Source organism: Macrosteles quadrilineatus, unplaced genomic scaffold, assembly GCF_028750875.1.
Source record: "Macrosteles quadrilineatus isolate MER2022 unplaced genomic scaffold, UCM_ALF_1.0 Scaffold_7__1_contigs__length_78375512, whole genome shotgun sequence".
Lineage (NCBI taxonomy): Eukaryota > Metazoa > Arthropoda > Insecta > Hemiptera > Cicadellidae > Macrosteles > Macrosteles quadrilineatus.
In genome coordinates, this window is record NW_026542600.1 from 57,325,004 (window position 1) to 57,397,092 (window position 72,089).

The window sequence follows — 72,089 nt, forward strand, 5'->3', positions numbered from 1 at the left end:
ATCCCACAGTGTCATTTATATCTCATTTCGATGTACGTTTTATATGAATATATGCTTAGCATTAGTTTTGGAAATATTCAATTATTCATATCATTCATTTTTCTTTAGTTGAAGAGTTGTGAAACAGTGTTTTTGTTTGTTCGTTAGTGCCGTGTACATAATAACTACTACAACACTTATTTGATGAATAAAATTGTAACCTTGTTTGACGAGCGTTGTTGGTCATAAACCGAATTTGGGTATCAAGATTCATTTTAAATCGTTGGTAGGGCCCCATAAACTTACTGAACTAGGTGTTAAAAGTTACAAGTTTGCTCATAGTTTCATCAAAACCTGGGGAGAATCAAATTGGGAGGCTTTCTATTGATCTTGGGTTGATTTGTTGCACTGATGCACGCACTAACAATGGATTATTTATTATTTGCAAAATGATCACTCTAGTCATCGCTCATTTAGCTGCTAGTTCAGTAATTACTGTATGTTAATTATTTAATTGTACTGTACATTGATCTCATTGCAATACTATCTTGCACACATGTACCATCAACTCATAAATCTTATTCACTGTATTGATTGTTACCGTTTGTTATATAAATAGTCTAAATAAATAAAACTGGAGCATTTGTACAGCGATGTCGAGGATTTGTCTCGGGCTTAACACTAATAGTTGTAACTACAATAAATTCTCTTACTGAATTGAATTGGACCTGCATTGATACTTTCCACGCATAAGGATTGAGGTTTATCTGAATGAGCAAATGCAAGGTTAAAAGAGACCACTAATATAAATGTTAAAAACCGAACACTTAAATATCGAAAATTGCTAGTTGCTTACTAGCTCGGCGCTGCTTTCAAGTCGGCATTACTCCAAATGGCCCCATAAATGTAGACGCAACGCTTAGAATACAAACAGGGGGTTAACTGTTATTTCCGGCCTAAGCACTGGAGCGATCACAGGTATACTGTAGCTAAGCGCTGGCTGTACAGGGTGGAGTGTTTATAAGCCTTCTCACACAATACGTATCGAGTGCATCGATCGTCTAGGTAGATTTGTCTAGTTTGATACCGTTTTTGTTAGTGTACGTCAGTAGATTTTCGATGAATAATCGCAAACTCTTTTGAAAGCAATTCAAATTGCAATGATAAACAATCAGTAGAGCCTTGATAGAAAGCATCTCATGGTGATTATAATATAAGACTAGTTTAGATAATCAAGGATATTTGAAAATGACACTCAAATAACGAGCGTCTTATTATGGATGTTCTATTCAGTGTAAACCTCAATTACAAGACCCTCAATAGCAAGTTACCCTTGATAGCAAGCGTTGTTTTCAAATACTCCTAATTTTGCAACCCCAAATCCAATGCAATTGCAAACTTCCATCAGAAGTCTACTTTGATGGCACGTTTTATTTTATAATCCACAGATACTTGTCACTCAGATACTTGTTGTTGAGATACTTGCGATTGAGGTTCTATTATATTACAAAACGCGTGATCCTGCGTCTAAGACTTCTTTCCCTGGGCTTAGACTTAAGTCCTTGTAGGGAGATAAGTTCATAAATTCTTGTATTGTTATCTGCGTATTTACTCCTTAGAATAAGGTTTCGTAAGATTTGTATTTTCCTCCTTGATGCCATTGCACAACTTGACCTATTCCATACTATCATATCTGTGGGCGGAAGAGGTCTGCGGGTGATGCCATCACCCAGGCGTAGCGAGGAGGGACGGAACGGAACAGGATATGCAAAGTGGTAGGACAACTGGACCTAACTAGCAAACAATCAAACAATAGAACTAAATTTGTACGTGAAATAACGCAAGTTCAGCTACAGTTTTGTGTTCAGTTCGACGAATAAATGTATTTTCCACCAAAAACAATCTTCTCAGCACCACGATAACGAATATGACACACATCTCATGTATATGAAAAGGTCATTCGACAAAACAGCTGCTTGGGTGTATTTTCAATAACATGCCACGAGAGGTACGTTTTTCATCCGTTCAGGAAGGGTTATAAAAATTGAGTTGAGTTGATCCCTCGTTTTTGGTCGTTCATAGTTATGATTTTAACTTTTAACATTTGATGAAAACCATCACCACATCAACAAAATACCAGGGTTTTCATAAAATCTCTGAGTTTAGATTATCGGTTACACCCACACATTTATACTATAACTACTCACAGACTGCAGCGAACTTGCATGTTTACTGAACTATGTAGCCCTTTTAGTGTATACGGCTGAAACCACACGTTGGTCGCTTAATGGTCGGTCTGATCAATGTGATAACTGCGGTCACCGATTGCATTTATGACTTGTGCTGAGTACTTGACTGTCTTTAGTTTGAGACCAAGCTATAATGGTATTCAATGGGTACCGATCTCGTCTAGTGATGGTTCACGGGTTAACAACTCGAAGTCTCTGGTTCAATTACTACCAAACACCAATGGCTACTAAATGTTTCATGAAGTGGCGACTTTCTAAACCTAGTCTGAACTATTGTGTAAAACGGTTCCAGAATTGAGTCTATCGCTATAGATTGAGAAAAAATCTATGGCCCCGGGCTGATAAAGTAATAAAAGATTATATCTTATATTTAATGAAACCACTAATGTACTTAGTTGATATTGGGTAATTTTGGCACACCGCAGGTATAGTATCGAAGGCAAGTTTGTATACGTTGATGTGTTGTTACTAAGCGTCAACAATGTCAGTTGCCACATCGCCTGAGGGAACTCTTTACACAAACAGACTTCATAAGATGCCAAACTTCGCATTACACGGCGAACTAAGCATTATACATCGAGTTTAGTGATATAAATCTCGTTAATTTTTAATGCTTGGATGTAACAACATTTTTTCGTTGGCTTATGTACTAAGCCATTTGCAGTTGAACATTCACGTTTACAATTTATATGTAATAGTATAAAGATTGTGTACTTGAACTCGGGGAAGAGTTTCTGTCGACTTAGATATTTTGTTTTGGAAAAAAAAAATAATTTTTGCTGAAGGTATAGATTGATTTAATTTCAAGTAGATAGCTAATCTTGTAACATAATTTGATTGGGTATTTAGTAAATTGTGGGATTATGGCGAATTTTGTACATAATTGATGAAGAGCATTGAGACAACAATGGGATTTTGATTTCCAAATACGTCAAAATAATGTTTGTATGATCGTACTGGAACGTAATTGGTAGACTACATATATCCACGGGGTTAACTATATGGATAAATAAAAATGTAACAAAACTGCTTGAAATAAAATTCTACTTTTTTATTATTTGCTTAACTCTCGTATAAATTTTTTTCAAATTGCAACTTGTAAACCAAAGGCTCTTAACACACGTTACCATGCACTCTTAAAATTGTATTTTAAAATAGTATTGCGTCTATTGGTTGTTAATGAAACACGGGTATAAGTCACGAGCGTTTTTATAGTTACTAAAAAAAGTCTTGTCATTAACCAATTTTCACAAATTTGTACCGTATATCCTTTACCCTTTACATATTTAATAATCTTTTATTTATTTGCCACTGCTGGAATAAATGTTGACTGACTTTGTTACATAGTTTCATATTTTAAGCAGTGGACCTTTTGCCTACTTTGGCTGGATCTTAAACGACAGGTATTAATCGCACTATTAAAGAAATGTTTGATCTTTATCAAAATTGATATTAATTAGGTGTCTTTGAATTAGGTGACAAAAAAGCCGCACTGAAAATACTCTTCTTTTATTAATCCTGCAACGATAGTAAAAATACAAAGCATCATAGGAGTCAAACTAATAGAGCTTTATTTACAGGTAATGCAGTTCGACTTGTCATGAACAGAATACATACAGGTAATATTGTCACCCTCCTAACTCTGTAGTACCTCGCTGTAGTGATTGTTAAATATAAGTTGCACAGTTGGTGTTCACCTACTTTTAAAAGGTTATATTCATGTTTTGTAATAGCTATCAAATATCGATGTTCTGTCGAATCGTTTCGGACATCACCAAGTCAACGCCTACGTTTCGTCTCCACCCACGATTCTCTTGTGACGAGAAATCCACTTAGTAACCCCTCAACCTATTAAGAACTGAATTGCAATTAACTAGTTTTCAAACGCGTTTTCGAAGGTTATTTTTATTTTCCTACTTGTTTAGAAACTGTATAATTTAATTCAATCTTATTTTAAACCTAATTTATTGGTTATGTTTACAGCTTAATAAATTATAAAAGGGTAGGGTAAGGGTATTTTTTTACTTATTGATTGATGCAAATCAAAAATTAAAATAAAAAAAAAACTGTAATACTTATTCCTTTATTGCTGATGTCAGATTACATATATTCATCGGTGTTAACCATATCCAGATGTAATTATTTCTTATTATACATCACTGTTAACTTCGCAAGAATGTAAGTACATTACATTAAATTCTTCCTCATTGGCAAAAGAAACTTTGAATTTGGAAATGACTTTATTTTTTAAGTTTAACAGGAAAACCCAGGTATATATTGTTAAACCTTTGCATATTTGAATATTTAAAGAAATAACTGTAGTTGATGGAGTGGAAGTGAATATATATCATTATACACAGTAACGAATCAAAGATACATTAGTTTGGGATTACGATATTTTCCAAATATTCAGTTTTACTTTCGCAATTCGTCAATTTAGACAGCATTTAGGTTATGTGAAGAAAAGTGGGTAATTCTGGTCCCGGAAATGCCCTGAACGACCGTTGAAGCTGATTGTTTTCTTTATGGGCTCGATTTTATCAATTTTCGCAGTCTATTGCACCCGTCGGTGGCTGCTCCCATCTGTCTTTCATAATCCACCTTTTGGATAAGACATTTTGTTAAGGATTTTTTTTTTATCGGAACATGAAATGTTGGAATGAAAGCCTATTTAAACAATACATTTCGTTGTTATTACGATGTGGTGTATTTTTATAGTTAGAACTTTTAAGAACGAATGCCATGTAATTGACTTTGATTGATCACATTTGGTCCTCTCTAAGTAGTTTTGAATTTTATTTTTAGAACTGAATACATACATTGAATATTTAGTTGTAGCGACAATAATGTTAACAGAGGATAAGCCAATAATCAATGTAATCCGATTTATCAACAAATAATATAACTGTGGAGTTTATTTCATTGCAGTTTTATCGTCATACGTTAAGCGGCTTACAGAAAATTAGTCTGGAGTACATGAAAATCAATAACTGACGTTAATGTATTATTCACGCGATTATTCAATTGGTACAGAATGCAAAACCGAAATGTGTAACAAATTTTCATAGAAATTTAAATCGCTCAGAGGTTTTTGAGAGAGGTTTTGAGTACAATCTTATTATGGGCTACAGAAAAGCCGGAAATAAATGTTTGAGTCGAAGTGGAGTTAGGCATCTTGTTTTTGGTTTATAATTCCGGTAACATGAGTGATGAAATATGAACATCGTTTACATATTTTTTGCTAAAAAACGTAGGTAGCTAAAAATTTTATATTATTTCTTGTGTCTATGTTACCCATGATACACTATTGAAGTTAACACGTGTAGTTAGTTTTGATATCAAAAACAGGATGCAAATTTATAATTAATCTCATCGTCATGACTTAAATTAGCACTTAAGCACATTAGCTCACGACCTTACAGGAATCTAGGTTGAAGTTTTGTACTGGCACATTTTGACGTATGTAGGGAACGATCTTACAGACATATTAGAATTATATTTAAGAGTTGTATTTTTGCTTAATAAATCATTATGTTATACGGCTTTGGCCAAGGATATAGAACCAAATGTATATGTATATATATATATGTGTATATATGTATATATGTATATATATATATATAAAACAAACAAAAAAAACCAACAACAACAATACTCCACTGACTCTTAAATATCTCCTAAGGCTTTCTAAAAATCTCTTCAAAACTAGGCCTATCAAGTTTTTTCTCAGACTTTAAATTGGACTGGAAAGTTCCGTGCCATAAATATTCATCGTAACGGGTCAACCATTGATGTACCTTCCAAAACCACATGTATGACCAAAAAAGACAAATGAACTAGATAAAAATCACCCTTTTCGTGGAGTGTTGAACAAACTCATCACTTATCGTATCGGTTTGAACCCCTTTTCGAATTGCAAGTTTCCCCTAGGGCGATTGCTTAATTCTTGTTTGCCTGTTTCCTGCTGTCAACGATATCAACAATTTCAATAACTCTCTTATTGGACAGAAAACATTTAATTTTAAAAATAAAGGCCTCTTCGACCAAGAGGTTATTTTGCGTACGCCTACGCGATACCGCCAGCATGCTCCTCTATCTTCAAATGGAAATTATCGGGTAAACTCACATATTTATAATATTATGCATAAGTAACAAAATCGGTGTGTCATCGTATGCTATAGTTTAGACATATGTATGATTTTTAATATGTAAAATCAAATACTTTCATTAGTTGTATTAACATGAGAACGTAGCTAACTTGTGTAAGTAAAGGCGGTAACAATTTTTCATTGTAAAAGATGTATGTAAGAGCCATACACTTATGTGGGCAGGGTATCTAACCGACCCCATCTTAGTGACGATGTGTTTACGTCTAAGAAGACTCAATTGGACTGACAGACGCTAATTTTTCTGCGAGTCATGATGAATGAGGTTCATAGAGGTCAGAGTTCCGTTCCATGCGTTTCCCACTTCCATGAACCCTCTAATCTTGGTTCGTTTCCATCATTCCTCTGTAATTTTCGTCTCTACGTGTGATAGCCGTCACGACAGTGTTCACTTGTCAGGGTAGAAGTAGCACGTTTTGTCCACCCACTTATTGCAAATGAACTCACTTTACGTGGAAAGGTTAAAAATAACTTCTATTCTGTTTCAGTATCTAGGCAGATTGACGTCCATTTTAATGATGCGACTGGATGTTCGTTATAATTGCCTATTAAAATTGTCGTTTTTAGATACTCTTTGCATTTTTCCGCGAATTTATAATAATTTAAGTTCAGTCACTCGAATGATTTAATGACATTTTTATTGATAATTTGATGTTTATATTCCATTTAGAATTGAAAAGATAGGATTTTACAACACAATTGTTGAATAAGATGATTGATTTTAATTGGACTAATTTATTGATAACGTAATTATTCTCTTACACGACGATACAGTCGTTATTAAATAAATATATTTTTAAATAATCATGGTAATATTTTCGTCCTTGAAGTTCCACAAAGTTTACTTTTTACACTGGAAAGATTAAATAAATGATTCTTATTATACAATTTGCTAAGTGGGAGGAAAAGCCAAAGTGAAAATAGAGACTGGATATCAAATTTAAGTAATCGACTTGAGTTAGTTTCCAAAGATTGATGAAGTAATGCGTGCTGGACGAGTGACAGCGACGAGCATAGCTTCTGTTTTATGGCCCAAGTAAGATCCAGATGCTCCTTCGTTTTATGCCCAAGTAAATAATATACCCTATTGGTATATGGAAGTTTCACATTCGTGTTTCTATAGTTTATGTCTGGTTTAACCAAAAGTTTTCCTATAAACACAAAACGGGTTCCAAAAAAATATAAACGATAATTAGATTTTTAATCGCAAAACCTATAAATATTTTAAATTTTAATATCAGAATTTTATGAAAACATTTAATTTTATCAAAAGCTTTTGGGTCATTGCCTAGCAAATAATTTCATAACGAAAATTTACTAGAAAAGGACGTGCTATTTTCGATAGGGCTTAAGCGTGGGACACACTACGATGTCATTAGATTTTTACAGATTTTAATTTATTCGTCCGATTTTATGTAACTGTGCATCTTTTTACTCTGAAACGGCCATCTAGAATATTTGAAATTTTAATGCAAGAAAGAAGGAAAATGTAAATTTAATTTCTCTTTGAATCAAAGAGCTCATGCAAAATGTAGATTGGGCTCTGGTCTTTGTTGGGATTTAATGCATTATGTATGTATGAAAAAACATGTAGTATATTTACTGTTGCGTTTTTATCCTAGAATTCAACTTAGAATTATCATCTTATTTAATCAGACTATACAGGGTGTTCATTTGAAAACTTTCCATATCTGTTGTGTGCAAAGGTAAGGCTTTTAACACTTGTTTGTTCTCATTTCCCCCTAATTTGGACATGCCAAATCCAATAAAATTATTTTCAATTTTGAAAAATGCCCCAAAAGGGCCCAATTTGGGGGGTAGGGGTGCTTTTTGAGAAATTTTCAAATGTAAACATGGGTTGTGTGATACATCAATTTAAAGGTCTAATCACTCCGATCATTTTGGTGCAAAAAAAGTTTAATTATCTTTAACCGTATTTACAGGGTGGGTCAAAACGTTTTAAAAAAGGACTTTGAAGTTAAGTACCGTATTACCCTAACTACTGAACGGAACAGCGCCAAATTTCTTTCCAAGCTTATTCTTGAGCTACTCTTTAAGATAACTTGTAGTAAGGGCATTTTCCAAGTTATTTTCTAATTTTTAAAAAATCTCAAATTTTAAGAATAAAAGAAAGCTGAAAACTCAAAATTCTTAAATAGCAAGGTATAACAAATTTCATACCACGTGAAAGGTCCTTTTTTAACAAACATTTTACGTATTTAAGTTTTCTTTCTATCTCTTACCGTTTAAAAATTGCAGTGGAAAAACATAATTTTCTGTGGTAAAATTGTAACTAGTTTTCTAATAAAACAGCCAAAATTCGTCTCTAGACACATTAAATGGTGCAATAACTGAAGGAAACAATTCATAATTATTTTTAGGCAGATAGGCAAACAAGTCATTACGTTTTACTTTGTGAGAAACAAGTTTTATAGCTGATGAGAAAAACCTAAGCGTGGGCCGCTTTCTGTAGTACCATTGACTAGTCAATGGTAGTACTAATTTCAAAAGTACCATTTCCTGTAGTACCTAATCAAATATGGTGTAAACTTAAAAAAAATATACTTTATTTTACTTATTGGTCATAACAAAAGTGTTTAACAATAGATATCCAGGTATAACCTTGAGTCATATGGCTGTAAATGATTTAGTTAGGAAGTTTTCTGAAACTGGCTCAGTTACCAATGAGAAAAGAACAGGATGAAGGGTCCAAGATAAATTCTGACACACGTAAAAGTAGTCGATCAATTTGTTATGAATCCTACTACATCGTTGAACAAAGTGCAATGTGTTTTATTAGAAAACTAGTTATAATTTTACCACAGAAAATTATGTTTTTCCACTGCAATTTTTAAACGGTAAGAGATAGAAAGAAAACTTAAATACGTAAAATGTTTGTTAAAAAAGGACCTTTCACGTGGTATGAAATTTGTTATACCTTGCTATTTAAGAATTTTGAGTTTTCGGCTTTCTTTTATTCTTAAAATTTGAGATTTTTTAAAAATTAGAAAATAACTTGGAAAATGCCCTTACTACAAGTTATCTTAATGAGTAGCTCAAGAATAAGCTTGGAAAGAAATTTGGCGCTGTTCCGTTCAGTAGTTAGGGTAATACGGTACTTAACTTCAAAGTCCTTTTTTAAAACGTTTTGACCCACCCTGTAAATACGGTTAAAGATAATTAAACTTTTTTTGCACCAAAATGATCGGAGTGATTAGACCTTTAAATTGATGTATCACACAACCCATGTTTACATTTGAAAATTTCTCAAAAAGCACCCCTACCCCCCAAATTGGGCCCTTTTGGGGCATTTTTCAAAATTGAAAATAATTTTATTGGATTTGGCATGTCCAAATTAGGGGGAAATGAGAACAAACAAGTGTTAAAAGCCTTACCTTTGCACACAACAGATATGGAAAGTTTTCAAATGAACACCCTGTATAATATAAACTATATATAGTAACAAAGCTAAACACATCATCTCATACCATCCTACACTCATATCTGGGTAAACTACGCTCCTAGGTGACGTCCCCATTTCAATGATTGATAATTGATGTATACTTTATATCAAGTTTTTAACAAGACCATCTTTCATAGGAATTAGTTAAGTTAAAACTACGTCCTCGTGGTAGCTTTCAGTTATAGTTATACTGTAACCCAATTTTTGTTATATCATTTTGTATATTATAAATATAAATTGTTATTTAAAACTTAGAGGAACTGTCGAAATATAATGTGTTCAGTATACAAACAAAAGAGTAACGTATAAGCAAATGCAGTAATGGTAAATTTCGATTCAAGCTTCTAGACGAGATTGAATTATTGTTTTCACATCTTTAACGTAATTGTTGTCAGGCAACAGCGAAAACGGCTGTTTTTACATGAACATACGTCACGGGCTTAATCAGTTTTCTTCCTAGAGTGAAAAAGAATTATCTATAGTCTAAGATATCACCTGTAAATTTTTTAAAATTCGTCTCTAGATTTGTTGGGAAAAAATAGTCCCGACCGATAAAACATGATTGCATCGTTGTGAACATTTGTCTGAGTCTATGATCGTGTAACATAATGTGTTTTACTCAAATAGTATGGGAATATACCCTCATTATTTTAACGTTCAAACTAATTAAATTATTGTTTTGTGTTGTTTGGACTCTCGCTCATTGGAAAATCGGCTTCGCCTCGATAGTAAACATGACCTCGTGTCGATAAGAGTGACTTTAGCCTCTTGCGGTGAAAAATATATTATTGGAGGTTTGTTGTAGATATTTGTACGTAGCTTGGGTGTGATATTTGTAACTACAAATTTAGACATGACCTTGACGTAGTTGATGTTTGTAGCTATAGATTACAGACTTGACGTAGATGTCAAGTTAAGATGATTGTAACTTAAGAGTGTAGACGTGGCATGTAATCAGTGTAATATTTGTAACTTCAGGCATGGTGCGAATGCGATGTTGACAAACACATATAACGGACGTTACGTAGTTGTGACGTTGTGATGATTGTAACTAAAGAGTACAGACGTGGCGTGAATCAGTGTATAATATTTGTAACTTCAGATGTGGTGCAAATGCGATGTTACTAACAAATAGATTACAGACGTTATGTAGATGTGACGTTGTGATGATTGTAACTAAAGAGTGCAGATGTGGTGTGGATGCAATGTTGGATGTTACAGTACCGACAACAGATTACATACGTTATGAAGATGTCGTGTTTGTAGTGATTATGCAACGGCAATATAAGAGCAGTCAAGCCTGGTTCTCATTCGCGATGTTTCAACGTCGAAACGCCAACTTCCCGCCTTCCCGTATCTTGTAACAAAGCGACGTTTTAAATCTTGTACCGCATGACAAAACATGAACAGTTTTTGTCCCAGAATCTTAAAACGATCCTCGGTTTACTAAATGTGTTTCAAGTTTTGACATTTTTATACGTTTAGCTTACACATCCTTGTCATTCGAACTTAAGTTGACTTAGCAACAACGAAAAATATTTGTATGATATCTTGGTGCGTATTATCAACTTGAAATGAATTATCTACTCGTCGAATCACATACAAACCTTAATTTACAATGTAGGGTTGTCCTCATCCAAATCGGGTTGGCATTAATATTTTTATATTTTAGTTAACTTGCAGTAGAATTTATGATTTTTTATTATGTCATAGGCAAAACTTGAATTGCAGTAAATTAGCTAAGGCATTGCTGACTTAACGTGACTTAATTAACCCAAGCTATTTAAGGTGATAGTCTCTTAGTCGGACTTAGCCCCCCCCCCTCTGGACAATCACAAGTTTCGATGATCTCATACCCTACGCATATTTATACAAAACTATACAATTAACTCGTTACTTAGTAAAATAAATGCAATTCGATATAGAACAAGCTAGACGTTTAGGCCTAGTACTTCCACAGAAGACAAACATTTAATTTTGTTTTCAATATACGTTAAGAGTAACTTGTTTATGACTAATTTGTTTTAAACTCAAAAGTTGCATGTTAGTGTCTAACGTAAAGTTTTATAAGATAGAACATGAATTATACAAAGCCGTCGGATAATTCGATAATCTAAATTACACTTGTGTGTATTTGTAAATATAAGTAGTGAATACTTTTTCGTAAAGACTTATTTTGTGGAATACTACCTTAAGCCATTGGTTATCATAGTTTTACCTAGGTTGAAGCTTTTCCGATCAGTCACACATTTAGGGTTTTTATTCCAATGCCTCATCAAATCTTAAGGAAGAGCGCAACTAAGTTTTTAAAGAAAATATAGTTGCAGTGTATTAGGCAAAGTTAATAAAACTCATTGACTGTAAAAAGGTTAAAATACTTGGTACTTTCTTGTGATTCCGTAGCTCCTTTACTGGATTACGCGTTTCGACGAAGTGAAAACATTACCATCAGGTCACGAAACTTTAAGGCAGTTACTAGGTATTTTAACTTTTTTATATATTGTCAAAGTATTTCGGGATGAAAGTATGAACACAGTATGAAACTCTTTGAAGATATCCCTCTTTTACCATTGACGTATATATAGTCAATGCTTTTACCTACCTCATTATATTTAATCCTTCGTGTTTCTTAGCAAGAACATCCGAATCAGAAGAATATTTATGACCTGCGCCACTGTAACCGTGACTAGAGAAACACCTTGTAATGATTCATCTAGCTTTTCCTCTCACCCGACTGAAAGTCATGCCAAAGTATTTCACCTCATAAAATATTTCTAACTCCTTCCGATGCTTTCTAATGCCTACGAGGTCACAGCCTATACAAACAGCGGGTTTGTCATCGTTTTTACCCCTTTTTCTTGTCAGCCCCACAATTGGCCATTGCGGCGGCGCTCACGACTCTTCTGACATTTGCGAGTAGCGGTACAAAGTACTAAGTAGCCTACAAAGTACGTCGCGTCGACTGGCTATCCAGGTCGTGACGCCATGGCGGGAACTTTGCCGATTTGCCGCCTGTAGGGAACGACGTACTAAGTGATTAAACGTCATAATTATACTGCAAGGGAACTAGTATACGTTAGAAGCTCTCTTGGAATCATTGTTCACGAGGGAATTTATTTAGCGTATTATATTTAGGTTATGAGTGAAGTATGAGTGTAAAATATAGTGAGATACCTTGTGTAGCTTTATTGTTGACTTAAGATTATTAACTGTTTTATTTCCCCAGAATTATCTACCAACAGCTCAAAAACCAAGTGCAGGGTCCGGTTTGGAACAATCGAAAAACTTTTATTTTCCAGAGCAAAAAAAGCTCACAAGCTTTAATTTCTAGGTGTGCCCTAAACCATAAAAGACCAGGAAAAATCTTCACTTTAATAAAATTTACCTCTAAACATAATATTATTCCTTAAGATCTATAATCCCAATTCACAGGATTTCTCCATGCCAGGATATTACGTATTTCCCGTTAATTTAATCTTAAAAAATATTATTACCTATTTTGGAACATGTCCTGGTTTTATGTGGCCTAATTCTCTCACTCACGTTTCAGAGTTTATTCTTAGCAAGTAATAGTTTTTTTCTCATATCTTAAACAAAACGCTCCTCAGCTGTAAAAAATGGATAATGGCAAATTGTATTCTATAAATTAGAAAATACAATCTTTTGTGAAATACTTCTCTTCGCATGGCCTTAAACTTCAAATGAGTGTTTACGAAAATAAAATGTAATTTTACTCAATAAATGTGTAGCTAACTTGCTGTTATTTACAACGAAATGTTTTCTTGGTTACTATCGTATCTATGAGAAAGAGTGAGAGAGAGTGTGAGAGTAAGAGAGAGAAAAAGAGCGAAATGCTCCAGGCGTTGGCTTCAACTGTGAATCCCTGACTAATTGAAATGTTACAGTAGAAGTCAGTGAATGCGCCCTCCAACTCTGGTTTAAAAACATTTTCACATTTCACATCATTGGCGTTGCCATAAACAATTGTTGTGGTCAACCCCATTTTGGGTTTTTATGAAAGTAAAAATTATTTTTGATTGCCTGCGCAGTATTTCGCGGTATATGTGGTATTTCGCCTAGTAAATAAATATCTAAACATAAGGTGATTGAAGAATTTAGTTTCCATGGATATTAATAACATTTTGACCAGCACTTTTGAATTAGAATTTTTGAGACGCGTGGTTTAAATTTATTAGATTAAATATAACAACGGTATATTTATTTAAGATCATGGTTTCAAATTTTGTTATAAAACATTAAACAGCAGAAGTCTGTCTTTTTGAAGGGGTTTATTACTCAACTTTTATGTACAGAAAAAATACTCATATCAAGATACTCGTTAAGCTACTCCTAAGTTAAACAAAGATATGCCAAACTGCTGTTTTGATTGGCCAAAACCATTGTGCACATACTTAACTAACAGTGTATTACTCAAAATTTTTGAGAAGCGTCATTGATGCTTCACTTCTTTTGTTAAGTATTATTTTCCATAGCTATGATTTAAAATTATTGTGGTAAATATGATCCAGTTTGTATACCAAGCGGATGAGGAAAAATCAAACTATTTTTTTTAAGGGATAATTTTTTTTTTCATAGTAATGAATCAATACACCAGAAAAGTTGTTAAGTAATTGTGGAACTGTCAATGTGCAAAAAAAAAAAAATTAAAACCACTTTGACTCTTAACAATTAATACAAAGATGCGAATAATTGTAATTACCATACAAGTGGAAAGGTCAAAAGCCAATTAGGACAGAGCCCAATAGGGTATAGCCGCCGCGCTGCCGTGCCGGGAACTACATGTATTATTCAGACCTTACCGATCAGTGGCTCTTCATAGACTTGTGTTTTTTGTGAATCGTCCCCTACCTACCCTTTTCTCTGAATAAAGTATAAGTTCTCTCCCTTCGCCGGGGTTTGGATATTGGAAAGTCCATCGCCTATTTCTGTACTGCTTTATGTATTGGCTGTACAAATTGTGGGTGATTGCAAACTGTAAGAATTTCGGAGCAGAATTTTGTTTTATGGGGGGTGCAATGGTGTGTAACATTATAATATTGTTTAATGTAATACTTATTATTTATTGGTTAAGCAATGCTTGAGGAAATACTTATATATATATAGGTTAGCGATGTTACTGTTAGGAATGTGCTGTGGAAATATTTATAAATTTAACCTAATTTTTTTTCTGGTACTGATAAAAATATTTTGAAACCCTCAGGAACGTCAAATATATATGTGTACCCAATGCCTTTTTAGCTATATTAAAAGTGATTAAAAACTGTTAAATAATTTAGAGCTATCGTAAAAGAAATCAAAAACATGATTGCAGTATCCAAACTATTCTCATATAATTTTCTAAATTAATCGGGGTTACAAATCAATCAATACTAAAATGATTGTTACATGATTGTTACAAATGTTTTTCGACCATAGTGTTCGTTCTTAATTTAACTACGAGTCATTAAAGAAACGATTGTTATAAAACTCGAATAATTTTGGTGGCGGGAATATTATTTTATATCTTGGATGTTAAATATAGGGAAAGGATTTCCTGCTATAAGCTGGTACAAAATATTTTCCTTTTTATACGTTATGTACTAAAGCTTTGTCTATTAGAAAAATAGATAACAAAATGATTTTTTTTATAATTTAAATGACACGTGTTACATTTATAATCCATTAAACTGGAAATAAATATAAGTATCTGTATATTCTAAATAGCGTAACAAAGCTACACATAAGGTGTAGAAACAGCTTGAGGAAGAATTATGAGCAATCTAAGTGTAAACTGCTTACGTTAGGCCCCAGAGAAATAGCGAGGTTGTTATTCTGGTGAAGTGTGCACTATCGACTTCAACCCTTACTACATACAGTACCACACGTTCATTTGGAGTGTTGAAGGCGATCACAGGTTCAATTCTTACAAGAAGAAAATAGGGGAGTTTGGGTGAATTCGATTCCTTCGATAGCCAAAAAGAGACATCCATTAATTTTTACAAAAACGCACTAAGATTGGAAGAACTAAATTGTTGGTGTTAAAAATACATTCCATTCCATACCTGGATACATCGTTTGTTAGTCAACAGATATTGCATAGTACTGTATACATTTTAGTGACGTTCCAATTCTATCTCAATTTAATTTATGGTGTTGAATACCAATTTTATGGGAGTATCGTATCGCGATTATATTTGATCATTATTACCAAATAAAACACATTGAAAACTTAGTTTTTACCAAATGTTATAAAAGATTTTCGCAGTAATACATTAAATTAAATAAAATCATCATTGCCATAAATGGCCCTCAATCTTTTTATATGAGGATTTTGCTAACGATATTAAGCATGATCAACGGTCCAACTTTTGGACATCCTAAGTTCTAAATATTTTCACTATGAAAGACGTAAAACATGCAAAATAAACGGTTTAAATTGCTGAGCATAAACTTTGAATACAACTTTAACAGAATTAATATCTTTTCAATTACCAGCCGCGACTGACAGACAGCGCGCAAATGTTTATTCATTGCTTATTTATTAGTTTAATATTCATTTGATTTTTCATTACCTGTAAGACGTCGTTTAAAAACTCTCTTTTAGATTTTTCATGCTGAACTTCAGGGATTTGCTTTTACGTGCGTTATTTTATTTTATAAACTTTGGGTTAAACCCTCCTTTAAAATAAATCCATTATTAGATGCTCAGTTCATAACGGCGTAGTTTTCCATTCAATCAACAGATTTTACGATGCAGTGTACAGCTGTGGTGACTACTAGGTCTTTATGTGGCCGAGGTAAAGAGCAAGAATCGCGCAGTCTTAAGTAGTTTAATCAAACCAAATCAATATTGCCACCTCAAAACGACCTAGACATAATACGGTTGGCATTCACCAACAACAGAAGTACCTATAAAGCTTTATCTAACCACTTATCCACCATTGAAGAAATAAAACTTCCAGTCTGGCAAGAATCGTATTGCAAAGATTGAATTATTCTACTCGAAAGTGGGTGTAAACCATGTTCTAAGCCTGTTCTGCAATTTACTGCTTATAAAGGTAGTTCAATCTCTGTAGGTCCAATATTTTTTGCATGAGTACTTTTAGGTTTTGGTCCCTTGTGGTTCCCTTTATTATTGCAACGTAGACAATAAATAAAACATTATTATAACTAAACTAACTTGAAAGAGTAATAATCGCAATTGTCTGAGAACCTGAGTAATCATAGCGCTCGCCTTTGAATCCAAAGTTTGCCTAACAAAACCTAACCTAACCCAAATGCCAAGTATTGCGCTATCAAGTACTACTACCCAACAGCTGATCGACTTTTTATAGGGATAGAGATAACAAAAACAGAGTTTGGGCTTTTCCATAAAAATAAAATTCCCAACCATTTCATAAGACATTGAATTTTCAAAAATCTAGCAACAATTGCAATAATGTGTTGAAACTGAATTAAATAACACAGCTAGAACTGGGCCACTACAGTCACACAACTGTATAATTGAACGCCACTTTTTCTTTATTTAGAAGGCTAGATGTAGGTTTATTTAATAGATCTACTCGTATATGTCGTGATACCAATCAGAAATGTTTATAAACAGTGACTGTGGCCGTTTAATGATTATCGCACCGATTTCCAATTCCCTTCAGAGGGAGGCACCGACCCTGGTTTGATAAATTGACACTGTCACCCTGTAAAAATCACCACAATACCTCACCTTAGCCAGTTTCTTTCTTTATGACGCCCAGTTCAGCAAGATCTGACTTCGTTCTTTTAACAGAACTTCATAATTCTGTTAATTCTATTTGTTTACTATCAATATATGATTTTTATTTGATATGTTTTGAACACTGAAATATCCCTTCCTCTTCACATTCAGATGTATTTCTCTTTTGGATAAATGCTTAATATTTCATTCATTTTTTCTAAATTTTCCTGTTACATTTTTTAAGTCCATTATTTTTTTACGCAAAAATATCTTTACACAGAATGGTACACGATTGTTATAACAGGACTGGGACATGTTTATTTTTATTTGAATTAAAGCTGTTAGAGGCTCACTCTTTATTTTAACACCAACAAAAGTACTCCGTTCATGAAATCTACTGTGACACATAATTATTCAAACTGTGCAAATTTCTATTTTTTACTGCATTACTTACACACTTTTCCACATAATGATATATTTTTTGGAGAAACTTAACAATTGTCGCCCGATTTACAGACCATACTCGTTACGTAAAGTGATGTTTTACAATGAATATATGACTTTGAACGCTGAAACATGCATAATCAAATCAACTTCATGTTTTCATAATGTTTTATTTGTACCTGACAGCCGTCTTGGGCACTTTTTCCTTATGAAATAACTTCTTCCCTTGAAAACTTAAATACCTCAACTAAAGTTTGTTGCATAGTTTCTGTTTTACTTTCTTATAAATAATTTCTCTTCTACAAATTGTAACGCGAACCGTTCTGTTACCCAAACTGAGAAACCCCTCAGTTCCTTTTTAATGCTTAAAATTTGTATATTAAATAAATACAAAATGTCGTTCTAATATTTAATAATGCAAAATGGGTGATATTCAAGTTTATTTAGTTTTACATTTTACGTTTTGAGGTATTTAACTTTAGCATTTACAATATTGAATAGTTGTAAATTGACAAATATAGGGAACAACATACAATCATTGGTATTTTTTTTCTGTTATGCCGATCACACCAAGTTAGTTTTAGGTAACCAAAAATTGAAAATGAAACTAAATGTATTTTTAATGTACTGTACTTCTATTAAGTGTAATGTAATAATAGGAAAAATACTGTGAGGTCAGTATAACAAAAAGTTCCCATGTCTATAATACACAACAGATTTTAGTTGTATGTACATTTCTTGTGACTATTGGGGTTTGTTGTTGTCTCAAATAGGTTTTTTATTTCAAACGGCCCCGATCCAAAATACCCAATGCGAAATAGTTGGCTGGACTACACCAATACTTTGGATAGAACATATTATTTATTTTTTAGATGCATGTTTTTTTTTTCAAAAACCCGTCTGTATTATTCACAAATGCAAAGCACCTTTAAGATAACGTATTATAGAAAACAGAATAGTATAATAGCGACTCGGCGCGGTGGAAAGCCAATTTATTTCTTGCGCTGTAAAACAATTCTCCTGTTGTAATGTCCCGGACAAAAACGGCAGGTCTTGGATTGGTTAGCTAACATTTACTGCCTAGCCCATTTGTTCCACACGCAAAAACCAAGACATCTTATTTAAGGAATTATGAAAAATACCGGTAGTAAAATCCTAGAGTTCAGTGCTACCTTGAGTTTATAAGTTGCATTTGTTGGTTGTTTATTATTGTTCTCCACCAACGAGTGGCATTAAATCTTCATAAAATATTTGTATATTGAGATTACCTTAAATAGAGCATAAATTGTTATGCACGTCCTAAAATGGTAAAGTTTTATGTCGACCTAGCTTTGTAGATTCCTTTATGCATCATTCTTGAAAACACTATGGGTCTTATACGGAATCGAAAGTTTTGACGCGACTTTAAAATACAACACTTTAGTCCATCATGATCAGGAGATATTTATAAATTTAACAGCCATAACTGTGTAGAATGTGGATAGCATTTCATTATGTTACATACAAACGTACACCCATAAAAATTCCTTTCGCAAATCCACGTGGATGAACGAACAAGATAATTATTATTATTAGCGATTAAACTACTATTTCTCTTACCTCATTCAAGGTTACAGCCTTAAAATATTTTCGTGTAAACTTTGGAATTTATAACAACTTATTAACTTATAACTAAATAGGATAATTAATTTAATTAATTAATATAAAATTTGGCTTACTTTGAAACTTTGGTTTAAATTGATTCTTAGTTTGTATACATAATAGACGATACATGTTAGAACGTGTAAATCGCTAGTCTAGTATCTCAGACCTCACTGCGAAAGGAACGGGTTCGATTCCAGGCAAAACTACAAAAAAATAGGGGTTGACCAGCTTTCACTGGAAAGCGTTCGTGATATTGATACTGATCTTCCGTACAAGAATTCCACGAGTGTTAACACTAAAAACTGAAAAATATACAGTCCCCTTGGTAAAGAATTCTCGATGCTGTGAATGACTCTAAACCGAGTTTCTTTAGACTTTCTTTCCAACTTAGCAAGCTAATATTGCTCCGCCAGTCGTGTCTTGCACTACATACGTTGTAGTTTGTTGAGACATATACGTCCAAGGAAATTGAGGCCAGAGCTTAGAAGAGCGTACAGGTTTTCTCTTAAGGTTTCCTGGAAGACACAACACTACATAATACGTATTTTCAGGTTGTTTATTTATGGTAACTTAGATTTGTATTTAACATTTTGCCTTGATAAATACGTATTAACGTTAGCTTAACGTTAACTTGTAGTCAACTGTTTCTGTATGCTTTCATTTTGATTTATTTACTGTGAAGGTAATTAAAATTACTATACAGATTTGTTAGCGTCTGACGTAGTTCTAACAATAGAAAATTATAATACGATATTGGATATTACATTACCACAGATTGTAGGGCTTTGTTTTGCTTTGATGAAGTGATCGATTTGCCTTGATGTAAACCTATTTAATTTTATTGTTAAATATTAAATAATTTACTGATTTTAAGAATGTTACCTGTTAGAGACTTGAAGCTATTTTAAAATCAAACTACATGCTTGGTTTATTGTACAAATTATTGATTTGTAATCTAAATAAATCTGAATGATTTTTTAAAGTTAACAATTATCTCTCTGTTACAGGTACTGCTACAGGCTTTTTGACATGTTTTAATGACAGCTCAAAGGTAAATTATATTTTAAAATTACTATATTTTAAGACGGGAAAACTCTCACATTTTCTCTACATGATGTTGTGATGGTTAAGTTTGCACTAAAGGAGACTTGAGATATTTGTGATTGGTTAAAAACAATATCTTTAATTGATATTAAGTAAACTTATATCTTAACGTTTTGTTAGTCTTGAGGTAGTATATATTTTATAACTTTGTACAGATAGTAGTTATTTAGATGCCAGTTTATATAACAAATAATTATCTCCATAGCCTTAATTTAGATCACTACGTACACTTGACTTGTGTTTCTTTGCCATTTATTTTCATAATTTAAATCAGCTGTTTTCATTGTTGAACAATATAGCTGCAAACAAAAATAGCCATAATTGTGTCTAATCTTCTGGCACTTACTCCAATCTTCCCAATTGACACTCTATCTCGATGCTTGGCTTCGTGTGGCGCTTGAAATTTGGGGTTCCTGTGTTTGGCTTTGCCTCGCAGATAAAGCTTGAGCGAACTTGAAAATGTTTGTTTCGGTACTTTTATTAAAATATACTATTACTTTTCAATACGTTCTAATAGGTCGTTTAAGTTTTGTTGTAGCCCCATGTACGTTTCCTACATTTTCCCCACCATTTAGTAGTTAACTAAAATTTAAGTTGATTGTGAGAAAATTCGAAGAGACGATAACGAAAGAGCACAATTATCTAATTAATACTCCTTCTTGGAATCTGTATGTTTCTCTTTTGTTGCCAACTCTTGTCAGAAACATTGTTTTTGTTAGACTTTCTTTGAGTTACTAACACAACTTGTGGTTCTTATGGGATGCTAAAGTAATATTTATAATCAAGAGAATTACTACCCGTAATTTTTTATGTTTATTCTATTAGAAATCTTATTTATTCTTTAAAATCACAACGATAATACCCCTTACTTCAAACCCATTGGGCCTTTATTTTGTTGTGTGATTAAAAATGAATAAATTTTTATGTTAAACAAATTTCTCCAGTTCACATTTTTTCTGAATTTTGTTTACATGAAAACAGTGTATGAGATAACGTTAGTTGTAATATCTTCAACGAAATTAATTTGAACGGTGCAATCTGTAGGGAACAGAAACACACAGTAGTGTAGTACCTATGTAGCCTATTACTAACACCGATGCAATCGTTCTAATGGTTCCGAGTTCAATCCTCGCTGGCTGCTAAGGGGCTTAATCTACTTGATGATTCACAATCTAGATAGTTTGGTCTGTTTCTAACTTAGATTATTAAACCTTTGAGGAAAACCTACAAAATTATTTCAAACTTAGAAATGCAATATTATCATTTCAATTCCAAACAGTAACTTTATTTTGAATCCTTTCCGGTGGAAATTGATCAAAATGTTGTCAATGTTATTAAATATACCCCTTATGGATAAATTGCTTTTAAGTATTTATTTAATCAAGATAAACAAGTTATAAATTAAGATTTTTTTAAATTTTAATTAATTTGAACAAAACGTCACTACGCTTTTGCACATCTATACAATTTCTAACAGGATTTTATGTTAGTCGAGTGATTAAAAAATTATCTGCGTAGAAAAGATATGAGCAAGAAAATTTAATGATTGAAATGTTGTGGTTTCCGTGGATGTTTTTCGTTCACCGCCAAATCAGAAGACTGCTAGTTCGAGCCTGAGCAATCTCGTGTCTTGACCCTGATGCCATTTGTTATTTCTCTTTCAATTAATTATACAACCAAACATAAAGGCCGTTCGATATTTACAGGATTATTTTTTTGGACCGTTCTGTTATATATTTTCTATTTGCATTCTTCAACAATCATATGTTATTTTAAATATTTATTATTCCTGATGATTTTACTATTGTGATTATGAAAACATTGTTCTCAATACAAGACTCTTTTACAACACCATCTTGAAATAATTTATTCTAATACTAGTTATCTAATATTACTTCAAGTATTTTAAAGTGGCGACGAGGAAAACGGCAAGATGGACCAGGAACAGTTTCAATTATTTCTACAAACACTCACAACAGCTCTTCAAGGTATGTTTGATTCACAACCATCAAAGAATTTAACACTGATTTCAAATTTCGACCAGTTTGACTGTACACAAGAAACGTTTTCTCAATACAAAGAGAGATTTGAAAACTACTTAAAGTTGAAAAACGTTTTCTCAGACAAAGATCTCTGTGCCCAGATATTTATTAACAGTCTAGGCTCTTCTGGCTACGACTTGTTGTCTACATTATCGTTGCCAAAGAAGGTAACTGAGCTGGAGTATGAAGAGCTTACTGCCTTAATGACAAATCACTTTCCTGCTCAAAACGAAATTGTCGAACAACACAAATTCTTTTCTCGGGTACAAAAGTCTGATGAGTCTATTTCCAGTTATGTCATGTCCCTCAAAAAGCAAATTTCGACTTGTAATGTTGCCTGTTCTACTTGCAACGCTTCTGTTTCTGACCTATTCCTCAGGGCACAATTCATACGAGGAATTAGGGATTCTTCCATAAGGGAGAACCTTCTTCAACAGAAGGATCTAACTTTTGATTCTGCTGTAACACGATTTTTAGCAATTGAAGCTTCAAAGCTGAATTCCAATGCCATAGACGAGTTTTCGCAGCAGTCACAACCGTCTTACAGCAACGTAGGCGTCAACAAGTTGGCAGGACATTCGAAAAGGCACCGATCGTCAGCTAGATTCAACCATCGTTCGTCAGGCGAGAGCAGCAGTCGTTCTTCCGACAGCAGTTGCAACAGCTCAATTTCTTCTGCTACACTACAAGGACATTATCGGCGCAAAGAACAAGTTGATTTAATTGCTCTTGGCTTGAATGGCGTTTGTCTTCGGTGTGGCAAGAACAATCATACGTCACATCAATGCAGACTGCACAGATCTCGAGTCCGCTGTAATGCCTGTAACAAAAAGGGCCACATTTCGAAGGTATGTATCAAGTCCCTACTGTCTAAACAAAGTGGCTCAAAATCAATCAAACACTTAAATCAAGATAATGATAACCAGTCCGTGGAGTCAGACGTTGATGATATATATGGCATAGGTCAAATTGGAAACATTCATGACATACACCTTCCAGACACTGATAAGTTTATAACGACAGTTCTTATTAATGACCGGCCCCAAAAGTTCGAAGTTGATTCCGGTTGCGCCCACACTCTACTTCCTAGAGGAGACTTAAATCGTTTAAACATTTCAATGGACACTATAACACCAACATCTGTCAAATTTCGCTCTTACACAGGGGAGCTACTTTCTCCACTGGGCATTGCTTCAGTAAGAGTGAAAAGCAATGGGACATCAACCGTCGAACAGTTATTTGTTGTTCCTGACGGATACAGTCCTCTTTTGGGTCGAACATGGATACGACACTTGCAAATCAACCTAAGTAAGAAGAAATCAGAAAATGATCGAAATCATCCACAGAAGATACATGTGTCAGAAAAAGCTAGCTGGAAAAAGTCTTCCACCAAAAAGAAGGAATTTAGTGAAAACATTGAAAATGCAAACTTGACATTTTTTCCTCCGTTCAACGCTACCAGTTATTCGTCTACCAGTCATTCATCCACCAGTCATGCATCAACCAGTCATCAACCAGACACAAGTACATCTATACATTATCGACCAACACCTTCACGACGACATTCATCAAGACAGATCAAACGACCGACACGATACACGCCTTGAACACTTCCTCAGTGCGGAAGAATCTGTTATATATTTTCTATTTGCATTCTTCAACAATCATATGTTATTTTAAATATTTATTATTCCTGATGATTTTACTATTGTGATTATGAAAACATTGTTCTCAATACAAGACTCTTTTACAACACCATCTTGAAATAATTTATTCTAATACTAGTTATCTAATATTACTTCAAGTATTTTAAACGTTCTCCTACAAAACGCGTTTAAAAATCCCAATCTAAAAAGCAAACAAATAACGATTATAATAGTTTTTAATCCCGTTTGAAACTGTTATCGCAATATCCATGCAGTTTTTAAAGCTGAAAAGACCGAAGTCATAATGATAAAAGGTTTCAAATCCGCTGGTAGCCTTTGTCGGCCACATCAAAGTGAATCGTCTGACTTTATCGCAGAATCTGTTTGATACTTATTGATTAGTAAAAATTTGTTTGCACTCGATCAGGCTGTCATGATGTAGAGGCCGTAGTTAAGAGCCATCATTTCTGTTGACAGCTTCTTTGTGAGTTATGTAATTGCTGGCCTGGAGCGTCGGCCATTTATATGAGATTTAATTTAATAAAGAGGTATAGAACGAATCATTTATAATGGTGGGAGGGATGCACATGGGTTTCCTTGAACTCTTTATCATTATCATTTACTGCCACACAATAGATTTTAGTATTCTAATTATATTTTCGTATAAGAATAAAAAACTATAGTATACAGTTAACAAATAATAATATTTTACCTTTATGATTAAGAAAAGGTATAATAGCAAAAATGGGTTAAATACATAATATATACCTATTCAAAAAACGCTAAGGTCATCTTTCAAATATAATTTTGACAGGAAGGGATCTGTCACAATCTTATTTTAAAATTAAAAAATACAATTTTAAAAATATATGTTAATTTTTGCGGGCAAGATTAGTTGAAGCAAAATCATGTGGGCATTTCCCACTTAACCTGGTCAGTAGTCATAAAAATACAATATAAATATTCAACAGATTATAACGTTAGGTAGTATATATATATGTAATAAGCCTACACTTAACGTTAATAAAACGTAAGAATATGACCACAAGCCATCATATGACCAAGGAACAGATTACGTTGTAGTAGATTTATAGTAGAGTCTTTTAGTGATTATAAATATGATTCGTTTTACCCAATTCAGCGTAAAACAAAACCGCCTTTAAACCGAATGTAAATTGTGCAGATGAAGCTTAACTTGGGCAAACACTGCCAACACACGAATCACCATTGTTTATTTACAAATATTGTCAAGTGGATTGTTGTATCGAAATCAATTTCGACAAAGTAACTTATTTAACCCTAATGGATTTGATTTCCATTCTATATCATGGCGAATTTTAAATAATAGTGTGTTATGTAAATAAATAAACATTGGTGATGGTTTAGTTTAATAAGTATAAATTTAATATATCTTTATTATTTTTTTAATATAATTGGTATTTATTTGATTGGTTGTGACTAGTACTTTACCCAAAATACTTAAGAAGATATAATATTAAAATACTACTTTTAAATCGTCTTTTATCTTTAAATTCTCTGCTGTAAAACTCTGTTTCAAAATTTCTCCGGAGAAAGTATTTGATTACTGTTCTAGAAACAAATAGAGAATATTTCATGCTCTTCTATTGTCAATATGCTGGAACTGTTGATTTGAGGATGAATAAAAGCCAACTGAATAATATATAATTAATAAAAAATTCAATTATTCACGAAGTGGATGTAAAGGGGAACGCGGTGATCTCAATCAGTAATTATATTAATTAATGGACGATTTGATTATTAGCATCATAACTGTCATTGCAATTACGAATTGAAAACGAACCGATTGTAAAAGTATGTATGGTCGTGTAGCAATTGTAATTTGAGTTAATTAATTGAACTGTTTTGATTTGAAAAGGTCAAGTTCACAACTGCTAAACGCTCCCCTTTATTTTCTCATCCTGTGCTCCGGAATAATATGATAGGTATTTTATAACTTTTATCCTCCCTTGAAAACTCGAAGTAACAATATTATTCACATAACTCAAACGCTGTTTACTTTGAGATTGTGTTTTCCATTAAAGTAAAATTACAAAACTTTCTTCATTATAAGGGCATCTACATCAAAATGCTACCTGAATTTGGATAGCGAGTTGTGATAGTTTATCGCTTTTAGGGTTTAATTATGTAAATAAAAGTAATAATTCATAAAGCAAGAATGACAAGAACTAAATTTCGTTTTACGCGTTAAACGTCAGAATAAATTAAACAATCTTGGTAGGAAGAAAGACAACTTTGGTTCAGGGCAGTTTGAACACTACTTATTTGTAGTCAGTCACCTTTTTACATAAAAAGCTTGCATACTATATTTATTTATGATAGTAGTTATGAATTAACTTGTAGTAAAGCCTATATTTCATTGGTATTTTTGAGTGGTTATTATGTTGTATAGTTTTTTTTTTCACAATGCATTTGATCATAGTGCAGCTGTAATAACGAATGACAAAATCTCACGCAATCTTGAATATTAAAAATATAGCGAACTTGATTAAACAATTATTCGAAGGGATTTTTTTAACGTTTTAAATAATTGAAGGTTTTGCCCTGATCATACAGATCTTGTAAAACATAAATTACTTACCACCAAATGCATTGTTTTACGATCATATCGTTTATATTGTTGTATTTTTAAGTTCTAAGAATAACATTCGAATATAAGACCTCCAACTTGTTTCGATACATCCACATTTTACACTGTTATCGTTTACAAGAAGGTAATTATATATAAAACAGTTGACAACGGCGTTTAATTTCCACCATTAACACGGTCAACCAGGCCTAATCCTATTTGAATCTAAGCGCTAACATAGACCTTCTAATATATCTGTAATATAAATACGAATCGTGGTAATAGGTCATCCCTACGTTGTCCAAGACGTATTTTATAATTTCTCATTTTCCTCTCAAGATGCTTTACGCCAACTTTACCATTTATAAGTTAGGAACTTATGTTAGGCACTAGACCAATACTTTAAAAGTTGGGAGGAGTGAAAACGCTTGTCAGCTTCAGACCTTGGATGCTCTTCTTCTCTCATCGCCTGTCTTTTAAACTGATCTTTTAAAATAGGTTTTGATCCTATGACGAGCGTTTACTTGAGTGTATTTAATTTTATGTTAATAACTTCAGTCAGATAATGTCGTGCTACTTAATAATTGTTTCATAATTAATTTTTATTGGTAGAGGAATTTAAAAAAAGTTTAATAAAATTTTGTTTCGAGAATTTGAAAGTATATTTTAGGGGTTCGTTTGTTTGTATTACGAAATTAATCATTGATCCAATTAGTGATCGCTTCTGTTACATCTTTTTTCATCCGTTTCGTATAAGAACCATTTATCCAGCTGCATAAACCGTGTTAAAAACCGTACGAATATTGTAAAACATATAGTCCCTATATTAGGGCCAACACGAATAAGTCAAGTTAGATGTTGTAATTTGTACTATTGGAATTGGAAGAAATTGTGACTAAAAGATTAATTGCCGATTCTTTGTTTTCTTAACATTTTATTTGATGCCTTAAAAAACATATTGGACCTAGCACTTGGTTACAAGAAGGTGTAAAGTCCTGGAAACTAATAAACCTTTAAACGAGTATCATGTTTCAGGAGTTAACGTAGAGAGTCTATTTTGAAGATAATAGTTAGTAACAATTTACTTTGGTCTTCGACTCAATCTAACTCAATTTGATCCTGGCAGGTATGAATGGGGAATTTAAGTTTTTTTTTGGGAGGATTGAGCAGAACCCACATCGACTTTTTGTCCAAAGATTTCGTAGAAGATAGACAAAAGATATCGTATGGTTCGTTTTCCTAACGGCAATGATTAAGCAAGATGCTTTTGACACTATCCAACTTACTAGGTGTGGCATATTAGATGTGTTTTAGAATTAGACGTTTTTGGAAGGAAAACGGTTTACAAAACCCAGTAGAGTATTCAACGCTTATGTTCGACTTGTATTATGTTTGCATAAGAATCTGGCATTGGAGATTAGGGTTTATAACAATACAGTAGGAGTTTTCAACTCAATGTAACTTTGGATGTGTATCATGTTTGAGGTGTAAAAGAGAAGCCTAAGTTAAGGAAGATGGTTTATAACAAGGTTTGGCCTAACAAAGACCAGCCGCCCTTTCCTTTGTGTGATCATAGCGTTCCACAATACTCCAACCCTATAATCCTTTCTATGAGCTGTAAAGCGTGAAAAGAGTCTCGGATTATGTAGTTTGGCGCATTTATACGAAAGAAGAAGTCTTCAAACACTCAATGTAAAGCAAGTTGAAATAAATACCTAAAGAACTATATATTCGTATATATTTGAGCGAATTTCCCTATAGGGAAGTAGCTATTACCGTAGGTAAGACCAAGGCATAGGACCGATTTACTTTTTCATTTTGATGTCCCCAGAGGCCAAAAACGAAAACCAGTCGCTCAAATTGTTATATATGTACATATATAGGCCTACCTGACTAGCCTTTTTCTACCCCATTTTACAACGAAAAATCGTAATATTTCAGCTATTTCTTATTCGTTCTTTTTAAACTTAGTATCGTTTGATAGGGAATAGAAAATACCAAATAAAAGTGTTCTACTCATATGTTCATTAAATCAGCCACTTTTTAGTATTTTTGGTTTAAAAATTCAAATTGCCATTTTGAAATTTTATGATGAATCAAGATGATTTTTTTTCTAACATGGGTCTCTATTACCTTAACATACATACCAATTTTCATAATGATCGGTTGAAAAACTGTAAAGATAAGAATGTTATGTGAAGAAAGGTGAATATCTGGTTAACGAAACCATTTTGGAAAAATGTTATTCTTGATTTTCCCCCTTATTTTGACTTAAGGAACCATTTCCTGGAGCTTGGCTGTTTACTTACGGGACACCCTGTATATTTGAAGGTGTAAGGCGGGATGAACATGAATGAGTTCGCGAACCAGCATGATCTTGGGAACGGGGTTTTACGGGGGTCTAATGGGGTAAAAATTGGGTTTTCTCATTTTTTACCCTCAAAACACAACATTTCCCAATTTCTCTTTAGAACTTTTTAAAGAGTTTAACACAAATAATTTAGTAGGCTATGTCAAAGTGTTTTTGTACGGTTATTGGCAACGGATAAAATTCAAAAATAGTTAATTTAAAATTCCCATGTTATTCTTATAGAGGATATTGTAAAATGTTGTAGTTTGCTTGTTTATGGATGTAGTTTTAAAAAACTTGGTAAATTTATTTATTTTATCCTATGCTATTTTACTATAAATCACGCTTTATTAGTTTCCCTGCAGCAGCAAACCTAGGTACTCGTTAATCCTTATTTTATTTAAATAGATTTAATTGAAAATAAATTCAGACTAAGGGAATTCGCTTAGTCGGCAGGTTTGCTGCGGCGGGGGTATTTATTTAATGTGTATTGTGATTTTCAACCAACGGTCCAAACCCTAATTTTGTTATTACTTAACGTATACATTTTGTTTAAAGGGATGGTAGAAGAAGAAAATTTAGTAGATAAATAGAACTAGTTTCTGGGTCTAGAAATGGTCTGGTTTGAGATCGAAACAGAAATCTGCAGATTAAGGTGAACAATCCACGTCTTCCCATATAAATCAAAGGTTTTCCTGAAAATTTTTGATAGTTTATTTAGTAAGGAGATTTAGACCCAATGTGACGTTAAACATGTATAATGTTGAAAGTCTAATGAAATGACACATTTTTTGTTACTGTTTTTTATACATGAGGGTCACGTTTATATTCCAAGATAACGAGACTCAATGGGACTGGACGGATTCAGCCTAATTTTTTATATACACGTTACAAAATCAGTTTGACATATAACATAGGCATAAATAAACGTTACATATTTATAAATATCCTTTTAATTACCAAGTAATACTATTTTTTGACATGTTGTGCTTTTCACTAGAGATTTAACCAATCATAAACTCTTTGCCAATGTATCTAACGCGTGTTGATCCTGTGTAAAGGATCTTTTGTTGGTGATCACCGAGAAGTTAATCAGTCACTAACAACAGAGTACACTCTACACCACATTCCGTAAACAATGCTCGGCGTCATACACGGTTTGAAGCAACCACTGGCTCATTTGCGGGCCGATTACGACGTTTACTCTACACAGATGTATTTAAATGTTTCACCATCCTTTTAGATAAGATGTAACTTTTTGAACAAAAGTTTTAGCTTTTGATTATAACCATCAATTTATTGACAGCAACATATTTTCCTCTTAACGAGGGATCTAATACAAAACATACAATTTTCAAATGTGTTACTTAATTCTGTAAACAGTTTTTCCTGCATGATTGCTATTAAAATTTTTTTTTATGATTATGATGGGTTTGGTTTAAATTCTTCCAAGATAGCATTAGTCATTGTACAATTACATAGTTTAGGAAAGTTAATATAAAATCCTTAATAAATTAAGTGTTAAACCTCAAATAAATTAGCTAGTTTTATAAAAATAATGATTGTATTGTTCGTTTAATCTATTTAGAATTTTTTTTCATGATTATTTTGTACTGTCCACACATTGCTGGTTATATAATAATACAATATACATTGTATTACTTGCTAAGACGTATTTCCAACAAAAATGAAATCGCCTAAATAATGGACTGTGACTTTGGAATGTTACGAATGAAATGGAAATTTCTTAATAACATTTCCCGAGAAATCTCAGAAATAAGATAGAGCTGTCGGATGCATTATTCAATGTGAAAACGTTACTTGACGTGACGAATATGATAACATCAAGTCACTAAACTTGGGAATTATTGCCAGGTAATGTCATGTTGTGAAATGGGTCAGTGTTGGGGCCTTATTCTAATCAACTTTTGTATCAAATCTAAGGTACGTATTCATTTTGTATCCAAAGAGGCCAGGAAAAGGGGCTATTTGCATGACGTGTCGCATGAATACAGTCTGAACAGTATACTTCATTCATATTTTAAGTTCATAATTGCTAAGGATATTTGTTTTCATTTTATTTTAATTTAACTTTTCATGCCCTAAGTTTAGTATATTTTCCTACAACTAATACAGTTGGATAGATACATTATTTACTTCGCAATTTATTGGTAATACTGCCCAGAAAATATTGTGCAATATTATGAATGGAATGCTAAAAAAGGAATTAATCAATACATATATTTATTTACACGCAATCTGCCACACTCAAAATCATAAGTTCAGTTATATTTTTTTCAGTTTTATTCACTTATATTTTACTTTTGTAATAGTGACTAAAAACGACAAAGTTAAAACCGCCGTCTCTTAAGTTGTGAATATTAAGTTAAAAATAAAGTAATTAGTTTTGTTCCTTCAAATTGTCATCAGTTGTTTCAGGATTTACTTTGAGCTTTGCACAACGAGGATATTTGATTGTAAAGATATTTACGGAGTTAGAGAGAGATAATGCTAAAGACATTTTGTGATTCAGATGGATTTAGGCCTTAAAATTTATTCTTCAACTCACTTTTCATTACATGAAACGTAACTAGGTAGAGAGGAAGAAGGGAAAAGTGCTGAAATAATATGGAATCTAAATGTATGAACATAAGTTTCTGTTTGACAACATTTGAATTTCAAGAATAATTTTACGATTTTACTAATCTATACGGCCAGAATCAACTATAACAGTAGGCCCCACATATGTTTGTAATAATACAATAAATAAATAAAAATTAAGAGTAATTTTCAAACCATTTAAACCCTTTCATTGATGATCAAATCCCTCAATTTCGTAACTTAAAGATTTCGCTTTAAAAGTTTCATAGTTCTTCCTTAGAATAAAATCTATCTTACCATATTAGTTTTGCATTAATTGCTACCTTTCTCAATTACAGTAAATGCACGGTTAGTCTAGTGGTCCGAAAGCCCGAAATTAAATCTTGCTTACGCTCAATAGATTTTGCCTTTGTTGTAATGCTGTAACTGGTGGTTCTCACCCCTTAAAGTGTAGGTTTACTTTTTTACCAAACATAGGTCCTCCCGTCGAATCAAACCTTCTTCATATGATACTTTTATCCAATATAAAGTTACGCGATGAATGTTTATAAATTGTATAGCAAATATCAATAAAAAACGTTTTTTACGACAGAAGATTTTTTTAAACTTTCGCGCTTCAGTTTAATTTTAACCATGTACACAAACTCTGTAGTACTGATTTTTTGTACAATCATGTTCAAACAAATGAAATACTTAAACACAAGTTTTAAGTAGTGTAGTATTAAATTGTGTTTTCTCTCAGAATTGTAACTTAGTCGCCTAGCCAGATTGCAGTGGCACGTACCACCTGCTCCTTATTCTATTCCAGAGGATAATTTCCGCCTTTCCTCGTGTAGTAAGCCATCTCTCTTGTTGTCTCACACTCACGTTTGATATTGGCAGTTCCAATATGATTCCAGTTGAACATTGTGCCATTGTTATTCAGGACTGAATCAATCCTTCTTGGATGTTATGTACCTAAATCAAAACACTCAGAAGTAAATCACACACAACACAGTTTGTGAAGTTTAGTCCGTACGGAATCGTGTATGTAACCAAGCTAAAAATTGATAACTTTACAATTGTAACTATCAGTTAAGTAGTTCTAGTTAGATCGTCGTAGATCAATGTAAAAGTAAAATAACTTCAATACACATTTACATGTATAATTTGAATCCAATAATATGCTCATTCTTGCAAATATATAGTTATGTCAATCATTCACAACTTTACAGTTGGCCATATCCATCACATTATCTTAGTTCTGGCTGTAGTTGTTCTTGCTGATTACATAATCGCATTATAATCTACATCTACATTACCTATATCACGCCTACAGTAATGCCCAGTTGATGTGAGGTGTGATATGTCCATCATTCACAACTTTACAGTTGGCCATATCCATCAGATCATCCTGGTTATGGTTAGAGTTGTGTACATGGTTAACCATCCAGCGACCCCCATCAATCATGTCGATCTCCACTACACTTGCACGCCAAACTCAGCTCCGCCAGACGTTTTTGTGATCGGCAATATGGTTGGTAAATAATGGTCTCAGGTAACCAGTCTAGTGAGGAATATATTGACTTACACGGTTAAATCATGAAAATAATTGTTTTACAACTAAATCGTTAATTATTTTTCACGGTCTCATAACAGTTTGGTAATAATCATTAAAATTTTGATCATTAGTAATCTTTTCTTTTTCATTTCATATCTCATTCTTTTTCACACCTTAATTCATATATATTATTTATAAAATAGGCTAATGGTACTTAGCCAACCATTTCCATTTTAACCGTGTTTATACAGGTTATATATTTTCCATATTTTTTTTTGTAAAAAAGATCTATATTTTTTCCTTTTATGAATGTACTGTCATGAATGCTTAGAAATACATGTGAAAGCCACTCGGTTTGCACTATATATTTCTTACAGAATGAGCGAAACACAATATTTATTATTTGTACCTAGTATTGTTGTGTAATACTATAACTATATTGAATTGGGGCAACAACAAAGTAAAAGATCACTTTTGAAAAATAAAATTAGAGTGGCTCGAAACTCCTGCGTCTACTTCTACTACTAAGTATGTTTAATCTATGCTATTACCTTCTGCTATGTATACCTATTTATACCTATAAATTCTCTAACAACAACACAGTACGCCGATTAAATTTGTATTGTGAATACCAAACGATCGCAGACTTCTGCAACATCGACTAACTTAATTACACAAATGCAAGCAATGGGATTTAGTTAAATCGGCGTTTTATTCTCAACATACGTCCAAAGGGATATAATACGTAATCCCTTTTATGGACTAATTTGTCCCGTTTGAATTGCGAACACCAATGTATTTGTTTGTGGCCTGTTAATCAGAGAAAGAGAGGCAAGCTCTTTTGTGTAAACATCGGTTCGGCAGCGTCCGTTTAAAAAGTGAAATGTACCGGGTAATTTCAGATTATAGCAGAAAATTCAAAATTGCTTAGAGAGCCTGTAGGGAGGGTAAATGGTGACGAGCGTTGAAAATCATCGAATAACGCGGCGAAAACAATTGAACGGAGGGCAATTATGAGTTTATGTTACGGTCTACCCTGTTATTTTTTGAAATTCCTAAAGGCCTGTTCACACCGGCGTAGCCAGACGTCTGCAGACGTATTCGGTGTATTAATACGTCGCTAGTGTACTGTTCACACCGCAGCTACGTCTGACGGCTACGTAGCCGGTGAGCCGGCTGCTGTTTGTTATATTATTTTATTTTATATTTTATTATATTATTTTATATTAGTTTATTTTTGTTAATTTATTGTTTATTTTTATTAGGGTTTCACTAATTTCAATTAAGATTGCCACTGTTCAATTGCAGCTTTTATAGTACCCTGAAAAGTCTGTTGATTAATGTGTTAATGTTGACAAAAATATTTCACTCTAATTTTAGGCCGTATATAGTAGACAATAAGATTTGCGCTACATTATAATATAACAAAAATATTATCAGAAACATGCAATAATTTTACTCATCCTTTAAGGATTAGACAATAAAATAGTCTATAGTGTAAGTAAAAAGACGTAGGCCTATGTCTAGAATTAATTCATTAATGTTTCATAAATGTCAGCCCACTATATGAACCATAATAAACCATATTAAGAGAGAAATTGTTTTTGATAAGAAGATTTGCAAGTATAAACAAAAAAAAATTGTGCACATTAGGTACTCGTATGATGAAGTACAGTATTATTATATTGATCATATAAAGTTGTCTTAAGATTTTTATGTTATAGCTTTGACTATTTATACAACAACGTTTTAGTCCAATTTGAATGTGATAGATTAATGCGATTTAATGATTTTTTTTAGTGATAGTGAATTTTTGTGTTATAGTCCAACATTTACCACTTAAAAATTAATTATGAGGTGGAGGGAGGGTGGCGGTGACAGCCCGGTGTGCTAGTGCGCATGCGCGTATTCGGCTATGCGAGCTACGCGTAGCTAGCCGGCGTAGCGGCAGCGCCGTAGCTTCCGTAGCTCACGTATTAATACGCCGGTGTGAACACTCTCTATGAATTACATTAAGAGCTACGTCAGCTACGTATTTCGAAAAAGTAATTATACGTCTGGCTACGCCGGTGTGAACAGTCCTTAATTTTGGGATACGTATTTGTCGGCTTGTCGGCTCTGTCTTGTTATTTGCACTCAAATGTGTTGTTGCTTTCCTCTAAAGTATATGCGTTTTGCACGATTTTATGCGTTATTTTATACTCTTTATCCTACAGTGTGTTTAAGTGATTGCCCTAATTTTTTTATTTTAGTTTTAATTCGTTATGGTAAGAATGTTATTAACACACCATCCATGTGTATACTCCTTTTATCTATGCCCGTACGAAGGACGGGTACTCTGTTGGCATAGGTCTACCTAATAATATCCAACTATGACCCATCATACACCTTAATAATATCCAACTATGGTCTACCATACACCTTAATAATATCCAAAAAATGTTTAACGCTTTCACCACTTGCACTTAATCTACATATTTTAACCATCCTTCCTCAACGATTAGGATAGAGAAATACAGGATTTTGTTAATTCCAATACCTAAGCTCCATACAGCCTCAATATTCATTGTATAAAATGAGAAGTTTCCCAGTAGCCGAGGTGTAGCGGTATAGAGCAATGTAAGGGAAGGTCGAGCCACAATATCCAGTGATCGTAATTAAGGGAGCCATGGCAGTCTGTATTATCAGTCAAGCACCCCCATTCAAGGCCGGCTCTTCTATTATGCTCAAAAGGGGTGGCTTGGCTTTATTTGATACTTCCCTTTTTAAAGTAAGAGTTTCGAATGCGTTCTGAATTGGTATAACGTTCCAGGTTCATTCTAAATATCTTGCTGCAATTGGGTTTAATTACAGTGGATTCATAATTTTTTACGGTGTTGATCTTGGAATAATCGTAGAAAAGGAAAATGAAAGGGGAAAAGTTGAAGTTGGTTTTTATTTATTTAGAAAAACTTGTTTAGATATCTTCAAATAAGGCTAGGCTATTCAATTTTGATACAGTAATTTGTTTATACTTTTGTATTTTTAATTTTTTAACGATTCTTTAAAACTAAGATGCTGGATAATATAAAAAGATTGTTATAAAAAACATTTACTGTTCAAATTGGTCTAATCACATGTGATAAAATTAACCATCTACTGTTGGTAGTAATGAGTTTTTGCTATACATTTGGTCTAAATATAAAAAAAAAATTATCAAATATTCTAATCCATTACGTTATATTGTTGTTGTTTGATTGTCAGCCCAGCCTCTCCAGCCTTAGTCCGAGCCTCCAGATTCTCCCGTAAGTGGCTGAGCTGTTTCCTTTCACGCTTGGTTCGGTCTCTAGTGATAGACACATTGGCGAGGGATTGGTCAAGATTCTTTAAAGTTTCGATGTCTAGATTCTTCATGAAGTCCATGACAATAGCTTGTTCTTTGAAGATAACTTTTAGAGGTCTAGGACCTTTCTTAGAGGCTTTCCCAATCCTATAAGTCTTGAAACCGAAGTCTTGATTTGGCTGACAGAATTTATTTACCAGTAGGGTTACGGTTGTTATCATGATTGACTCTCGACTCAACATCGGAGCTATCATATTCAACGATCCCATATACTATGACATTGCGTGAGCAAATGTTACGCTCGGCAATTTCTTCGAAGATGGTATCACAATTTACAGTATCTGGAGTCGCTATTTTCAGGGCACTAAGTTCTTTCTCAAGGGAGTCGAGCCGCTTTTTTGCCCCTATAATCCTGGGTTCCAAAGAAGCAAGTGTCTGGTTTACTCCTGCAAGTTCACTTTTCATAGCAGCAATGTCTTCAGATACTCCAGCTTACTTGTTCATCATATTCAACATTTTATCAATCTTGCCAGAAAAAACATCGAAACGGGCCTTCAACGTGTTTGAGGGGTGAGTTTCAGGATCAACACAGTCGACACGGTGGCAATACCATTTTTTCTTGTTGTTTGATGATAAAGCTGCATACTCAGTGTCAGAGATATTGACGCACGAGGATTGGAACCAACGACAACATTTTTTCTCACATTTAATACCTTTTTCAGAGTCGAGAACCTTGTGCATACACACCACGCAAACCTCCTCCATGATTTGTGTTAAAAATGATAATCGATCAAATACCGAATAAACAAGGGTCTATTAAGACTACACTAACAGATACTGCTTTTTAATGCTACAATAATAGCATACAAAATACTGCCTTATTGTGGCTACAATAATAGTTAGCCTACTGTCCTGTAAATGCTACAATAATTGCTACTTTCCTATAAAGGCTAGGCAATAGCACATTCGCTAACAGGAATACTATCCCCCTCTAGTATTTTTTGTAGAAAAAGTTTTTTTTTGCCAGAAAAAGTTTATCCAATATTGTAGCAATAGTTAAAGTGTTATTTTGATTAAACATCCAAATGAATTTCATTGTTTTAATCCTATAGTGGTTCGAAATATATTTACACTAAAATAAAGACCAAGGCTTAACAATTTAATTAATACAAATTTAGATCAATCTTAAATCGTAACATATTACCACTCAATTACATATCTAAAAAGATTACATTTTGTCCCCTGTTTTAAAGCAATAGCCCACCGACAAATGTGAAAAAGAACTTCTAACTTGAAGCTATCCAGTTTCGGGTTACTTGAAAATCCGTTAACTCAAGTCGCAAGATAAATAGTCTTTGTGAAAGCAAAAAGTTTACAATCCACGGGAGAGCTATGAAAAGCTTCTTTACCATCTACCTGGATTTGTTGTTTAGTTAACCGGATTGCTAAGCAAAATCAAAATAAAATCAAATCAAATCGTTTACTAAGCCAGAATTAACAAAATATTGTACCATTTGTATTGGCTAAGAAATCATTACAACTATTTACAGAGGTCTTATACATTACTAAAGGTTATAAAGTTCTATATACATATTTAGGCTACATCACTATTCATTGAACTGATTTTATTTACAAATTCTTGGACGCTGTAACAGGTACACTTTATCAACAAAGATTTTAATTGCTTTTAAATTTTATATTCAAAATACTTTTGAATTGGGTTTTGTGAAAATAAATGTTTAAGTATAAGATTTTGATGGATGTACACTGTAAAGTAAATTGAACATTTGCATTAGAGGTAAATCAGTTGTAGAAACCGAGAATACTGGAATACCATAAACCCGTCGTACTAATTTATACACGTTTTGGCAGGAGGGATAAAAAAAGCATACTGGATTTCATTGTAAATTTGTTCATTTTGGACAGTTATTGTCCATTTTCACCTGAAATAAACAAGTATAAATTTATGTGGCAGAGTTTCCTTGATTAAATAATGCCAATGACGCTTTTGGACCTTATATAATCTTTTCAAGTGATTAAAATTAAACATCTGAAACATACTTTTTTCTGAGGACTAATTAACTCGAGTTGTTTAACACATATTCTTATCATATTTAGTTATTTGGCACATCCTCATCATATTTAGTTATTTTGCACATCCTTGTAATATTCATTGTTTTGCACATACCTATAGTTTTTAGTTTGTCTTTCACGGAACTATTAACCCTAGTAGTTTTACACATTCTCATGTGCAATCCTACGATTTAGTTGTTTTGCACTTAATTATTAACTTTTTTCGGTTTTGCACATCACCATTAACTAAAGTGGGTTTTCACTGCGCTATTAACTCTAGATGTTTCACATCGCTCCGTCAACCCTAGAACGAATAACGACACGTCTAGTCGTTTTACGTAGTATTCCACTTTAGAGCCCACAAAATATTTGTAATGACATTAACATAAAAGTACTATGCACCGCGTAATGATGCTCACGCCCTTAACATACTTCATCCAATTTTTATAGAAGTTTTATAAATTTACCAAATGAGTAAGAATTGTAATATTTAGAAAATAACTCATACTGATTGGTTGCAGTTGTGGGTGGTTAGTAGAGTAAATCGGAGCTTATTGACGGAGAGAAGTTCTACATTATTGGTCCCCTGCCAAACATTACAACGGATCATAGGATACAGTTTTCATTTGGGGAAAGTGGGTGATATTGTTTTTACAGGGGAACAAATGATTGTGGTGGCGAAGTGTTGGTTGCGACCACGAAACGCAATACTGTACCGGCCGCTTGAATTGACTACCTCGTTAAGCGTTTTCAGAGGGTTTTGTAAACATTAAATTAAGGTTTGTTTTAATTACTGTCCCTCGATTGGTATACTTAAAGTAACATTCTACAACTAATTGTGTAGGTGTATCAATTATCATATTCTGGCTATTGGTTGTTTTAGCAAATAAGTTCAAAAATTATTAAGCATTAAATTGCCAAGAAACACTTTTTTAGAAAGCATCCTAATAGGTTTTATACTATAGTAGTACAAAAACTGTTCGAATTTTGTAATATATTTGTGTTTACTTTCATGATAATCTCGTTTTTACGTGAAGTAGTTACGGTCTAGTGTTTTTCTCTTTTGTTTGTATTGTTGAATAGGCTACATGGCAAACAACAGTTTATTTTTAGTTTAAATTAAATAGTATTGTTTCATAAATTATCATTTACCTTCTAGGAGAGTCGTAATTTTTCCATGATAGTAAAGCGGTTATATTAGCGTGATTATTTAAACCTAATCGTTTCAGATTTAATTGCTTAGTTCAACTCATGGATTTTAAAACAGTTTTTAATCATGGGAGTAGAATTTGAGGGAAATAAACCCGATAATTTTACAGAACGAGATTTTATACTAAACTTTGTAGTATTTTTACAGCCGATCCTCAGAAAAAGGAACGAAGATATCAGATGGTGGTCTGTAACTAATAAAACTCTGCATGATAAAACTGTACGATTGAAAGTCATGAAATTTAATTTGGCAATTCCATTTGTTTGGATTTCATAATGAAACAGTCCTCGAAAAATGTATTTTAAGTTTTAAGAGGCGCATTGTTGCGGAGGCCAACGACCTACTTCGGTTTCAATGGCCACAGCGGTAGTCGAAGGGAAGTCAACTTGTATACTGCAGTAATCTGCGTCAATTTTTTGCTAAATACCTATTATTGCAGCTTACTAATTTGGAGTTAAGGTTTCTGTTAACGATGATTTGATTCGTTTTTCTGTAAAAAAAAAAAAAACTGTTAGGTCAGTTAACCTCAAATGGTTTAGCGTAAAAAAACTATTTAGTTATTTCTAGTATAATGTTTACACATTACGAACGTATTCCAATTATTATTTGACATCAACAATTTAATGTATTTTTTAGCTAAATGTTTAATCTGTATTTAGACCTAACCATTGACTATTCACAGAATTGACTTCCCATCCTATGTAAACATTTGAAGCCAAGAAAATTGGCGAAGTTTTGGACCATCTCACCAAAGGGTATTAGTGTATTGGGTTAAATGTTAATTAAAATTCATGACAACAGCTGATTCCATTATTCATGCCTATCACTGGACACAGAATATTGTCATTAGTTGGTAGACCATCTCAAAAGATTGCTCCACGTTTATATTGCTTTAAATGTTTACATTGGATGGAAACTCTATCTGTGTTTAGTGAATGATCTAATTCAGATTCAAAATACAAAATTAAATATAAAGACCATCTTGTCACACTATTATAAGCTAACATCGACTACGGGATAGTCATACGATCATCAGTTAACTGTGTCAACAATGTTGTCAGATTTAAAGAAAACCAACCATTCAATTTTTTGGGTATGCATATTTAACCTTTTAAACTGTTTGTTGGTGCCATAAAAGATACGGGATAGTCATACGATCATCAGTTAACTGTGTCAACAATGTTGTCAGATTTAAAGAAAACCAACCATTTAATTTTTTTGGTATGCATATTTAACCTTTTAAACTGTTTGTTGGTGCCATAAAAGATTTCTTAGTCCTTGTAATTGAAGTAAAAGGACTAATTTATGTTTGAACTTCGCAATGGGACTATTTTGCGATCTTGATTCTTGAGTTGTTAAAATCGTTATGTCCCAAACCCAGTTTGGAGGATAGTGAATATATCCCATAACAGTGGCAGGGTCGGTTGTTTGTTAGGGCGATAGTGCGTGCGTTATGTTGTTGTTGATGGGTTAAGGGTGATGTTTTTAGGGGGGGGGGGAGTGAAATGTTTATGGCCTGTAAATGCGAGCATGTAAACACGGGCCGTTATCTAAGTGACGCAACGACAAGATGCTCACTTTCTGTAAGCAATAATTTGAGGCCCCCTTCTCGGCAAAGTTTGATTTATTGAATCTACGCTCCAAGTTTTCAAGAAAGATCATCAATATCCATAACATCTTAGCGTGTGAGTTACGGAAGAGTTATGTCTTATTCCTCATTTCAAAACATTTTACTCTTGTAGAAAATGTGCGATAACTGTATTTTAGAGCTTAAGTGTGTATACCTGTTTTATTCAATCAGAAATGTTACTATAGGGCAACTATTTTCAAATATAGTAATTAGTAGGTCACTCGGTACTGAATATATTTTCGGATTTGAAGGTCGTGTAGACTTGACGCCCGATCACGTCGTGTCCGTATACCATCACTGTGTAATAAGTTTAATTTATATTTTTCAAAACATTTAATCCTTATACATTATTTTTTTTTACTCTGCGTGTCGGACAAATTTATCATCCGTGATGATAGGCCTACATAGTAAACATGAAACTAGTTGCCCTTTAGCAATATTGTAGATAGCATTGATTCTATATACAAAAATCAATTATTTAAATGCTAACCGGAGGAAAAACTACAGGGAATCGTATAAAGTTAAACTCGTCTACATTAGTGGAGTCATTGAAGTATTTGAGTATAATATATGTACGCCTGCTAGCTCAGTTCAGTGTAGTTAACGATTCCATGGAAGCCTTCAATGATCGCTTTGTTAGATGAATTTTACTCATTTGTTGCGGAGAGTTTTGTTTAAGCACAACAGGCTTTCGACCGCGGTTTCAACGGCTAGCAGTATTTAACCGGGAGCTTTCGCAATTGTTTACTTTGATAAATAGCTTTTTAAATCTCCTGCCTCTATTGGTATAGGATGCCTGCGAATAACTTATGTTCATCATACAAAGCAATTATAGCAGACATAAATAGTGTTTACTTATCCCCAGTAAGACCGTGCACCTGAATTTTCTTAGTTTCAAAATATAATTCACAACATATAAAAAATGTTAAGACAACTCAATGCTATTTTTGCCATATTTTCATGAGCATATCACTCATTTTGAAGCCGTGAATGTTTTAGGTATTGGTACCTTTTTTGTTCCGACTGATTCTTTTTCCCCTAATGCACTAAAAAGCAGTTTTTGCTGAAACACTTTTTCTTTACTGCCCTATGACAAACAAACTGTAATGTCACTGATGCATTTCCCTCCGTATACATTAAGGAAGGTTTTGCTAACGTCACTTGTCGGTAGACAAATCACATACAGAGCAACGCCTGTACAAACATAGGCTAGGCGGAGCTAGCATAACAAAGATACAACTGGACTAATGCATTTCAGACCATGGATTGTGTTGGAAGTTGTTGAGCTAATGTTTACAACGTTTAGTTTTCCTTGGTGCACCTATGACGAGATCGGTGTTCACGACGGTTTATAGCTATCTCAAACTGGAATATGCTTATTCCAAGGGAGCTTTTGGCGTTTATTTGCTGATATTTCGAGAGAAGATAGAAAAGCTTAGGCAAAAGATAATTTGTCATTCTAAAATTGAAGATAATCGTTTAAATTCTGTTTAGAATGTTTAATCGATTTAATTGGTAAAATAATCTCGAATTAATCTTTGTTCTACATTTGAATCAATCTTCTGTTAAAACATAGGCATTTAAGCAGGGAAGATAATTTTAATTGTTACATTATTTTTTACTTTGATACCCTCTTCTGTTTGGCTCGTGAACTTGTTTGTTGATACCCGTTGTAAACTTACCCATGGTGGGATTAGTTTCCGTTATATGTAAATATTTATTCACTTTAACCTTTCATTAGCCTACTTAATTGTTAAATAAACCTAATCTTTTTAAGTTTAAAAGTGTAGCATAGGCATTAACAATATAAAGTGTCACAAAAGTGTTTATCGTTTCATTAGAAAAAAAACATGCATACAAAATGAAATTTTGATCTCCTTGGACTTAACGTTGATAACTCTCTGTAAATGGATGCTATTTTGATTCACACGATCATTCAAGTACAACAGATTCATTTACTAACAATCTTAGTTTTATGTGACTTTAACAGGATCAAAATATCTTACGGATTATTCCTGAACTCCATTTACGGCTTGTTTGAATTAAAATGGTAAACCTATTCTATTGCATGTTAATAATTTGTTATTTTTTAGATAGGATTACCATGTTAACCTCGTATGGGTAAAATAACTCTAAAATATACGTCGTGTCAAATATAAAAAATATTTAAATTCAAAAGGTATTCCTGCTGAAAGAATATTGAACATTTGCATATATAACTAGTATTCTTTGTTTGAAGTTCATTGTTGGTGATTCTTAACTAGTATTGTCTTATCCGTTAAAGATCTAACGTCCGTTATGCACGTACGTGTGCGATATTACGGTTTATATAGTCATCCGCATTGTTTCATTGTGTTATTTTATCACCTTTACACGGCGATCAAAAAGCTAACGACTACTAACTGTGCAACTGCCGTACCGTGATAAGAAGAACTTTTTGATCGGGAACTTGAGCAGACGTTTTCAATTCCACAAATTCAAAACGAAATGATCTACATTACATACCTTCAGCCATCACGAAGGCAAAACTTTGATTCATCTTGGAAATATATATTATGTGAATTACATTTAAAAAATATTGGTTGAAAAGTTCTTTTCCAAGAAAAACTATTCTGAGGCTCTTTTGAGACTTGAGCAACGCTGCGAATCACACCCCAACTCCGTTTCAGATTTGAATACGAGGAAAACATCGGTTCTATGGCTGCGGTGCTTTGTAAGTTATTGGAGCTGTTTTTTTAAGCATTTTTAGAGAAATTTGCTTTAAACAAAAGATTGTAAGACTTAAAGTACGCTTCTTCAAAGAAAATTCCGTATGTACTTCCCTTCTTTCCGCCAAGTAGCTGTGACAACCAGAAATGCTTTAGTCATATTGACTTGACACTACACGGTTTCAGAGGGGACTTGACATTTTTAGAAACATATGTTAAAGGGTGATGAATCGTTTGAGATAGTTGCATTTGTTTATCTAGAGTTACAGTAATTTACAATAAAAAATTTATATACGAATTTTAAACATTGAAATTGGTTGTGATAACCAAAGTGTATTAGGTATCAATCCCAATACCAGTTATAACAATTGGCATAAAATGTTTTCATTGTTGCATTGCATTACCCAATCCAAAATTGTTTAGGAAATTGTGTTTCTAAAAAAACTTAATTTTTAGGACAACCACTAATGGGGTATTCTATTGTTGTTACAGTACGTCTTTTTCATAAACATATTATTATTTTTACTCTTAATCATCAAGTAGACACAATTAAATAATGAGGTACGGTAAATATACACAAATAAAATATTCTAGGTTCATCCCATCATTAATATTATAATAACCGATGGTTTTGTATAGTGTTTAAGTTTTTAACTGTTTACGGGATGTAAATAGTTTGAGGACCAAGTACACCACCTCGGATGAACGACGCCTCTTTTAATTATTTAGGTTGTTACGACCTTATTGTTGCGTGACCTAGATACTTGGATCGATGTACATCTTTCATTTGTTTGTATTGTCAGTAAACGTTTTTTTAAATCTGCAATGGAATCGTGAAGTGATTGTCACCCGTGTCAGAAGTTGGAATGTTGAGATATGCCTTTTGAGCGCTTAACCCCCCTCCTCCCACTAATGTGCCCCTTGCCCAATCCATCAAAGTTCGTAGTTCCCCACTTCCCAACTCCTCCTTTATCGTCTACAACTTCAACACTACTTTTCCCTTAACTTCTAAAAAGTAATTAACCATAATTCCATAAGTATTTGCCATTCCGTTACACAAATCTCTCACTTTGATGTGTACGATTTCAACAATTGTATATTGGATGTTTTAGTTTTAATATTTACATATTCCTTTAAGGATTATCGTTTTTATTGTAGGTTGTGTACATGTCTAAAATTATATTATGAGCTATGAACTATTGTTGTGTGAGCCTTAACATGTGATGTGTGTATGTGTTCTATTGTTCTGTTCAACCGAGATCATAAATAAGACGTAATGATAAAGACACAAAACACTAACTATTGTTGTGCGAGCCTTTACATGTGAGGTGTGTATGTGTTCTATTGTTCTGTTCAACCGAGATCATAAATAAGACGTAATGATAAAGACACAAAACACTAACTATTGTTGTGTGAGCCTTTACATGTGAGGTGTGTATGTGTTCTATTGTTCTGTTCAACCGAGATCATAAATAAGACGTAATGATAAAGACACAAAACACTAACTATTGTTGTGCGAGCCTTTACATGTGAGGTGTGTATGTGTTCTATTGTTCTGTTCAACCGAGATCATAAATAAGACGTAATGATAAAGACACAAAACACTAACTATTGTTGTGTGAGCCTTTACATGTAAGGTGTGTATGTGTTCTATTGTTCTGTTCAACCGAGATCATAAATAAGACGTAATGATAAAGACACAAAACACTAACTATTGTTGTGTGAGCCTTTACATATTGTGAGGTGTGTATGTGTTCTATTGTTCTGTTCAACCGAGATAATAAATAAATGTAATGATAAAGACACAAAACACTAACTATTGTTGTGTGAGCCTTTACATGTGAGGTGTGTATGTGTTCTATTGTTCTGTTCAACCGAGATCATAAATAAGAGGCAATGATGAAGTGAGCTGGCTCCATGGCACCGAGCGTCCCAACAACGAAATATTACTGAGATTATACCTGTGAAATGGGCAAAACTTGCTTCTAAGTTTTGAATTTGAATAAAGTTTATCCCCCCAAATTGAAAGTTGTAATCTTTTGCAGTTCTTAATGTCTTTATTTCTCTTTATTAATAGAATATTTTAGAGTTATATCTTTAGTTCCTCTTCCTTAGTAAATACTTTTTAATTTCTTTCTTCCTTAATGATCACTAAATATAGGTTTGATTTTAAAATCTTTCCTGGATGATTAGTAAGTACGTTATATATTTTATACAAATTTTCACTGACTCGAATGATACACTAAATACTTTGAATGATACAAAACAGTTAAGTTTTCAATTTTAACCTGTTATATTTTTATATATCTGAAAATCAATTTTAAATCTTCCGCCATAAAATTAAATAGGATTTTGATTTATAAATTTTAAAGCCAACAAAGATCTTTATGAACTAAAACTATATACGACACAAGAAATTTTGATTGGACGTATAATGCATACCTGAATGCTTAATAGTATCTCTACATGTCTCTACATGTTACAATTAGTTTCAAATACAACCTTATAATTTAAGACAATCTTCGAAATCCTCAAAATATTTTCGTCGAAAACATATTTGGCACAGATTCACATGGGATGAGACATTAATTTTTTTCAATTACTAATCATATAAGATAGTTTTACAGATATTTAGATGAATTCATATCATATTTATTTATTGACCAACGGCTGACGCCAATACATAAGAAGATTTAGATTATAATACGATTTAAAGAAAAATAACAGGTGCAAAATGTGAAACAATTCAGAACAGTAACAAGCAATAACATTTGACAACAATAATTGAACAATATAAACTAATAACAATAAATAGCGACAGTAGCAATATTAGTCCACCAGGATATTTTTATCAGTTTTCCTTTTGATTTTAAGCCTTAAGTTTAGCTTAAAGATTTTCCTCTCTCTTTGTCCATACAAAGTCGACAGAAAACAGAGGTATCAATTTCATACAGGTCCGACAGTTTGCAAAGTGATCGAAAGTTTACTTAGTAAACCTTAATTAGACCTGTTAGAGATTTTATATTAATAAACCTTAACTAATCCAGGCCTAAATTGATCTATACCTAACCAAATCTAAACCTAACCTTATAAAGAGTCAACCTTAACGAGACCTAACTTATCTAGACCTAACAGAATCGAAACCTAAGCCTAAAACCTTAGCCCAACTGTTTGTTAGGGGGTAGGTTAGTTGCGCATTTGCTACCTACACTAATCCGGGTCCCGTAGGGTGGGTTATAATCCGGTAGGTTAGTTGCGCATTAACGGCTTGAACAATAGATCTCTTGAAATTTAAAATGAAATCTAAATACAATGTTCAAAACACTACAACGTCACTTCTCGAGTTGTAATCTCAGTGATGGTCAACCACTAACTGAAAATGATCTCTGCTGTAAACCCTGTGTTAAACAATGCGTTAGAACATTTCTAGGAATTCCCAAAAAAATATTCCTTAAACTATAGAAAACGGGGGGAGAGAGTATTTGTAGAACGCGCGGATGGTATACGGTTGCTATCTTTTACGCCCTTTGGAGAATTCAAGCATCTAAATCGCGTGGTATTCTGTGTGTTCATGCATTTTTTATATAACTGTTATCACAACTAATCCTAGTGTGAATCTGTGCAGTATTATTAATAAAAGATCAAATCAGCATCATACTAAGGTAAATTTTGTTAACATTTATGAAACTGGTGATTTCCCTTACATCCTGAACCTAAAATTTGTAGAGTATGTATCATTTCTATTCCGAATTATTTTACGGATACAATAGTATTCAATCTTTGGATGCATAACTTTATTTAGTTCAATATTTATTCTCCGCCGGCTTTTAGTAAAGCTAATTACACTTGTCTAATGAAGTGTAACCCACCTTTGTCAATATTAATGCGCAACTAACCTACCTACTTAAGGGGCCGACCAGATTAAAATGCGGAACTAACCTCCCCATTTATGGCCCTAGGGTCATTATCTACGCAACTAACCTACCACCGTTTAATGTAGCAAAAAAGGTCAAACTTTCCAGATAGTACGGTTTGACTGACATGATTTTGTGAATTTGGCACATTTGGAGTCACTCCTCTTCATAAACTTGGCCTTCAGCGACCAACAACCATCGAATAAGTACAATTTATCTATAAACCTAAGAGTTATAAAAATAGTACTCTGTGCTAAATAGAGATTTCATACGCAAATATTGAAATATCGCTGTGGAAACTGGTAGCTCCATTGAGGGAGGCTCGGTTGTCGAATAGATTTACTGAAACGATAAATGACAAATGCTTGAGTGCCAGCGATGTAAATAGATCGTAGGGCCGAAAGGAAACATTCTTTGCTGTAATGCACCTGCTTGAAGAGTTTATTTTGCAAATTTTATGCTGTGGTAGTTTTACGAATATAACCTCTCTGGTATAGAAACTTTTAGTTGGGCTAATTAGGTTTAATTGGGTTAAGTATACTGAAGATTCGTTATTACCTACATTTTATTGGGTTTAGATTTTGTTTGAGGTTGGTTATTTTAGGTTAGGTTTTACGTTGGGCTAATGTTTAGACAACCCCTAGTATTCGTACAAGCAAAGACTACAATGGTTATTCTAGTTTTATCAAGTATGATAATTACGAGAGTAGAACGTAATATGTTTTTCCCAATGCCCCACCCCTTATAACCTAGGAGTACACGTTACTTCAGGCTATACGATATGGTTAAAACCATCGGAAATATACGGATTTGAAGCCAGGTTCCCGGGTAACGAAGCCCCGCGCTATGCCACCAGACAGCTCACTTCCCTTTTACGTAAGGACTATTTGTTTCTGGTACATACAATAAAATGTTTACTATGATTTTATTCATGCGTGTTACAAACAGCTTTATTGTCCATATTCGTCACCTCTATTGCGACATTTCCCGAAGATTTTCATGAGTCATGTCTCACAGAGGCTGTTATGAGTCGAACAGCGAGTGACTCATCATCAATTACCGACTGATACTGCATGCTTAAGTGTGGGGAGTGTGACACGCCAGCGAATGCTTTGCACGGTGTATGCTTCAAGGCCTACAGTAAGCCATAGAGGCCATTTGTGCTTGCAATCAGTGTAAAATACCACGGCATCGTCCCGGGCAGAAGCAAGAACTTGCTGCTTCGAGACCTATCGTCTGCAGTAGTTGAGAAACGCAGTCACAATTGGCTTGCCTATGAGCTTTATACTAACACGTCTTACGGTAATTTAGTTACTACGATTTTTGAGTTTTCCATGGTGACGAAGAGTTATAATTTTACCGCATGGATTTATCTATTATAACATTTATAATTTATCGTTTAAAATGTTATGAAAGAGGTAAAACATAAAATTTAACATGAAAATATTGTGAGATCCCTTCAACCACAAGAGATACGCATATACATACAGTACATGTGTATATTCTAGTAATACATATATTCTAGATATGTTTCATATAATAATGCACAATGCGAACATTTTTTACGAGATTCTACAAATTATCATTATGAAAAAGTCATTAACAAATTCTAGTCTGTGGATTAAAACTTATTATTACATGCATAATCAACGTTTTAGGCTTGTGTTCATTTATAATTTTACCCTTTTGAGAAGGTCGTTTACCACGTAATATTACCAATGATTGGCTGTCCAAAATATAAATGACGCTCGGATCAAAAGATTCTACAGGAATGATTCTTCTCATATATACCTACAGCAAATATCCTATAACCTGTTTAACCGTTGTTCCTTTTTAACAGTTCTCTCTTAACAACGTATTATTCATTAGTTCACCTCGATGTAGAGTAATGTGTCATGAAGATATCCTCAAAACACCACTAGCTCTAATCACTGCTATAGTTTGTACAATGAAACCCCGCTTATCCGGAGCCTATAATCAGACCTACTTAAAGATCCGAAGTCAAACTCCGATAATCCGAATGCGTTCAGCATTGGTTGTCGGTGAGGGTGGGCATTAAATGCGCTAACTGACCTGAGTCAGGAGGTCGGGCATTTCGAGTTCCGCCAACTACTCCAGGGAGCCACCCGATACGTCCAATAGCTGCGCCAAGTACGCTCTTGACTGTATAAGGTTAGGTTAGGTTAGGATAGGTTAGGATGACACGTAAACAAGGACATTTCTTCTTCCGACAACTCACCCCTACTTGGCTTGGGCTTGGCGCAACTAAGGAACAATATTTGGGACCCTTTGAGGGCTTGTCGAAATTAAGAAACTCTTTGGCGCAATTAATGCATGACCGTAGGTGATACTAAAAAATAGCTAGCCCGAGCTCAATAATCCGACACTGCTGGTAATCTAGAATGTGCCGGTTTACTGAATGTCTAAGGTCGACATGATGTGCAATTCGGTCAATCATTACCTCGTTCACATGAGTAGAAGATTAACGCCGAGCTCGCATGGGTTCCAAGAGCGGCGGCAGCGCGTGATTTCCATCAGTCTAGTAGACATTATCAGATCGCCGTTAAATTGTGCATGTAAATCACCTCTCGTGTGTTTCATTTGCTGATATAAATTATAAAAACCTTGACATTTTTACAGTTTGCGTCTTGATAGGTTCAATTACATTTACAATCCTTGCAAATGTCCTCCTTTGTTTTACTGTTAACATTGCCTTGTTACAGCGAGTAATGAGTTCGTGTATTTTAATCTTTTTCGAGTTTTTAACTGAGTTTTAAATTTGTTTTTTTCACTAGGTTCTAGCTTGGAATTGTGTTACACATTCAATATGTTAGGTTTAGATTGGGTTGCGGCGGCACCCAATTTTATTGAGCTAAAATTGATTGGTGATTGGCGGAATTTAAACCCGGAACCTCGAGGACCGAAGTCCCACGCCCAATCTCTAGACCAGCTTTCTCCCAAATGTGAATTTTATATATAATGTCGGCAGTCATACTTGCGATTAAAATAGCTGCATTTAATTTTATAAATGAAAATAACTGCCGACTGTTCACTAAAAACTGTCAATTTTGCTGGTATACAATAATAACTAACACATGATTTTTTTGGTTGCAACATTATGTTTGAAAGTAATATTGATTAATATACTCCTTGAAAATGTTCATGGCCAGTCATAATACACGAAACAAAACTACTAAAATTCTCCGTTCTTACAATGACGGAATTTTAACAGTCAAAAGACACAACCATAAATACAAATAATCCAAGGGGAATAACGAGACACTTCTTTATAGGTATGTCTAATTTTTTATCGTTCGGTTTTCCTATTCATAAATTGTTTAAAACTTATACTAACTGTACGTACAAGTTCCAAGTGAGAAAACAGTAAGTGGTTGAAAAAATCCATGAATAATACTGACTTAATAATATCTTAAGACAGTTTATGAACTTTACTTTAGAAAAATCGAAAAATGAATGCTTTTGGATTTTATTATTACTTCGCGCTTTGAAGTAGTAATGGAAAACAAGATTGACAAGGATTATCCTGTTGACTAGTACCGTTAATTGTGTTTGTTGGGTAATCACTTAATTGCCCTAATTGATTCCAAACACGGTTTGGGTATTCGTTTTGTTGTCGTGGTGTTTTTATACTTCATTTCCTATTTAGATTTGGAATCAAACTGATATGTCACATGGTTGGTTTTGATATTTTTTTCTACGACCTGGTTCTTCGATAACGCGCAATAGATGGAGTTTGGTATTCAACGTTTTTTTGTGATGAAAAGTAATTTAATGTTTAAACCACTAAACAATTTGAACTAAGATCATCCACAATTTTGTAATAATAACCAGCAAACGAGCACCCTATCACTATGGCTCTTTTTTGTTGTATCCTATATAACAACAAACATTGTTTAGAAAAACTCAGTTACCTTAACTTGCTATTCCCATGAATGTATTGATGAATGACTTTTCATATGTATAACTATTTTGTATTTCGTAACGAATACTTTTTTGCTGGTAGACTGAAACAGTTAAGCATAATTCGACTTTCTGTTCTCGTAGCATAAACCTAAGTACATAATTGTCTCAGAGGTATTATATAAATTCATTTATTAATTTGTGCAATTCATTAGGTCTACTTTTTCCTGATGGATGTATTTTGTTAGAAGCTCATTTACATCCATAAAACTTAATAAGTAAAGAGTTTGTAAAAAAAAACAACAACTTAAGTATAGTTGCTACGGGTTTAACGTAAATCTTAAACATAACGGTAATACGTTAATGGACGAAATACATAATATTTTTTATAATTCCCAGTAAAGTTGTGTTAATAAATTCCATTTTTACAGGTGTATTCGTGTAGGGAATTCCACGCTATTCCACTAAAAGGAAACTCGGTTTACGAATACTGTACTTTTAATACGCCGTCAATATCATGTTGGGGTTTAAAACAACGGCGACTAGTGATGTTAACGCGGCTTTTACAGTTATTTTGACTTGTTTGTCACGTTATTCCCGTTGTTGCTTTTACGGGCCTATTAATAACTTTTTCGGGTTTTATTTTGTTATTAGTTGTTTGTGTAAAAAGGTCGTAAAACCCCAAAATCTGAGGTAGAAGAGATATTTTACGAGGCTTTTTTGTTACAGTTGATCAGAAAAAATCGTAAAACATGTCCCATCAACGGTTTAGTGGTCAGTATTTTATATCAGTTTATGTGTGCTTTCCAGCGTTAATATGACATGCATGCATGTAGGTACTCAAATTTGCCTCGTGGCATTATTTAATAGACTTGAAAACATTCTTACGGTATGTTCTAAAGTAATTTCTGACTTTTTTGCTAATCGTAATCGGTTGTTATAATCTTGCCAAATTCTTGTGAAAGGTTTTACCGTCCGTATGATGGTTTTCGTGTAAAGTGTCTGTGACGGCTTCTCATAACCCCTGGGATAAAGATCTGTTTTAACTACTTGGCTCGAAACCATGGTCGCCTAATATGGGGAAAAATAGATTGTATAAAAAAAATCTTATACATCTTATACAAAAAATCTCATTTAAGTAATCTAAATGTTATGTTTATTTATACAACACTTTTATAAGCAGAGTGTAGTCAGTGCAGGCCTTTGGGCGAGGTGTTGCCTTTTTCACACCCAAAACACCAAGTCAGGGGTAAATCATAATTTTTCACCATTGCGCCGCGATTGGTGTAATATTTTAACCCGGATGTGTTACACAGGCGGAGGGAAAAGTCGGCGGTAAGAGAGAAAAGTACGAGTGACTTACGTTTGCCGAATGATATCTTACATTTTCCCAGCATTATTTTGGCTTTGATTTGAAAACTGTTAGGAAATTTAATCCCTGTTAGGTTTATTGTATGCCTCGTTTTTCGGCTTATTCCTTCATTCATTTGCAGCTAACGCCTGACGATGACAATTCTAAAATTTAGCAAACCAAAACTTAATTTTTAACAATAATAATTTTTAGGCAGTTTTTTTGCAGTCAAATCTTTGAGTTGTTTAAGATTTAAACTCCATTGTTTTTGATTGAATGTTAATTATGTTTGAACGTTGGAAGAATATTAATTTAAAAGTAAAAGAAAACTAAAGGAGGTTATTACTTAACCAATGTCTGTATTGTTACAAATACCAACTTTAATGCATTTTTGCATTAATAAAAATTAGGCCTAATGTAGTATTGAACTTAGGCTGATTATACTTCCTATAAATGTTTTTTGTTCACATTACCACGAGGGGAAACATTTATTTTAAAATTGTGTAGTAAAAAATGTATTGTGACTACAAGTCATCTTTATCCAAAGTCACATATAGAAGTACATACTAGAATGATTTTACAACGTATGAATAGTATATTACTTTCTCCCCCTATAGGCCTACCATAGTATATGGAGAAAGTATTGTTTTCGTAAGAATTTTCGAGTTTGAGTTTTGAGTGGATATATCCGTTTTGGGTCCCCCTGGATCCAAAAAAGTGGTTTTCGAAGTGATGTCTGTGTGTGTGGATGCGTACGTGTGTGTGTGTGTGTGTCTGGATGTGTACAGAGCGGACTAGACCTGTGGTCCGCTTTCAATGACATTTGGTGTGTAGGTTCTAATCCATGGTATCTCCAGGCTTTTTCATTTTTACGAAATTTTGAGAAGAATTCGGTTCAAAGGTTAAATTATGTTATTTTACTATAAAACCCCCATAAAATAACGAAAAATAGGATTTTAGAAAAAAGCCTGTTTTGATTTAACTTAGTATGCAATGTTACTTAAAATTTTTTAAGTTTTTTCATTTTTTTTAAGTTTGATTTTTAATGGGGATTTCCCCATAAAACCCCATAAAATAACGAAAAAATCGGATTTTCTCGAAACTGGCCTGAACGATTTTCTAAAAAAATTAGTATGTTATAGTCTTTTAAACTCTGAACAAAATGGTACAAATCCCATTTCCGTAAAAATTGCGGTTTAAAAGTTATTGCAACTTATTTTACGGCCTTATAAAATGACAAAAAATCAGATTTTTTTAGAAAAGCTGGTTTTGATAAAAACTAATATGTTATGGTCCTTATAATAAAAAAAATAATAAATAATACAACATCACATTGCTGTAACAATTACAGTTTAAAAGTTATTGCAACTTTTATGATTTCAAACTATAAAATATCATATTTACTCTCAACGCTTACCCATGATAAAGGTCGTTGACAAGCTTATAGAAGAAAGTATGTGTCAGAATGCTGATACCGTTTATTTTTGGCTTTATTTACTCTAGTCTCCAAAGTTGACAAAACCATTGAAACGTGATTTTGTTTTATTCTATTACGTTATCGATTGTTTCAAAACTGTAAATTAAATTTGTTTAGCTTTAAAGCAGCTCATGAAGTATTGTAACATAGCTGTTGTAAAAACGAACAGTTAATGGCGATTTTTATCACTGGAAATTATGAGCAAGAATATGTGCAATTTCGTAAAATGTGATTTCATTGAATGTAATCTAAAATATTCATAGTTGAACAACTAACCTTGTTCATGTATGATATTTCTCTCTGAAAAAGTAAAAAAGAACGTTTACCAGTCTTAGAAGTGACATTTTCAAAAATGTTCTTCAAAAAATGAACTCTGTCCCGGCATGATGGACTAACAGATGCGTTGTGAAAAACTTTGGGTGCCGTCAGTTCCCTGTGTATTAATTAAATTCACAGCCTCCGGAAGCCGTCCCTGTTTGTTTTCACTTTTCAGTTGTGCTTATTACTGTCAGAAATGTGTTACAGGCAGTAAATTTTTGGCCTTTGTAAATATATAAGATTAAATTATTAAATTTAATAATGCTACTTCTTCGGTTTTAATGATTAATGTATTTTTACTGGCCCGTTTGTGTTATTTTGTTTATATCTTTATGGGAAATTTTGTCGGGAATTATTTTTTACTCCGAGGGGATATCATTATTTTTGCAGTAACCAATACATATTTTTGACTGAAGCTTCGGATTTCAGCAAGTTTGGACATTTCATCATGATACTTGCTGTTTGATCGGATAGCACCATATTCTTGCTCAAAAAGCATTCGCTATTTTTACGAAATTAGTTATTATTATTAATGATGAGGGGATTTCACTAAACTTTCAATTTTTATGAAATATTCTGGTGCTAAATGTTATTGCAAAATTAATTAGAATCAATTTTAAAATGTGTGGATATGTTTGGTAATTCTTTGCTAAGAATTTCAAACATTTTAGTAATCAGACAATAGAGAAAACCGAAAAGAACTTTATTCATATCGTAGAAATGTAGAAATCGTGAGTAGGCCTAAACATGAAAAAGCACGACCTTTCTTAAAAATCCAATTTAAAATATTGCGTTAAACGTGACTGTTATACTGTTAAAATTTATTGTTATAGTTTGCTATATACATGTATTGATAATCTTTATTAAAAACAAATTTCGTTACAAAAACTCACAACAACCATATTTACTAATAGGGTAAAATATGTCAGATTACAAAAACTACGTTAGACTTATTAAAATTATTATTTAATTAAAGTCTTTAAAATTATTATTTAAGTAAAGTCTTTAATAAGGACATGGCATCTTTAGTAAATTCATAAATTATCTGTTCGAAAAAATAATGTTTTTTTATCTTCTGATACTTAGGAAGGTATATTTTAGATCACAATTTCTGTTTTAGCAAATTTCCCCTATAGGGTATAAGCTATTTTAATTTGAAATCCGCATTACGTAGAAATATGGTTAACAGAGACAATCCGTTGGGTCAGAACACCACTCGCTCAAATTGAATGAAATCCACCTCAAAGTCGTCTTGAAGAATGTTATTTCACCAGACTCGATTTTCCCCGACAGTTTTCTTTCTCGCATTATACTATAATCACGGAAAAATCTATTTTGTGAACGTCTCTCTATATATTATTTTTTGGTGCTGAACGTTGTAAATAGTATATGTATCAAATTTTAATCAGAGTTTGTACGGTAGTAAGTTTGATAAAAAAATGTTTTTGGAAGCGAACCCAACTAGTTAACACAAATAAAGAGTTTATTTAACGGGGTTTAGCACCATAATAAAAGCGTAATGATAAAAAATAGTTATTTCAACGATTTTGAGGTTTAAACACCCAAGGGCATTTGAGGTATTAAAATATATGAGCTGTATGATGCAATACTTACCAATTATATTATGGAGTTGTAAAAATTTTAGCCTTGTGAGTTTTTGGGATAAAAACATGTTTTAGTATTGTTCAAAGGTTTATTGCTGACATTTTCCATCACGATTGTAATAAACAATACACAACGTTCCGGGATCTGGAATCTGATCCCGTCCTCAGGTGAAACAAACTTAACAAACACAATACAACTAACAATACACAAACGCCCAACCTAAGTTGGAATACACTACAGAAGGTGGGGATATTTTAGTAATGGTAAAATATTGTTATCAAATACCCACTTCTATAATCTACCTAGTACCTCATTTGATAAAAAATATCGACTCTTGGTTTGTAAGAGGGGATTGCATAATTTTATATGACTAACAATTTAAAAATATAGGTTTAAATTTACATTTCACATTGTATACCAACAGAAAGAGAATGCATTTACGGTCTGGTTGACATCAATCAATTGCGCGCCTAGAAGGGGTGACCACAAGAGTGGGAGCAAACAACAGGTGGTATCCGACACGCAACGACCTGTCTACCTGTAGTACAATATAAAATATGTACAGTTTGTATATGGTTGTGTGACGGGAGATACCTAGATAGTTGTACAAAAGCACATAGGTAAACAACAGGTGGTATCCGACACGCAACGACCTGTCTACCTGTAGTACAATGTAAAATATGTACACTTTGTATATGGTTGTGTGACGGGAGATACCTAGATAGTTGTACAAAAGCACATAGGTAAACAACAGGTGGTATCCGACACGCAACGACCTGTCTACCTGTAGTACAATGTAAAATATGTACAGTTTGTATATGGTTGTGTGATGGGAGATACCTAGATAGTTGTACAAAAGCACAGAGGTAAACAACAGGTGGTATCCGACACGCAACGACCTGTCTACATGTAGTACAATATAAAATATGTACAGTTTGTATATGGTTGTGTGACGGGAGATACCTAGATAGTTGTACAAAAGCACAGAGGTAAACAACAGGTGGTATCCGACACGCAACGACCTGTCTACATGTAGTACAATATAAAATATGTACACTTTGTATATGGTTGTGTGACGGGAGATACCTAGATAGTTGTACAAAAGCACAGAGCTAAACAACAGGTGGTATCCGACACGCAACGACCTGTCTACCTGTAGTACAATATAAAATATGTACACTTTGTATATAGTTGTGTGACGGGAGATACCTAGATAGTTGTACAAAAGTACAGAGGTAAACAACAGGTGGTATCCGACACGCAACGACCTGTCTACCTGTAGTACAATATAAAATATGTACAGTTTGTATATGGTTGTGTGACGGGAGATACCTAGATAGTTGTACAAAAGCACAGAGCTAAACAACAGGTGGTATCCGACACGCAACGACCTGTCTACCTGTAGTACAATATAAAATATGTACAGTTTGTATATGGTTGTGTGATGGGAGATACCTAGATAGTTGTACAAAAGTACAGAGGTAAACAACAGGTGGTATCCGACACGCAACGACCTGTCTACCTGTAGTACAATATAAAATATGTACACTTTGTATATAGTTGTGTGACGGGAGATACCTAGATAGTTGTACAAAAGCACAGAGGCAAACAACAGGTGGTATCCGACACGCAACGACCTGTCTACATGTAGTACAATGTAAAATATGTACAGTTTGTATATGGTTGTGTGATGGGAGATACCTAGATAGTTGTACAAAAGCACAGAGGTAAACAACAGGTGGTATCCGACACGCAACGACCTGTCTACCTGTAGTACAATGTAAAATATGTACAGTTTGTATATGGTTGTGTGATGGGAGATACCTAGATAGTTGTACAAAAGCACAGAGGTAAACAACAGGTGGTATCCGACACTCAACGACCTGTCTACCTGTAGTACAATGTACAATATGTACAGTTTGTATAAGGTTGTGTGACGGGAGATACCTAGATAGTTGTACAAAAGTACAGAGGCAAACAGGTGGTATCCGACACTCAACGACCTGTCTTCATGTAGTACAATGTAAAATATGTACAGTTTGTATATGGTTGTGTGATGGGAGATACATAGATAGTTGTACAAAAGCACAGAGGTAAACAACAGGTGGTATCCGACACTCAACGACCTGTCTACCTGTAGTACAATGTAAAATATGTACAGTTTGTATATGGTTGTGTGACGGGAGATACCTAGATAGTTGTAGAAAAGTATAGAGGCAAACAACAGGTGGTATCCGACACGCAACGACCTGTTTACACGTAGTGCAATGTAAAATATGTACAGTTTGTATATGGTTGTGTGATGGGAGATACCAAGATAGTTGTACAAAAGTATAGAGGCAAACAACAGGTGGTATCCGACACTCAACGACCTGTCTACCTGTAGTACGATGTAAAATATGTACAGTTTGTATATGGTTGTGTGATGGGAGATACCTAGATAGTTGTACAAAAGTACAGAGGCAAACAGGTGGTATCCGACACGCAACGACCTGTCTACCTGTAGTACAATGTAAAATATGTACAGTTTGTATATGGTTGTGTGACGGGAGATACCTAGATAGTTGTACAAAAGTACAGAGGCAAACAGGTGGTATCCGACACGCAACGACCTGTCTACATGTAGTACAATGTAAAATATGTACAGTTTGTATATGGTTGTGTGACGGGAGATACCTAGATAGTTGTACAAAAGTACAGAGGTAAACAACAGGTGGTATCCGACACGCAACGACCTGTCTACCTGTAGTACAATGTAAAATATGTACAGTTTGTATATGGTTGTGTGACGGGAGATACCTAGATAGTTGTACAAAAGTACAGAGGCAAACAGGTGGTATCCGACACGCAACGACCTGTCTACATGTAGTACAATGTAAAATATGTACAGTTTGTATATGGTTGTGTGACGGGAGATACCTAGATAGTTGTACAAAAGCACAGAGCTAAACAACAGGTGGTATCCGACACGCAACGACCTGTCTACATGTAGTACAATGTAAAATATGTACAGTTTGTATATGGTTGTGTGACGGGAGATACCTAGATAGTTGTACAAAAGTACAGAGGCAAACAGGTGGTATCCGACACGCAACGACCTGTCTACATGTAGTACAATGTAAAATATGTACAGTTTGTATATGGTTGTGTGACGGGAGATACCTAGATAGTTGTACAAAAGTACAGAGGTAAACAACAGGTGGTATCCGACACGCAACGACCTGTCTACCTGTAGTACGATGTAAAATATGTACAGTTTGTATATGGTTGTGTGACGGGAGATACCTAGATAGTTGTAGAAAAGTATAGAGGCAAACAACAGGTGGTATCCGACACGCAACGACCTGTCTTCATGTAGTACAATGTAAAATATGTACAGTTTGTATATGGTTGTGTGACGGGAGATACCTAGATAGTTGTAGAAAAGTATAGAGGCAAACAACAGGTGGTATCCGACACGCAACGACCTGTCTTCATGTAGTACAATGTAAAATATGTACAGTTTGTATATGGTTGTGTGACGGGAGATACCTAGATAGTTGTAGAAAAGTATAGAGGCAAACAACAGGTGGTATCCGACACTCAACGACCTGTCTACCTGTAGTACAATGTAAAATATGTACAGTTTGTATATGGTTGTGTGACGGGAGATACCTAGATAGTTGTAGAAAAGTATAGAGGCAAACAACAGGTGGTATCCGACACGCAACGACCTGTCTTCATGTAGTACAATGTAAAATATGTACAGTTTGTATATGGTTGTGTGACGGGAGATACCTAGATAGTTGTAGAAAAGTATAGAGGCAAACAACAGGTGGTATCCGACACGCAACGACCTGTTTACACGTAGTACAATGTAAAATATGTACAGTTTGTATATGGTTGTGTGATGGGAGATACCTAGATAGTTGTACAAAAGTATAGAGGCAAACAACAGGTGGTATCCGACACTCAACGACCTGTCTACCTGTAGTACGATGTAAAATATGTACAGTTTGTATATGGTTGTGTGATGGGAGATACCTAGATAGTTGTACAAAAGTATAGAGGCAAACAACAGGTGGTATCCGACACGCAACGACCTGTCTACCTGTAGTACGATGTAAAATATGTACAGTTTGTACAATATAGTTGTGTAATGGGAGATTCCTTGATGGTCGTACAAATGTGTGAAAGTAAATAACAGATGGTATCCATCACTATGTCATCAGTACAACAGAGTATATTAAATTAAATCATTTCCATTTTGCTCTACGTTTTCTTAAATTATTACTTTATCTTCAATCCTGCTAAGTTTTTATTATGAATTGCACCAACATTCATGAATATATTTACGGAGGTACTGTTTTTACATTCCCGATAGGTACCCTTATTTCGACCTGAATTTTTCAGTCTGGTATGTTAAATACAATTCTACCCTCAATCGAAACTGGAAATTTATTAAGGTAGGGAATGTTTCCGATATTTTCACCTCTGTTTCGCCCAGTCCACACGCGGTCAGAGGTTGGTGTAGCCGATATTTTAACCCCCCCCCCTCCTCCTACAAAAGTCCCCCCTCAGAAATGTAATAAGCTCCTTTTTGTCGTCAATATTGCTCCCACGTTATTCATTTTCTTTGTAAGACCTCTGGACTTCATATTTCCGAAATAATTTTCCTTAAGACGTAATAATGCTATTCAAGGATTCTTTGTGTAATACTTTATTTGAGATATTGTTTGAAACTAGTTATTTATCGATTTAAACTCGATGCAGAAGAGGTTTGGATTATTTAAAACATATGAAAATATGTTTCCAATTTTGTAGTCTTGGAACCATTTACATTTACAGAAATATAATAATTTCTCCTTACTTTTTTATTGTTTCTTCCATTCAGAGCGATCTTATTGTTTGACAAAAGAGAATCCTTAGTAGTATATAACAGTAATTAGGACTATATAATATATATTATGTCCACCTTAAAAATTATAACTGTTTTTACACTTATATCTTTCTGTACGTAACTTTCTAAATAATAGTACAAAAATAAATTATTTTTGACCCGGCTAGAAGGACAAGTCCACACAACTCATTCGAACTTCTACAAAACTAGTTGTTAAATCATGTTGGTAAATCAGTAGTTTTGCAAATAACAATAAATTATAAAACATGTTAAACGCAATTAAGATATAAACGTTGATAAAGTTCCATGAAATGGGATGCAGGCAAATTAAGTATTATCACATGTTTAAAACCAAAGCAAATGGAAGTTTTCTCATATAAGTTTGTAGCGCTGTTTAAAGTTGAGTACCGACACACGCTGTACCACTGAATCACGAAAACAGTTCCACTCAGACACAATGTTAATATATAATAACAAGAATAATATAATAACAATTGCTGCCGATTGATTTTGTTAATAGATTTTTTCCATCGTGCTAATTAAGAATAGGCTCAAATATAATTAATTTTTGATTTCTACGTTGTACCTACTGTAATAAGATTTCTTGATATTAGTTTGTGATTCGATGAAGATAGTTTGCCTAAAAATATTTATAAAGGTTACCGCATTAATAAAAAGTGCTAAAGCTGACTTTTTATTCATATTTTATATAAATCGTGTTTTGACTTCACATATCATATGGTAAAATATCTTACTGAAAGATCCTTGTTCAATTTACCCTTTTCCAATTGCTTTCTATTCTACTTGGTGTGCTTAGAGTTAATACGTAAGGATGCTTACAGACGTAGGTAAGATAATTAACGATGTTGTTTTATGTACGTACCTAAGTAATGTTGTAATAATTGAAATATTTCGTCATTTATTAAAGGTGGTAGTTGTTGAACAGGACAAATAAATATGCCGAACCTGTAAAATAGTTATTTTTCTTTTACTTTTTAAATTTTTGATTTAACACAATTTCAATCTACACTATATCAAGATAAAAAATAAAATACTTTTGGTTTTTTACTGTCCTGTTTTTGAATTATCGATGATGTTGGGAAACTAAAGTAAAAATAAGATTTTTGTCATTATACGTTTTGAGATTATTCAAGTTTTTTTTTAGAAAAAAAAAATAGAATTACAATATTTTAAATATATATACCTGTATTCGATTTTTTAGTAATTTTCTAAGACTTACTGAGTTTCTAGGCATGAATTTGGCAAATTGAAAGAGTGAGCCGACATTTGAAAAATCGTTCTCCAACCATTGAAAAACATGAAGTATTTGCGATCTTAGTTTAAGTAGAATGCTCTTTCAAATCTTATCTACGGTATTAATCACAGTACACACACACATACACACAGTGCCTAACACACAGTCCACAGTGTTTATCAGTATCCAGGATATACAGTATGAAGACCCACCTTACGCTGGGCTCCCCTTGTTCGTTATTAACCTAATCTGTGTTACAATCGCATTTAATTTAAGATAATTGCTTAATTCAGAAGGCCTGGAATGGGGCGAGTGTCTAGGTGTGTGTTAAGTAAGCCTTGTAAGACACGAGGAATGAAGAATGAGACATGAGGCATGAGAACATGAGACATGACAGATGCAAACAGCAAGGGTCTCCTTGGGTGATTTCCCGTGGCACCTCTATAACTAATGTCCTCCCCCCCCCGTTTGGTTTGACCTAAAATACTATCCTTAACATTACCCCTTCCTTATCATCCTTAACCCAAGACACTGTATGCGTTATATGACTGCGTATCTTCAAAATCTTCGGTGTATCAGTTTTTATCTGTTATACTCACGATGTTTAAAATATTTCAAAATGTTGTCAGGGTAATATACAAAACATATATGGAGACCAGCAATATTATGTTTGAACTTGTCATAATTCGTACGTACATCGATTTCAATGTTAACATTCACTTATAGTAAAAAAGTAAGATTAAAGTGTGTTACTGTATTTTTTTGTATTTCAATGTGTTATTTTATTTTAAAACTGTGCCCAGACTAATTTACTTCTTTGATTTCAGGTATGTTTCTGATTTTGCAAACACCCCACCACCTGCAACCCACAGGTACAGTAACATTCTAGTGGGTAATTTTCACATATATTTATTTTATTTTGACGCATTTTTGCTTATAACATTAATTAAAGTAAATGTCGCAAGTCATACTTTATATGTCATCAAATTTAATGCTACATACTGTATTTTACCGATATTATTTTAAGAGTGTCTTTTAGAATATTTATACTTGGGAAAGCAGTATAAACTGCCTATCACCTACGTCACTTAAAACATCTTTATTGGGACAAAAACATATCTTTAAAGAATGTAATTTTTAGACTAAATTTGATGAACATATTTAATACTTCATTTAATTCAAAGTAGGAATACGGAGTTTTTGTTAAGTATAAAAACCGTTCTACTTCTCAAACTAAAATAATTAATTGATTGCATATTCACTTGACTTGTTTATTGATTAAAACCTTGTTATTCTGTATTCACTATACACTATACAGACCGTTGTAACACAAACTCATATCCCTATCCTATCGTGTAAATTCTCGTGTTGTTTTGACAACTCCGCCGCCAACTTAACCAAACTAAACTGTAGTAGAGTAGGCAACAGTTAAGATAATGTTTAGACTGCGAATAGCGTGGTAGATGTGAAAGATCAACAGAGTACTGTATATTAAACACAACATCAAGTGGGTTGGTTATCTAATTATCATATAGCGAAGCGAGTAAGACCTACACCATTCCCTTCGTCTGAAATACGATATTTGGATAGAAAACCCAGAAGCAATTTGAATAACAATGTTTTGCAATAAGAATTTAGTGTTTAAAATCTTCCAAAATATATTTTAAAACTCACAGTTATGACTTAGGTTTAATTAGTTTGGTCGAAATGTGAGTAAATCTGGCTTATTATTTATTTGAAGTTCAGTTTTGTTGTTAGTAACTTGTATTCGAGAGATTCTCCTTTACGTATGGAAGATCAAGGGAATTGAGAAAACTTTCCTTTACGATTAGTATAAAATGTTTAACGATGGTAAGTAAGCAGATACATTACGTACCTATATTCTTCTTTTGGATTATTCTTTTTACACAATATGGATAGTGACTGATTTGATATTCAAGAAATGTAAAACAATTTTTCAAATTATTCTTATTTAGAGGTTAAATTGGTTACATTTGCCATCATTGCGTATTGTAGTTATAGGTTGGTGTTGAATTCTTTATTACACCGGTCTAAATCCAAAATACGATTTTATAATTATGACGCATTTAATTTACGACACATAATGTGAATATCTTAAATTACACCTTAACACGACACCTACCTTGATATAAATTTCTACTTTCTGTAACATTACAATACATTACGGTACAAAAAATATTTTCATTTATGTGTAGGTATGTTTATTCATTTCGTATGCAATACGATTTGTTTTTAGCTCTAGATCTTGTAAGCGGGATACAGCTACGGGTATATCATTTGGCAGTTGTATAGTACATATCATACTTTTGTAGAATTTAGTATAATTGTCAGCATGGGTTGTGTTTATTTTAATTTGATTTTTACCTAATTAATATCAACTTATCCTATTAAAAAAATTAAAAGTTACTTAATTTTACCTAAACAAGATTCTACTTTAATTACATTGTAAATTTTTATATTTAGTTTAGAAAAATCGCCAATAACGTTTGAAAGGGGAGATATGTTTCATTATATTACACTATAATATCTAATTTAGTTAATCGATCAACAATGGATATGTTACATTTAATTTGTTTATAAATACGGTAGGTGATATATTCTAAAATTGATTTCACCTTACCCGATTTTCTCAATTATTTATTAATTATGAAATAATATTCCTTCTACAATATCATAACGGTATACATTTGCACTGTTTTATTTTAGGGAAAACCTTCTTATTAGATTGAAGAGGGAGCATTGGGAGGAACCCCTAAAAGGTTTGAAGGGGGAATATGGGGGAAGAGGCACATGCAATGTCAACAAGGTAGTTGTTAGTTCTTTGATTGGTTCGGCTTGTAGGCTCGTGAGAGCCCACTATCTGTTCCCCTAATCTCTAAACGATCAAAAGCAGCTCTTTCATTGAAACTCACCAACTTACACACGCGCGCAGACCTCTCCAATCACTCAATCCCTCCCACAGTAAACAACCCTAGTTCTAGTTCTTTTAATAGTCCCTCAAAGGACTTTCCGGCAGTGAGTTCCTTTACAGTTGTCCGAAATAAACATAAATTGATAGAGAAGGCATGTTAGTTGTGATCGGTAGGTATAGCATTACTATTAATTTGTTTGGAGGTGAGATTTTTAAGCATCTCTTTTATATCCCACCTTCACATCCTAGGACGCTAGGTTGTAGCCTGAAACTGCCATGCCCAATTACTACAGGCTAAGACTGGTCGTGGTAGTATCACACGGATAAAAGCCGTTGGTGATTGTCGGTATTTAAACCCGGGACCTTGGGGACTGAAACCTCATTCTCTACCACTATAAAAGCCCTACCCCTTTCGTAGCTACTACTTTAGCTAGTTGTTTATACTGTTTTTTTTCGTAAAATAAAAACATAAAATGCGGAAATTCTTTTCGGTATTACCATCATTCCTTGCATAATACTGTATACCAGGGCTTCAAAACTGACAAATTGCGTCTTTTTTCTTAAATAACCGACATTTAATGAAACAGTTTTTTTGTGAATAGGCCTAAAACACACTTGTTCTAATTAATTGAAACATTGAGAAACTACCCGATTAAACTTCTGCTCCGAAATGTAACCTGTGTATGCCACGAGTAAGAGTAACCACCGGTTCACGAAAAAACCTACTACAGAGAACATGAATATTGAACATCGATACTTTATCCCACCTGTTTTGCCACTAACAGTATAGGACAGCAACAATCCCCTCCCTCTGAAACATGCTATCCCTTTTACACCTTCCCCCCACCTAACGCTAATGCTTTTCGAAGTTCCCGCGATACCAAAGGTTCGATAACATTAACAAACACAAACCTACCATTGGAACTCGCTCTTTTGTTATGTTCTCTGTTAACATAAATCGAGTTGAATAATCTTTGAAATTTGTGTCTTAATATGAATCTGAAATAGAGGGTACAACCAAACATATACAAGGTATCTGTCTATATGCATGTTTGTATGCATGTTAATTAATCCTGTAAAAACTACTAAACCGATTGGGCTTACATTTTACAAACATATATACACTATTTTAAGGAATGCTTTAAAACTATTCCCGTTTTAACATTGACCGAGGGCTTCGCCCATTTGGCTTTCTAAGTTCTAAGGTGAGGCTTTTATAAGTAAATATTAATTTGTCTGCATTGAGGAAAACTCAAAATGTTCACATTATCTTGGACCTTTAACACTGTAAACAATCAGAAATGTCAAATCCATTTTATTTTCCAATGCCGCACAGCTGACTTACTGTAAAAAAATCAATTTTTACATTTTTCACAATCATGTGACAGGTTGGTTTATTTTAAGATCATGAACATTGGTACAGGGAATAAGTAAAATCATAGCTATTGTCTGCATTAATTGCGTGGTTTATTTTATATATGTGTTTGTGGAAATAGTAGGGAACTTGTTAGATTCACATAAGAACTTACTGGATCCACTTTGTGGGTCTTTAAACACTAACTTGAATTTAAAAAAAGACATCCTAAAAAAGGCTTTACAATTAAATTTTGTTTGTGTTCTGACTTACTGTAAACAAATCAATTTATACATTTTTCACAATCATGTGACAGGTTGGTTTATTTTAAGATCATGAACATTGGTACAGGGAATAAGTAAAATCATAGCTATTATCTGCATTAATTGCATGATTTATTTTATTGATATGTGTTTGTGGAAATAGTAGGGAACTTGTTAGATTCACACAAGAACTTACTGGATTCACTTTGTGGGTCTATAAACACTAACTTGAATTTAAAAAAAGACATCCTAAAAAAGGCTTTACAATTAAATTTTGTTTCTAAAATTAGTGGTAATTTGCAACTATATAATACCGTTAATTTTAAGAACAAAATGTTCCTCTTCCGCGTCCTCTCCTCATTGCAAACGCTCAGTGCAATGTAGGTTTTTATTTATGTGTATGGCTTTATGGTAATAAAAAACTCATAATTATGTTTTTTAGTGCACCGTACTAATGATCGGTAAATCTACGAGCTGTAGCTGTTTTACCAAGTTTTAGCGGATTTTACCGAGCTCCAGCTTATAACACACACAATATCTTACTAACTACTTTGTTGTCCACAAGGAGACCAAAAACCTGATTTCTGTATAGTGTAGTGAAAACATATATTTTTGCTAGTACATGTATACAGGGTGAATAAAAAGTCAAGACCCCCCCCTCTAATATTTTTCCAAGTTAATATACAGAGATATCCTTTTGGTGATCGTGCAATCTTAGCAGGAAGTTTCATTTTATGATTTTGAAATTTTTGAGTGTCCCCCCAAAAGGGGGGATTTGGAGGGCAACTCAAATATTTTAAATGTAAACCCCCATCAAATGACACCTCATTTTGAAGTGTTTACAAAAATTTCAAGAATGGTGAAAACTAGAGGTCGCTATATCTTCTCTATCCAAAATGGTAGCCCGTCAAATGTTGGGGAAAATCAATGGTAAAATTGGTTCGTAATGGTAATATTGGCTAACATTTTGGATAGAGAAGAGATAACGACCTCTAGTTTTAACCATTCTTTATGTTTTTGTAAACACTTCAAAATGAGGTGTCACTTGATGGGGGTTTACATTTAAAATATTTAATAGATCGCCACTTTTGGGGGGACACTCAAAAATGTCAAAATCATAAAATGAAACTTCCTGCTAAGATTTCACGACCACCAAAAGGATATCTCTGTATATTAACTTGGAAAAATATTAGAGGGGGGATCTTGACTCTTTATTCACTATGTATTCGTAAGTACTGTATCTGAAAAATATTCCATTCATACGTTATATATCTTATTTTGACACGTGTGGCACTTTGAAGTACCGATAGCATCGGTTAAACATAAACCGATTCAACAGACAACTTACTCGGCCTATATCGAAAAGTGCCTCTTATGTGTATGCATTAAGTAATGGTATTCCGATAAACCATTCTGCATTATAGATTAAACAAAACAAAGAAAGGTTTGGCAGAAGGGTATAAACATATTAGAGGGGGGGTCTTGACTTTTTATTCACCCTGTATAAGTTTGGTGACACCTTGTGTCATTTCTGCCCTGATCAGTTAGGCAGAGCAGCGGATGTCCCATACGCAACACGTGGTTCATTGTGCATGCCAATCGGAGAGTCTCTGCTTGGCTCACGCTAAGCATACCAACTGCTAGCACTTATGTACTGGCCCGAGTAGAAGAGCGCTTTTTAGGGCCGTGAGCTTAATTTGGAAACACAATCGAGGACTGTTCGTAGTTCTGATTATAAAGTTACTTAGAAACTATAATTGTGGTATTGTGGTAGTATTGGTTTTAATTTTTTTTGTGGTTTATGGATTGCGTTTTATTTTTTGTTATTTGTAGTAAAATTTAGGTTTTGGAAAGGTTGAGCCTTTTTTTGTGTGAAAATTATTGTCTTAAAACTTGGTTTTTGTTATGTTTTTTTTAGTTCTACTGTCAATGCCATGCATTTTCAATGAAAGGAAAGTAGTTTAAGTTGGTTTAGAAGGCTGAAAAATGTTTAAAAGCTCATTATTATGGTGGTTAAAATGCCGGTTTCTAAAGGTATTAAAGCCATTTCAAATTTTACAATAGAGAGTATGGTTTTAGAATATTATGAGGAATTATTGCTTAGTAAAGTATTAAATATTTTGGTGTAACAAGGTTCGATTACCCTAAATTTTAGTATTGTGATAGAAGTGTTACTTAAATGTTTGTACAGTTTTTGAAAGATTGGTTTTCAAGCTGAAATGGAAATCTATTCCATAGCTGTAGTAGACTGACCGCTGGTTTTGGAATGTTTAAAGACGTGTGCACTGTAGAAATGTTTTTAGTTTGCAAGTTGTTTACAATTGTGATTTGAAAGCAGAGGTGTTAATTTTACCTCATATTTTATTTATTCAGACAGTTAAAGTTGATGTGGTGCTTTCCTTTACGATGTGCTTTGCTGTTATTTATCAATAAGATAATACTTTGTATTGGTACATCTACTCTCATGATAACGTTTTGGAAGAAGCTTGAACCCCAATTGAAATGTAATATATGTGACCCGTTTTTCTGATCTTTACCATCAGGTTGAAAAGTCAGCTTGACCCGAGCTTTCACAGACCTCTGTAGTTCTTCTTTGAGCAACTTTCTCTAGACTTTGATCTTTGCTCCTACAACCCCGCCTACACAAAACAGATATAGTCCAAGCAGTGCGGCTGGTTGTATAACTTAGAACCAGTAAATATGCGTGTTTTGGGGCATATGTATAAACGAGATGTTAACTATCCCTATTAATGGTTTACAGAGTTTTCCCACTTCCTACCAATCATAAAATTAATTCCTATCGATTGCTGATTTTTACTTATAATACAATCACACTAACTACTAAATCATACGAACTGCTAAATTAAAAATTTTAAAATACTGTACTAATAAAATAATTGTGAGTGCCTTTATTTAAATTTACGTAGTTGTGTGGTGTTATTTCTGTGGACTTCTATGGGAGAGTTCGTGTTAGACTCGGCAAATCCACAAAGATTTGAGGGGATTTGGATTGCATTTCTTTAAAAGCGTTTGAGTTTCCGTCCTAAAAAAATACTACACTGACGCATTTAGAAACGTTTATAACACTACAGTACCAAATTAATAAACTAAACTTAATTACTGTTTACGACTAACAGTAATGAATAGTTTTAATTTTCTTCATTTATAAATCCTAATAAATCATTGGCCAATTCTGCTGTCTTAAGCGTTTTAAGTTAAATTATTCCAACAATAGTTTCACTCATGTATCTTTGTCATCATGCTTGTCAACATACCATCTTGCTTTGTTATTACCTATGTGAATTTATAAGCATGTTAAATGCTGTTATGATTGTTGTCGATTAGTACGTGAAATAGTCTTATTTGTTGTGTACTCTTAATTATTGTTAGATGATTAAACATTTTGTTAATTTTTGCTTGTTGATAGTTGTAATTATTGTTGGGTTTTAGTACGATATGGATAGTTTTGATATAAGTAATTTCCTGTGTGATGCAATCTGTATGTATGAATTGTTTGTCAAGTCTGAAAATGTTAATTGTAGTATGTGCTTTGTTATCCGTGTGTGTATATGTAAAATGGAGTCAATAATGAAATAAGTTACCGGTACTTTGAAATACGTTTGATATATTTGTTAAGCTGGATTTTATTGTATATATACGGCGGTATGGTAACTAATTTCTACGATCAAATACTGAATATATTATTTATTTAAGAGTTGAATACTGATAGTCCATATACTGATAGCGCAGCGAAAGCGAATATAATGAAGATATATTTTTCTACATATATTTTTATTGCTCATGCAATTTCATTATTTGAATGTTGCAAAGGAGCTTGTTCGCCGTTTCAATATTAAAATCCGAGTTCCGTTCAAATGGGAGCGAAGCATTAAACTTGTTTTTTACCGTACTTCTCATTGGTGCAGTGACATTTACATAATAACGTTCCCTAATGGTAGAATAATTTTAAGCTTGTTCTAGTTTTTCTGAGAACTTCTTATAACGTTATATGAATAAATATCTATATCTAGAGAAACTGCGGTGCACATTTTATGTATTTTGAAAAAAAATTAAATGGTAAGGTATTATTGGTTAGAAATTAGCGTCATTCAGATTATTCTTTGTCGGACGCATATTTAAAAGTATAAAACATTATTTGAGCTAATATGGATAACGTTTTGCAATAACTGAAGTCATCATTGGCAGAGCAAAGACTGCCATTGACCCTCAAAAGCTAAAACATTTGAGGGGGGCATCTATTAAAACCCCCTTTAATTAAACATCAGTTTTATTTCTTATCAATCCTTTGACCCTAATTATTATTGTGTGT